The sequence below is a fragment of the Microtus oregoni genome, unplaced genomic scaffold (genome assembly GCF_018167655.1).
Source record: "Microtus oregoni isolate MIOR12 unplaced genomic scaffold, Mior012 000025F_ref0000491, whole genome shotgun sequence".
Taxonomy (NCBI): Eukaryota; Metazoa; Chordata; class Mammalia; order Rodentia; family Cricetidae; genus Microtus; species Microtus oregoni.
Genome location: NW_024543084.1, coordinates 9,323,338 through 9,384,285, shown reverse-complemented (window position 1 = coordinate 9,384,285; position 60,948 = coordinate 9,323,338). Strand labels below are relative to the sequence as shown.

At 50.1% G+C, this 60,948-nt stretch overlaps 6 protein-coding genes across 9 annotated transcripts in view; 2 read left to right on the top strand and 4 right to left on the bottom strand.

The window, feature by feature from the left end:
- Nucleotides 1–370: 370 nt before the first annotated feature.
- Nucleotides 371–2,906, bottom strand: Lcn9 (lipocalin 9). Its single transcript, XM_041675202.1, has 7 exons — nt 2,754–2,906; nt 2,307–2,443; nt 1,888–1,961; nt 1,340–1,450; nt 1,114–1,215; nt 930–971; nt 371–588 (listed from the first exon to the last, which is right to left on the bottom strand). Exons 1-6 carry the CDS (start codon nt 2,847–2,849, stop codon nt 940–942), a joined length of 552 nt encoding a protein of 183 aa, XP_041531136.1. The 5' UTR covers nt 2,850–2,906; the 3' UTR covers nt 371–588; nt 930–939.
- A 6,953-nt stretch (nt 2,907–9,859) lies between these two features.
- On the top strand, nt 9,860–24,807 carry Glt6d1 (glycosyltransferase 6 domain containing 1). Of its 4 annotated transcripts, XM_041675003.1 has the most exons (6): nt 9,860–9,932; nt 13,057–13,502; nt 15,147–15,226; nt 19,233–19,280; nt 23,229–23,366; nt 23,777–24,807. In XM_041675003.1, the coding sequence occupies exons 3-6, from the start codon at nt 15,153–15,155 to the stop codon at nt 24,444–24,446; spliced, it is 930 nt and encodes a 309-aa protein (XP_041530937.1). In that variant the 5' UTR covers nt 9,860–9,932; nt 13,057–13,502; nt 15,147–15,152; the 3' UTR covers nt 24,447–24,807. The 4 variants fall into 4 exon arrangements, with proteins under 4 accessions (XP_041530937.1, XP_041530936.1, XP_041530938.1 ...); XM_041675002.1 differs by lacking the exon at nt 9,860–9,932 and having other exon boundaries at nt 12,968–13,502; XM_041675004.1 differs by lacking the exons at nt 9,860–9,932; nt 19,233–19,280 and having other exon boundaries at nt 12,968–13,502.
- Nucleotides 24,808–30,126: 5,319 nt separating this feature from the next.
- LOC121462930 (lipocalin Can f 6.0101) lies at nt 30,127–34,616 on the bottom strand. The gene is made up of 6 exons (XM_041674908.1): nt 34,512–34,616; nt 33,324–33,460; nt 32,507–32,580; nt 32,197–32,304; nt 30,800–30,895; nt 30,127–30,152 (listed from the first exon to the last, which is right to left on the bottom strand). The coding sequence occupies exons 1-6, from the start codon at nt 34,614–34,616 to the stop codon at nt 30,127–30,129; spliced, it is 546 nt and encodes a 181-aa protein (XP_041530842.1).
- A 1,664-nt stretch (nt 34,617–36,280) lies between these two features.
- On the bottom strand, nt 36,281–39,542 carry LOC121462929 (major urinary protein 4-like). The gene is made up of 6 exons (XM_041674907.1): nt 39,426–39,542; nt 38,732–38,868; nt 38,444–38,517; nt 37,611–37,718; nt 37,341–37,442; nt 36,281–36,387 (listed from the first exon to the last, which is right to left on the bottom strand). The coding sequence occupies exons 1-6, from the start codon at nt 39,522–39,524 to the stop codon at nt 36,281–36,283; spliced, it is 627 nt and encodes a 208-aa protein (XP_041530841.1). The 5' UTR covers nt 39,525–39,542.
- A 6,114-nt stretch (nt 39,543–45,656) lies between these two features.
- Nucleotides 45,657–48,530, bottom strand: LOC121463053 (vomeronasal secretory protein 1-like). Its single transcript, XM_041675101.1, has 7 exons — nt 48,441–48,530; nt 47,957–48,078; nt 47,617–47,687; nt 47,294–47,404; nt 46,615–46,716; nt 46,403–46,429; nt 45,657–45,733 (listed from the first exon to the last, which is right to left on the bottom strand). Exons 1-6 carry the CDS (start codon nt 48,528–48,530, stop codon nt 46,404–46,406), a joined length of 522 nt encoding a protein of 173 aa, XP_041531035.1. The 3' UTR covers nt 45,657–45,733; nt 46,403.
- Nucleotides 48,531–59,142: 10,612 nt separating this feature from the next.
- Nucleotides 59,143–60,948, top strand: part of LOC121462928 (odorant-binding protein 2b-like) — a 2,953-nt gene continuing 1,147 nt past the window's right edge. Inside the window, exons 1-4 of the mRNA XM_041674906.1 lie at nt 59,143–59,229; nt 59,749–59,882; nt 60,085–60,155; nt 60,606–60,719. Of these exons, the coding sequence (XP_041530840.1) occupies nt 59,143–59,229; nt 59,749–59,882; nt 60,085–60,155; nt 60,606–60,719 (406 nt within the window). The remainder of the gene's footprint in view (nt 59,230–59,748; nt 59,883–60,084; nt 60,156–60,605; nt 60,720–60,948) is intronic.

Here is a 60,948-nt window from a genome sequence, read left to right as displayed (position 1 = left end):
GCATCTCTGCAGGCCACCTGTGTGGGTGCAGCTTTCACAGCTCCCTGCCACACGCCCAGTGCAGACCGTCGTAACGTGACTTTTATCTGTTGTGTGTTCACCAACACACGGAACACATCCTTCTCCCAGCGGGGCTGCTATCACTAATCTCCCAGGGAGGCTAGACCAGAGCAGGGCAGACAGGGGTTCGACCCATCGGAACCCCGTGGGCCTGTGCGCAGGGTCCTTTAAGAGGTGATTCTGGTGCCAGTCTTTGGGGTGTTCTGAGGGTGGTCTTTGCTGTCACAGAGGCCCATTACCAAGAAAGGACCTCAAAGTGTCAAATGCGACATCCCCAAACACATGTCTGTCTTCATGTTGAGACCAAAGGAGAGACTTTATTTGCCAAGAGTCTTCAGAAATCAAGTGAGGTCAGTTGGGATGCCTGGGTGTCTTACACCAATGGAGGAGGAGATGCAGAACAGAAGGCTACGTGAAGACAGAGGCAGAGAGTAGGGAGATGCGACCGCAGACGAGCATCAGGAAAATGATGATGATGCCCAGTGCTGGCTCCGCAATACCTGGACCTCAGGTCTTTGGGCTGTAAAGCTGCAGGACAGTAAATACCAAGTGCTACACTTTCCTAAGCACAGCATCCGCAGTCGTTTCCCAGGGCCAGGTTTCCCGCTCTACTCAGACACAATCACATAAGGCCCACTACAACCCTGATTCTGGGAATCTATCATACACAATCTTCTACACAGAACTGTGTGCTGCTTGGCTTCTGTAGGACAACCCAGCAGCAAGCAGAGTGTGAGCTCTGAGACGCGCTGCTCAGGGCCACTCTGGGCCGAACCTCCCCCAGCTTCTGACAGTGACTCGGTGCTGCCCTGTCCGGCTACCAACACCTTGGCCTGCCGTGTCTTACACTCAGATCAAAACTCACATACCGGAAGCTGACTAACTCCTCTTTGGGACGTCGTAGCAGTTATCTGGGGAGACAAGGGGATGTCAGATGGCTTGCTGAGCCTCCCCTTGACTCCCCATCCCAATCCTCAGGTCGTCTGTGCCAGGCACACCAAGCTGCAATTCTGCCTTCTCTGGACCCTTTCTGGGCCAAAGCGGGGACCCTACCTTGGTCTATCAAGTCGATGATATTTTGTGAATCCAGCCCATATTTTTTGCAGATGTTTTCAAATCTTTTCAGGTAAGACTTCTCAAACTTTGGGATGCGTCCTGGGGACAAATTTGGGACTTTGTTGGGGAGGGGTCTCAAGGCACCATTCCATCATGTGTCTAGGGCCCAAGGGAGACCCCCTACCAGTGGCTGGGATTCCCGAACAGAAGGGGGTTGGGTTACCATAGAGCGCCAGCACATGGGTCTTGGTCCCATTCTTGATGTTCTCCATGTAGAAGATGACGTACATTCTGTAGTCAGTCTCTGAGAGCCGCACCCTGTTTTCCCCCTCGTCTGCAGAGATAGAAGTCCTCACCCCCTTTTTCCCTGGCACTGGGGCACCCCACCCCCACTTCTGGAGTGAGTGTCATGTGTATGTGTCTTCTGCTAAGCAGACATTGGAAGGAGCAGGAGTTTGGATGCCCAGTACTGGCGCAGGAGGAGGCTGTGGTATGGGAGTATGGGTAGCTGGGTATCATGGCCCCCATCTGTCTGTCTGAGGATGGGCCTTTGTGTGCTGTCTCCACAGGCCTCAGCATAGCCTTTGCCTCTCTGGGAGTTCCAGGCTGGTGATATCCAGAGAGAGGGCCAGGCTGGGGGCCCTTCAGTTGCCCCTAGGCTGGAGTGCTCTTGCTTTAGGGTTTGGGGTGAGTGTTTTGGGCAGAGTGGGCAAGGCCTCAGCAGAAAAGCTTCCTGGCTGCCAGAGAAGGAGGAGCAGGGATTCCACTCACAATTAACGGTGAATTCCCCATTGGTCTCTGTCTTTTCACAGACCATGGTCACAGCCACACATTCTCCTTGTACCCTGGGGGACAGAGAGGGGAGAGGCTCAGAGCAAGCACAGGTCCCTTCCCCCTGACTGCATCACGGCAGGAAGTCACTGAGCCTCCAAGCCTAGTACCTTTGGCTTCCATAACCACCACAGCTCAGAAGGGGCCTTTCAGACCTTTCAGCACCGGGAGGGGCACAGAACATAGAAATAGGCCAGGGCACCCCGACCCCATCATGATGATCCCCAGGGAAGGGCTGGCGACCGTTCACACACTGGCCCAGGCATGCAGGTGTGTGAGTGTATGAAGTTCCCGTGCAGCATGGGAACACAGTCTCCCCTGGTTTCAGCTTGCGGGGAGGGGCGGTGGACAACACGCACATAAAATGGAAGTCGAACTGCAGGCTGCCGTTCTTTAAGATACTGATCTTCCGGATGAAGAGCCTCAGGTCTCCGTTTTCTCTAATCCGCGTCATGTTATCTGAGGCCATGAAAAAAGAGTTCCAGGTCCCGGAAATCTGGAAGGAAAGATTGAGTGACGGGAGGCCTATCACAGCCCTGGGGCTGCTTGACCCCCATGGCCACCACACTTCTGGGTGAGTCCCCGAACACTAGCTCCAAGCTGAGACCTCTTTTTGCCTTCCCAGCCCCGCCTCTGCCCTCATTCCTCTCAGGGTTCCTTCTGTACCCTCTGGCTGCCATCATGACTGGGCTGGGAAGGGCTTCCAGGGCACAGACACCCTGTTTCAAGATCGAGCATCCCACCCAGTCAAGGGAAGGCAGGTACTCTTCATGAAGCCTAACCTAGCCCCATAGGGCTTGGCCTACCCTGGCCATGTTGTAGTTCCTCTGCACCATGAAATCCTGGCTGAATTGCGCATTGGCAAGGCTGAGCACCAGGCCCAGCAGCAGCAGTAGGACCATGCTCTCAGGTGGACACCTTGGCCTGCACCTCACTCCCTTATGTCCCGTTCTGTTCTGTGGTTGACAGCGTCTGTGGACAGCCTGTCCACACACATCCTGTGTCCTGTTGGAAGGCCGCCAAAGACAGTCTTCCCCCTTCCCGCTCCCCAGTTAACTGTTCATATCCAAGAGCTAGATGCAGAACCCACTTGAGGTGATGTGCAGTTGGTTCAGAAAGCGACAGGGGAAGCTAGGACGGGCAGGGTTTGGCCATCAGGTCCCTAGACCCGGGCCAGCCTGCTGAGACCACGGGAGACTCTGAGCCCTTGCTCTATCTCTCTAAACTGGGGGAAGGAGCTCAGAACCTAGGTGTTTGAGTCCTGTCTCCATACCCTGTCTGATCTCATTGTTTACATTTGAGTGAGTTTGGCTCCTCCCAAGCCATCTGCACGTCTTGCAGTACAGTCTACAGCAGAGCCCGCCACCTGGCCCCCATAGGATGCCATTGAATGCAGCCTGTGGTTCTAAAACTGCAAGAAAGAACCTGAGTGAGGGAGTGCTGGTGAAGACAGCCCCCGAGTGATTGTGGAGGGGTTCTGAGAGAGGACAATGTCCTGGACTTTGAGGGTACAGTGGTTGGAGCACACGGATCAAGGGTCAGACGCGATTCTGTCCTGGCTGGAGACTGGCCGTGGGAGGTGGTGGTGTCCTGGAAATGTCTGCACAGCTCCTACAGCTGTGTCTCAGGACTCTGGAGCCCACTGCCTCCGGACACAGGTGCGTTGGTGGCAGCGGAGGGGAGGCTTTATTCCTTTGAAGAGATAAGGCTAAGCTTGGCAGCCAGGGCCGGAAGAGCTCAGCCCCCTTCAGGCCATCCAAAGGGCTGACACCCACCGACAGCCACTTCCCTACTTATGTGGTTCTGCCATCTATATGCCTTTGGCTGATGTGGTTCTGAGATAAAGGGAGCCCACCTGTCCCTGGGTACCTGGCAGGTGTCAAGCATTAGAAACCATCATTGAAACCACACACAGTTAACGCCAATGCTAAGTTCTTTGACTTCTAATCTCCCTTTCTGTGGATCATTTTCCCGTAAATAGGGATGGGGCAACGTGACACCAGTGCTGTTGACTTTTCCTTGGTCCCCCCAAGCTGTTCTGAACAAAAGAGCTGTCAGTCCAATAACCTTATATATTCCATACCATTGAGCCCTTCTTGCTTGAGCTCCCGAGCTTCAGCCTGACCCAGGACTGTCCCAAACTATTCGTGCTGGGCTTTTTCCTGTCACAAGCCTTGGGGAACTCCAGGTGACTGCATGATCACTTCTACCCAGGTCAGAGATGGCCCACATGCCCTGCTGGCCTCGCAGGACTGCTCGTGAGAGGTAGAGAAGAAGCAACGCTGTGATTGGTGCAAACACGAACTTTATTTGCATAACAAGTTTGCTTAGACCAGAAGGAAATGCCTGGTTTATATCTGGTTTGATGAACTAGACAGCACACAACCTAGCTAGACTCTGTAAAAGGAGCTGCAGGCTGTGTTCCTGCCGCCCCAGCTCCCGGCCGCCTGGCTAGCTTATGCCCAGAAATAATTACACGGAAACTATATTCTTTTAAACATTACCTGGCCCATTAGTTCCAATCTCTTATTGGCTAATTCTCACATCTCGATTAACCCATTTTTAATAATCTGTGTAGCCCCACGAGGTGTGGCTTACCAGAAAAGATCTTAACCTGCGTCTATGTCGGGTGGGAGAATCATGGGGACTGCCTGACTCGGCTTCTTTCTCCCAGCATTCTGTTCTGTCTACTCCGCCTACCTAATTTTCTGTCCTATTAAAGGGCCAAGGCAGTTTCTTTATTAACCAATAAAATCAACACAAAACAAAAGACTCCCACATCAGCTAGACACACAACCTCCTTTGCTAGCTACCCTGGTATTGCAGCACTGGGCCCAATGAAAACCTTTCCTTGACTGTGATTTTTGTTGTGGTTTGTAAGCTTGTTTGAGCTAAGGTTTTTTTTTTAAAATATTTATTTATTTATTATGTATACAATATTCTGTCTGTGTGTATGTATACCTGCAGGCCAGAAGAGGGACCAGACCTCATTACAGATGGTTGTGAGCCACCATGTGGTTGCTGGGAATTGAACTTAGGACCTTTGGAAGAACAGGCAATGCTCTTAACCTCTGAGCCATCTCTCCAGCCCTGAGCTAAGGTTTTGTGTAGCCAAAGATGACCATGAGTTCTTGATCATCTTGCCTCCATTTCCCCAAGTGATTCCAGGTATGTTCGGTTTGACTGGCCTTGACTATATTTGGTGTGGGCTGAGCTGGTCACACACACACACACACACACACACACACACACACACACACACAAAAGAAGCAGGAGAGACAATGGAGCGTCAGTGGCAGTGAGGGCGGCTGAGCAGTGGGCAGGCCCAGCTGCAGAACATCAGAGCCTCTGGCCGCATAGACACCTGCACAGCAGCCGCGTGGATGAGGGAGAGCCAGCAGCCGCTGCTGCCCCCTTACTCAACAGCTGTGACAGTGGCCATAGTAACAGGAGGTCCCCAACTATTTGAGGGATCGGGCTGGTCAGAAATAAGAGAAGTGGAGGCAAAAAGGCTGGAGAGCAGAAGCTGGAGGACAGAACGCTGTAAAAAGTCAGAGAGGAATTACCACAGGCCGTGGGCACTTGAAGCGCTCCCAAGAGCTGTCAAGACTCCAGAGCCAAGGGCCTCGGGCAGCCCATTGCTGAGAACTTAGGTATACTCACTTTACAGGCTGAACAAATCTATAATGCTAGGATAGAAGGGTCTGACTACCTAAAGCCACCCAAGAGCTGTGACACTAGGGGGCGCCACCTGCTACTGCTCTTATCTGACTTTTGCGGTCTCTCACTGAGGTCAAAAACAAGAAGGGAAACCAAAAGCTGCCACAATAGGACATTGAGGTATACGGGCAGAGTAAAAGGACCCCGGCCAGATGATTAACAAACAGGGCCAGAAGTTCTAGAAAAGGTGCCTCCCAAGGCCCATCTTGAGGGAAAGAAGGCGAGTGAGACTGGGCCATGGTTTGTGGGCACCACTCTTCCCCGTTTGCATAGCCATAGATGCTCAATGAGCACACAAAGCCCACATCCCACTCTGCAAGGCTCCCTGCCAAGCAAGGCCTGGGTTTCTGTCTGGAGGTGGAGCGGGGCACATTTCCTAGTCACGCAAGTTCCAGGGGGATTTTCAGCAAAGGGCAAGAACCTGTGCTTCAGGTGAGCAATATGGAAACATCTCTACTTGCCTGGAAGAAATGTTCAAGCTTCCCTTGTAGGTCTCTGCAGCTGGGTCAGGGAGCTCCAGCTGTTGGTGGGCATATGAAAGGCTTTTCGTGGTGGTAGGGGAGCATCTAGGTGAGCCACTCCCTTTGTGTGGCCATGGAGGTTCCTCCATGGCCTCTGCCAGATGCTCTAGAGCATCCCCACTCATTTAAGCCCACGGAGCACAGGCGTCCTGTGTCTGCTTCAGGCTGAAAGCAGACAGGGCACAGGCAAGATGTTGCATGCAGTGACAAGTACAGGCTCTGAAAGTGCCAGGGTGGTATTGACACGTGACAGGCAATGGATGACCCGTGTAAGGCATTCTAGAACGTTCTCTTGCTCTGTTCCATGCAGGCACAGCTATGGTCCTTATCCCCAAACCCTTTGGAGAAACTCTCAAGACTTAGAGTTGTCAGGGCTCCATGTCAGCACAGGTAAAGTGCTGTTAGAAGATAATAAAATAGTGCATGGCAGAGCCAAGGGGCTTTTGTCTAGGCAGGGGAGATTGTCGTGTGTGTGTGTGTGTGTGTGTGTGTATGGGTGTGTGTGTGTGATCGCTGGCAGCTGGAAGTTACAGGCGGTTGTGAACTGCCCGGCATGTGTGCTGGGAATCACACACACGCTCTGATGGGTAGCCAGTGCTCTTAGCCGCTGAGACACTCTCAATCCCCATATGATTCATTCCTGTAATTCTTCCTTTAGTGGTTGAAGGAGAGCTAGAACCTTCCTTAGATAACAAAATGCCACGAACAAAACTCGCCCAGCACCCTAAGAAATACTTGGCATTGCTATTCGTGTTAGGAAGGCTTGAAGTAAAGGACCCACCTCCCAGGGGTCACAGGTAGTGCCCCCAAATCAACGACACAAGGAGGACATAATGCTGCTTTAAGAGTCAGGAAGAAAGACAGACTGGGAGAGGTGGGGACAGAAATGTCTAGAAATTTTTCTCCAAACGACTCTAGACTCTGTTAAGTTGTCAGCATTGAACTCCCCGAACCCTGAGAACTGTGTAGAGGGGGAGATGTGCCCATGCTCTTGGGCAGGAGTGGCTCAAGGGTCTCTATAAGCAAATCTGCGCTCCAGACATAGGTCAAACGCCTTCTAGTTAGCATCCTTTGAGACCATGGCTCCCTGATGTTCTCTGAGAAATGGGGCAAACTTCTCAGTTTTGTTACTATAATGAAATACTTAAGGCAGGCTTGTTTCTTGCTAGCTTTTCTTAAATTATCCCAACTGCCTTTTGCCTCTGGGTTTTTTCCTTTTCTTCTGTATATTTTACTTTCACTCTTACTCCATGGCTGGCTAGGTGGCTGGATGACTGGGTGACTGGGTGGCTGGGTGACTGGGTGGCTGGGTGGCTGGGTGGCTGGATGATTGGATGGCTGGGTGGCTGGGTGGCTGGATGACTGGGTGGCTGGGTGACTGGGTGGCTGGGTGACTGGGTGGCTGGGTGGCTGGGTGGCTGGATGATTGGATGGCTGGGTGGCTGGGTGGCTGGGTGACTGGGTAGCTGGGTGGCTGGATGATTGGATGGCTGGGTGGCTGGGTGGCTGGGTAGCTGGGTGGCTGGGTGGCTGGGTAGCTGGGTGGCTGGGTAGCTGGGTGACTGGGTGGCTGGGTGACTGGGTGGCTGGGTGACTGGGTGGCTGGGTGACTGGGTGGCTGGGTGGCTGGGTGGCTGGGTGACTGGGTGGCTGGGTGGCTGGGTGACTGGGTGGCTGGGTGGCTGGGTGGCTGGGTGACTGGGTGACTGGGTGGGTGGTTGACCCCTGACATCCTCCTCCCCTTGTTCTCTTGTTGTTCCTCTTCTTACTTGTTTCTCTTTCTATTTATTCTCTCTGCCTGACAGCCCCACCTATCCTTGCTTCTGCCTCACAACTGACCATTCAGTTCTTTATTAGACCATCAGGTGTTTTAGACAGGCAAAGAATCACAGCTTCACAGAGTTAAACAAATGCAACATAAACAAAAGCAACACATCTTAAAACAATAGTCTCCAACATGGTTCTGAAGGAGCAAGATCAAAGGGGTCCTAACCTGGGGATGGAGCTTCTGCTGGCAGAGTCCCGAGAGACAGGAGGGAAGAGTGTGTGCTGCTGAGTGACTACCAGGTCAAGACAGAAGTGAAGAAATTAAAGACTTTCCTGGAATTCAATGAAAACGAATGTACAACATACTCAGACTTATGGGACACAAGAAAAGCGTGCTGAGAGGAAAGAACGTTGATAGCAGTGATGTCTACATAAATAAAAATGAAGAGGTCTCACACTAGCAACCTAACACACACCTGAAAGCTCTAGATCAAAAAGAAGCAAGCACATCTGAGAGAGAGAGAGAGAGAGAGAGAGAGAGAGAGAGAGAGAGATATCCAGATGGCAGGAAGTAACCTGAGGGCTGAAATCAATAAAATAGAAACGAAGAGAACAATATAAAGAATCAAAGAAATGAAGAGTTGATTCTTTGAGAAAATCAATAAGACAAACCCTCGTCCAAACTAACTAGAAGACGGAGAGAGAATATCCAAATTAACAAAATCAGAAACAAAAAGGGGGACACTGGGGAAATCCAAGGAATCATCAGGTCAAATTTTAAAAACCTGTACGCCACAGAATTGGAAAATCTAAAAGAAATGGATAGTTTTATCGATAGGTACCACTTACCTAAGTTAAATCAAGATCTCATAAACAACTTAAACAGACCTATAACACCTAAGAAAAATAAATAGTAGAAGTCATTTAAAGTCTCCCAGCCAAAAAAGGCCAGAGCTAGACAGTTTCAGTGCAAAATTCAACTGAACTTTTAAAGAATTCTTACTAATACTCCTCAAATTAATTTCCAAAACAGAAAAAGAAGGAACTTTGCCAAATTTATTTTAATGGGCCACAGTCACCCTGATACTCGAATCACACAAAGATTCAAAAAGAAAGAGAATTATAGAACAATGTCACTTATGAACATAAATACAAAATTACTCAACAAAAATACTGCAAACCGAATCTAAGAATACATCAAAACTATCATCCACCATGATCAAGTAGGCTTCATCCTGGAGATGCAGGGATGGTTCAAACTATGAAAATCCGTCAATATAACCCACCATAAAAACTAACTGAAAGAAAAAAAAAACACATGATCAACTCATTAGATGCTGAAAAAGCCTTTGATAAAATCCAGCACCCCTTTATGGTAAAAGTCTTGGAGGGATTAGGGATATTAAGTGGCATACCGGAGCAGACTAAAGGAATATACAGCAAGCATTTAGCCAACATCAAATTAAATGGAGAGAAAATCACAATTCCTCTAAAACCAGGAACAAGACAAGACTGTCCACTCTCTCCATATCTGTTCAGTATAGTACTTAAAGCTCTAGCTAGAGCAATAAGACAACTAAAGGAGATCAAAGGATTACAAATTGGGAAAATTCTTTCTTTCTAAAGTATTGTAATTTGCAGATGAACGATAGTATACATAATCAACCCCCAAAATTCTCCCAGGGAATCCCTACAGCTGATAAACACCTTGAGTCAAGTGGTTGGATACAAGATTAACTAAAAAAAAAAGTATTCCTCCTATATGTAAATGACAAAGGGACCAAGAGAGAAATCAAGGAAACAACACCTCATAACAGCACAAATAATACAAAGTATCTTTGGGTAACTCTAACCAAGACTTGTATGACAAAAACTTCAAGCCTTTGAAGAAAGAAATTGAAGAAGATATCAGAAAATGGATAGAACTAGAAAAAAGCATGCTGAGTGAGGCAACTCAGACCCAGGAAGATAAATATGGTATGTACCCACTTATAAGTGGATATTGTCTGTTGAGTAAAGAATAATCACACTACCATCCACAGACCCAGAGAGGCTAAGTAACCAGGAGGGCTCTGGGGGAGGGGGACGCAGGGATCCCTCTGGGAAGGGGAAAGAGATTATGTGGGTGGACTTGGGATAGGTGGGAAGAAGAGGGATCAGGCAAGGGAGGGAGAGACGGAGGGAGAGAGTAAGGGAGAGATGACTAGAATTGGGGGGCTTAGGGGGTGATGTGGGAACCTAGTACAGTGGAAACTCCCTGGAACCTGAGGGTCACCCTAGCGAGGACTCCTAGCAATGGAGGAAATGAAGCCTGGAGAAGCCACCTTCTGTAATCAGGCAGGACTTGCAGCATTGGGATCACCACATCAACCCAGACACAAAGCTTTCAACCTACAACCTATCCTGCCAGCAAGATGAGCAGGTGCAATGGTGGCTCAGAACTTGTGGCAGTGGCCATCCAATGACTCGTCTAACTTGAGGCCCATGCCACAAGAGGGAGCCCCATGCCCAACACCACCTGGAAAGCCAGGAACCAAAAGCTGGATGACTCAGAGACCTAGGGCAAAACAAACCAACGAAGTGATTCCTAATGATACTCTGCTATGCTCATAGATTAGTGCCCAGCCCAATTGTCACCAGAGAGGCTTTCTCCAGAAGCTGATGGGAGCAGATGCAGAGACCCATAGCCAAACACTAGGTAAAAGGTCAGGAATCCTGGAGAAGAGGGGAAGGAAGGATTATAGTAGCCAGAAAGGTTGAAGACACCAAGAGAACACAACCCACAAAATCAACTAAGCAGGGCTCATAGGGGCTCACAGAGACTGAAGCGGCTACCACGAAGTCTGTGCTAGGTCCTCTGCATATACATTCTGGTTGTTTAGCTTGTGTTTTCTTGTGGGACTCCTGCCAGTGGGAGTGGTAATGTCTCTGACTCTTTGGCCTGCTCTTGGGGCTCTTTTCCTGCTACTGAGTTACCTCATCAGCCTGATATGAGGGTTTGTGCCTAGTATTATTGCATCTTGCTTTGCCAGGCTCAGTTGATATCCCTGGGAGGCCTCCTCTTTTCTGAAGATGGAGGAGCAACGGATCTGAGGGAGAGGGGAGGTGGGGGAGTGACTAGGAGGAATGGAGGAAGGGGAGGCTGCAGCAGTTGGGATGCATTATATGAATTAATAATAATAATAATAATAATAAAGTGTGTGTATTTTTATTCTAGACTAGGGACAGTGTTTTGATTATTATTCCAGCTACTTGGGAGATTAAAGTGGGAGAATCGCCGGGCAGTGGTGGCATATGCCTTTAATCCCAGCACTTGGGAGGCAGAGACAGGTGGATCTCTATAAGTTTGAGGCCAGCCTGATCTGCAAGATCTAGTGCCAGGACAGGCTCCAAAGCTACCGAGAAACCTTGTCTCGAAAAAAAAAAAAAACCCCAAAACCTAAAAAACAACAAAGTGGGAGAATCTCTTACATTTAGGAGTTTGCGTTCAGCTGAGGCAGCTTAAGATGACAAACTTGAAGGAAAACAAAGTCACTGGGAGTCTGGGGCATAGCTCAGTTGGTAGAGCGCTTGCCTGGGTCCTATCCCATCTACACGGTGTGTGGGGGGAGGTAGGGTTGCGAAAAATCCTGTAATCCCAGCACCTGGGAGGCACTGGAGAATCAGAAGTTCAAAGTCATTCTCTGTTACATCGCAAGTTTGACGCCAGCCTGGGCAACACAGAGTCATAGCTGAGAAACAGCTAAAAGGCCCCCAGGGTTGAGCCATGGAGCTGCATGCTAATGAATAAGGTAATCTGATCACCCCACCTCCTAAGGCCCCTATGGCTACCACAGCTGTTTCTACCCTTAGAATATACTGCCTCGTGGACAAAATTCCAGACTGAGTTTGGTGAACACAGTCCTTCAGCAGCAGGTAACAGTAAGTCGAAATTGACAGGGACTCCTGACAGTAAGACATCAGCGCTGCTGGCTGTGGGAAGCAGCTGGACCTGGGCCAATGGAGCTTAGGCATTGCGGTGGCTGGGGACCTGGGGAGAGCCGCCTGTGTAGGAAGGTGTGTGTCTCAGCCGTCCAGGTGGAGGGAAGAGAGGATCAGACAGACTGGCATGGATGTGCCCACCTTCCTGAGGATGGAGGTGGGCTCCAGAGTTCACCTGTTTGCTGGTTTCAGACACAACAGACTCAATTGTGAAGAAAGGAATCCACCTCTAGGTGGAGACACACTCTGGCTTCCTTCATCCAGGTTTGATTTAGTGGGCAGGTCAGGGACCTGGCTCAGGGGTCCACCCCTAGGAATGCGGGCCACCTTAGAATATAGTACCTTTCCTTCCCAGAATTCTTTCCTGCTAGGAACTCTCTACCATTCTGAGTGCTGACTCAGGAGGGTGTAACTATTTTTTTCTCCCAGACATGGGTTCTCTGTGTAGCCCTGGCTGTCCTAGAACTAGCTCTGTAGATGAGGCTGGCTTTGAACTCACAGAGATCTGCTTACCTCTGCCACCTAAGTGCTGGAACTAAAGGCAGGCACTACCACCATCCAGCTTTTCTTCTCATCTTTTTCTTTTGGATGCTGACTGGAGCCTAAGGATGTGTTTAAATTCCTTAAGTCACACTTTGGGTGTCTTAGTTAGGATTTCCATTGCTGTGAAGAGACACCATGACCATGGCAACTCTTATAAGGAAAGCATTTAATTGGGATGGCTTGCTTACAATTTCAGAGGTTCAGTCCATTATCATCATGGTGGGGAGCATGGCAGCATGCAGGCAGACATGGTACTGGCTCCATCTTGATCAGAAGGCTACAGGAACTAGTCTGACACTGGGCAGTATCTGGAATGTAGGAAACTTTAAAGCCCACCCCCCTCGGTGACACACTTTCTCCAGCAAGGCCATACCTACTCTAACAAAGCCACACCTCCGAATAGCGCCACTCCCTGTGAGCTTGTGGAGGCCAATTACATCCAAACTACTGCACTGGGTTTCCTTATTCTTCAAGGGTAGAACGAACAAACAAATACAGGGTTATGTTATAATCACACAGCTGTCTAGTGATAGTGGGTTCGTAGGGTGTCTAAAATGAAACCCTGTGCTTCTCTCAGCAGGCAAGGAATACACAAACAAGAGTCTGAGGAAGTATAAGAAGGGCTTCACTCTTTAGATTCATTGATAATGTCTCCAGCAGGACAGGGAGGGCACCTCTCTGTCATTCAAGACACACAGCACACATGCCACCCTGAACCTCTCTACCAGGAGGTATCTGTCCTTAGAAGAAATGCCACAACAGAAGAAGCAAAAGCTGCAGAATATTCCAAGAAATCCTTTCATATTTTCACCGGGACCAAGTCATGTTGTCTGGTCATGAAGAGAACCAGCCAGGTGCCATTGTGATGCTGATGACATCACCATTAACAGAAGATCCACACACCACAAAAGCAGTGGATGCAACCAGGTACTCCACACGGCCAAGTCCTAGAAATATACTCCGTGGGAAACACTGGTCCTCAGAGGACGTTTTGGCTGTCTTCTAACACCACCCTGATTCAAGGTAAGGGGCCTTTGAAGTGTTGGGACTTTGGATAGTCGTGCCTGGGAGCCGGACTTGATGGTGCACATCCCAGCATTTGAAAGGATGAGACAGGAAGATTGTTGTGAGTTCAAGGCCAGTCTGGGCAACAGAATGAGATCCTGTTCCAGTAAACAACACAAAACATTGTGTGTAGGCAGCCTCCTCTGACCCTGGCCTCTGAGCTTGTTGCCAATGTCTCAAGAGATCGCTAGGAAGCAGCTGGGGACAGAGCAGCTAGCTAGATGGACCACAGCTCACTTGTCCATGTAGTCCCAATAGTAGTGAACTTAAAGATGTCAATTTTCAAACCACAAGGGTATTTCTGAGCAGGGTAATGCTCAGAAATGCAGTAGAGTCAGGATGTGAGCCACCTGTGATGTCCCGTTTCCCAGCAGCCATGAGACAAAGGGCAAGAGAGATAGGTGAACTTATTTTATACGTTTGTTTCATGAGTTTCTACATCTGGACTACAAACCCAGACAGTCATCACTTCAGTGAACAAGCAATGGAAGATGACAAAGGAGACCCTTAGCCTTCTGTGTTCTCATGCTGTGCTTGCCTCACAAAGCTGCTGTGTTCTGTGCACTCAGAGCCCAGTTAACGCAGGGCCAGACCCACCCTCCCCCAACCCCTGCCTCAGGAGCTTACTGACTGAGTCTACTGCATGCTGGCACACTGCCGTACAGCGTGCTGAACACAGTGTTCAAACAGACCCAAGGGAAACCTCCAACCTAGGTGCCATGCCAACCGGAGCTCAGATTCAGATCCTGCCCATAATGTGGCCACTGACCTTCTTTACGGTCTCTGTGTAAATGGCCCCAGGTCGTCTGTCTCACCATGCCTGCTAGGGAAGAAATGACAAAGCCAACTTTGAGGGCCAAATTTGTTGGTTTCGGATGACCTCATTGTCACGATCCCACCTCGTTGTCACAAACACATGATAGGGATTCATGACAGTCATTTCACGGGAACAAAATGGACTTGTAGGCTGGAGAGAAGTGGTTGCTGCACAAACAGGAGAACCTGAGTTCGATTCCTGGTACTCGTGTAAAAGCAGGCTGTGGCACATGGCCAAAGTCCCAGCACTCAGGGGCCTGAAACAGGTGGATTCCAGAGCTTTCTGGCTAGCTGGCGTAGGTGAAATGAGAAGCTCAGATTCAGAGAAATCCTGCCTCAAAAAGTAAGGTGGAGAGCAATTAAAGATACTCAACATAGTCTCTGTGCACAGCAACAACACACACATGCACACACACATATGTGTGCGCACACACGCATGTAATCCATCCATACATGTGCGTGCACACATGTGCACACATGCACACACGCACGCACACACATACATGTGCACAACACATACATGTACACTCACATACATGTACACACACACATGCACAGATCGACTGGCTTCTCCAGGGAACACAAGGCAAATCAGCACATTCCAGATCTTTAGGATCACTCCAAAGGCCCGTCAGGCAGAATAGAGATGACCACAATCCCCTTCACTGGCTATTCTAGGAGGAGCTGTTGAGTTAGTGTCCAAATGTGTGCAGACACTAACCCACCGTTGGGGGTGCTGGGATGCAGTGGGTCTGTTTAACCCGCTCCTTTTCCTCCCTCCCCCAGGAAGGAATGAAAGCCAAGAAGAGGCTGCTAATGTTGCTTTTCTGCCTCTTCCTGCTGCTGATGGCTAAGGTCTTATTCAGGTAAATACTGATGAACCACAGCCTGCAGGAAGGCCAAGGGGGTTACTCTCATCCCTTAAAGATGCCATCAACACACGAGTGACCCAGAAGCTACTTCCTCTCTGGGGGACACCGTGCACATTTTAATTCTTTCATTTTCAGACGCCAGATGGACATTTGTTGAGTTTCTTGTCCCAGGCTCCATTCCGGATGCTGGCAAGCAGCAGACCTGCCCACAGGGGTTATTTCATACACTGTGGAATTTCATGTGTTACGTGGCAATGTCATGAAAATGGAGTTGGGTGGAGGGGAGTGCTCAGTTATTACTGGTTTTGTGGTACTGGGGATAGAACCAGGACCTGGAGCATTTTCAGGCAAGTGCTCAGCCGCTGGGCCAGACCTGAGCTATAATTACATCAATACAAACCACCTCTAAGTTCCAAATTTGTGTCTTTGGGGGAGCTTGGTTTTTGTTTTATTTTGCTTGTTTGTTTTTGAGACAGTGTTTCTCTGTGTAACATCTCTGATTGTCCTGGAACTCATTTTGTAGACCAGGCTAGCCTCAAACTCACGGAGATCCTCCTGCCTCTACTTTCCAGGTGTTGCAATTAAAGATGGTAAATTTGTGTCTTATATAAACAAGGCGAAAATCGACCTGCTAGAGTAACATCTGTTAACCTGCCTACATCTCTCCCCAGCAACTTTAACTCCTCTCTCCTCTATGCCTCTTCCTGGATCTTTAAGTTTCTGAGCGCCACAGGAAAAGCAGTCATAGCTAAGCATAGAGGAGCACATCTTTAGTCCCAGAACTCTGGAGGCAAAGTTCCAGGCTAGTCAGGGATGCATAATGACTCTCTCTCTCTCCCTCCCCCTCTCCCTCTTACTCTCAACTCTTTCACCCCGTGTTGAGACAGGGTGTCTTCATGTAGCCTTGACTGTCCTAGAAGTAGCTCTGTAGACCAGGCTGCCCTCATAAAGATCTGCTTGCTTCTGCTTCCTGAATGCTGAGACTAAAGGTGAGTGCCACCACCACCTGACAAGAGCCTGTCTCAAAAAAAAAAAAAAAAAAAGAAAGAAAGAAAGAAAAGGAAAAAAAAAGAAAAAAGAAAGGAAGGAAGGAAGACAGTCCTATCATGAAAGAATACTTTAAAAAATTAAATCTGCTCCCTGCCCCCAAGTATGTTTGGTCTCTGTCTGTACATCTTTTAGGATAAAATGGGCATTTGATTTCTTTGCCTCTTTTATTTTGAATCAGGTTGCTGTATTTGTATATGTACTATGTGTGTATTGGCAGAGCTGATGTATTTAGGGACAGAAACAGAAGCTGGACAGTCACACCTGATCTGCAGATCATGTTCACAGACATCCATCCCATAAAATAACAGAAATGGAGACATTTAACATATCACTGCTTATCTTTTATTTAGTTTTATTTTATGTGTTTTGCCCATGTGCACATTTGTATATTGCGTGTGTGCCCAGACCCAGAAGAGGCGAGAAGAGGGCCTCAGGTCTCCTGGAACCGGAATGGGTGCTGGGAATGGAGCCTGGATCCTTAGGAGAGCAGCCACCTCTCCAGCCTTCATCCACTGTGTTTCTCAAGCTCACATTCTGTGGTGTCCTGTATTTTCTCTGGCAAACCCTCTCCTCAGAAAAGGAGCCCTCTCAGGGTGCCACTCTTCACTGTGTGAACCCGAGGGCAAAACTGTCAGTCACAGAGGGTCTGATGGTGACAGAGCCTGGATACAGAAAAAGAAACCAGTCTCCCGATGTGAGTCAGTAGGAGATATGTAGTGTGTATGTGAATCTGTGTGTGTGTGTATGGGTATACCACTGTGTGTGTGTGTGTGTGTGTGTGTGTGTGTGTGTGTGTGTTACAAGGTTTCTGAAGAGACAGCGCATGAGGTGGCAGTATTTACTGGGGGACTCTTGGGATAGGACTGTGTGAGGAAAAACCTCCCAGCAGGTTGTCTTTTTCAAACAGGGACAATACCACCCAGAGGGAACTTGGGGATCAAGGAGGAGAGGGTTATCCATTTGAGGGTGGTTTTAGTCTAGCCCATGTGGTTCCCAGCCCCTGAACTCTCCTGTTCAGAGAGCCCACCTACAGGGTCAATAGGTGTCGGGTGCGGTTTTGTTGGAGTGTAATAAACTGGAAATGCGATCCTGGCTGGAATAAACTGGAAATGCGATCCTGGCTGGATCTAAAGAAACTGGCTGTGTATAGCTTTGGTTGGAGCACTCCTGCTGAGAAGAAACTGACAGACCAGAAGCTCAGGGTCATCGCTGGCTTATTAGCTTAGCACAAGTGAGTCTCCCCAAGACCAGGGTCTGACATTCACAACTGGAGTGTCTCTGTGGGGATCAGGTTCTTTATTTACGTCGGGCCACTCTTTAACCCTAAGTCTAGAAATCAACAGGATTAACACACTGTAACACGGTTTTTCTTAATTTTTAAAAAATTATCTTTAGCTAAGTGCATGTGGGTGTGATTGCATGTGTGTGTGATTGCATGTGTGTGAGATTGCATGTGGATGTGTGCAGGTGCCTGTAGCTCTGGCCATGGATGCCCAGGAGTCACAGACAATTGTGAGCCACCTGACACGGGTTCTGAGAACTAAGCTCAGGTCTAGAAGACCAAGCACTCTTAACCACTGAGCCATTGCTCCAGCAACACCAACTTGATGGTTTTTGGTAAATTCCCCACTTGTGCCATGAAATTTTGACAGTCTGTCTTGGGAGGCTCTCGATTTGGTGATGGGCTATCTGTGCAAGGCCATGTCAGAACACATCAGAGCTCGGGTCAGCTCTGACATAGAACACCACGGGTGGTACACTGGAAGCCGCCAGGCAGGTGATTAAACTAATAAGAGTGCAGTGGTTTGCGTGCAAATAGCCCCACAGGCCCATAGGGAGTGGCATTATTGAAGCTGTGGCTTTTTTGGAGGAGGTGCACCACTAGTGGGCAGCTTTGAGGTCTCAGATGCTCAAGCCAGGCCACTGGCTCAGTCACTTCCTGCTGCCTGTGGATCCCAATATAGAACTCTCAGCTACCTCTCCGGTGCCATGTCTGCCTGGATGCCGCCATACTCCCGACCTGACAATAATGGACTAAACCTCTGAACTGTAAGCCAGTCCCAGTTAAACATTCTCCTTCATAAGAGTTGCGGTGGTCATGGTGTCTTTCCAGACTAGTAAAACCCCAACTAAAAAGTCGGAGTTTTGCCCCCGACTCTTCACCTTTTCCCCACTGTTGGTCCATATGCAGGAACCCCCTGAATCCTTTCTTACTTTCTAACGTGGCAGGCTGAGTGTGGGTGACTTTGCTCAGTTGTAGGCATCTGGCCGTCTTGAGGTCATTGAAGGTGGGCTGGGTTAAGCCACTGGCATAAGGTTACACTGCTTTTTAAACAGCCGGTGTCTCCACTGCAGCGTGCTTGTCTGGGAGTCACTCATAGAAAGCTAAAACACCTGCACTTCAAAGCATCAAGGTAGCTGGGGGTAGTAGACACGCCTTTAATCCCAGCACTATGGAGGCAGAGGCAGGTGGGTCTCTGTGAGCTCAAGGCCAGCCTGGTCTGCAGCGTGAGTTCTAGGCCAGCCAGGGCTGCACGGTAAGACCCTGTCTCACAGAATCAAACGTGAATACATTGACTCCTCCTGACCTCTTTACATCATGGAAATAACTTTTGAGTTTACAATCTCTAGTAACGTTTTCCTCCTCCCAGCAAGGTACCCTTTTCTTCATTCTGCTGCTGTTCGTGACCTCTCCCCCAATTCTCGCAATCTGTTCCCTAGGCCAGCTTGCCCCCTTCCAGACCAGGAGATACCTCGTCTCCCAGCTGCTTCCTTGGCCCCAAACTGTGTCCCTAGAGCTTTACCACTGCCCTGTCCCTATCCCGAAGCCCCTGAAAGCTGAGGTTAGGCAGTGAGGATGGAGGAGAGTGAGCAGCACAGCCTGGTGTGGGTTCGGCTGATGAGGGCTGGGCAAACAGATGCTGCAGTAACCTGCTGCTCTTTGTGCCAGGAACCTCCAGGAAGATGAACTTCGGCTCTCAGACTGGTTTAACCCCAGGTAAGAGCAAAGACACGCATCGCTCAGAGACAACAGTTTCAGCACCAATCATAGCTCTGCCAGGGCACCTGGAATTAGGAGTTTGTTTCCATCATTCTGACACAAGGCCAGGGGAGCTCCCACAACACAGGAAGTCCCAATGCCATGGAGGAAGCTGGTGCCTTGGCCTGCGTTCACGGTTAACCTTCCTGTTTCTTCAGGGAAGAAGGTATGAGGCTGCTTCTTGCTCCTGCTCCTCGGGCACAGCCGTGCCTGAGAGGACTGTTTCGAAGAGCAAGGGTGTGTTCACTAGATACTGGTGTGAGGAGATAGAAAGCCAGTCTGAAATCTTCCTTTTTTGCCCGGGGTTCCTGGGTGCTAACGGTGGGGGAGGGGTGGTAAGGCCATGAGGCGGCTGGTGTCTGAACTCGCATGAGCTACTGTATCACCTTGACAACATATCTACAACTCCATCCCTAGTGGCTTAACCTCAGCAAACAAGAGTTGATGGTGAGAAGCAGGCAGGTCTGAGGCTTGCCCAGATTTCCCTCAGGTTCATCTGGATATAACAGAAAAAGGCAATTACTGACCTTCCTAGCACCCTCTGCCCTTGTAGAAGCGGGAAGGTTAGACATGAACTCCGGCCCAGGATTGGCGTGGGCAGCTCCCATGGTGAACTGGCTGCTTCTCCACCTGTGTGTGTCTCTCTGTTCCTTTCTCCTTTGTGTTTGTAGAGGCCAGAATTCAGGTGTCTTCCTTGACTGCCCTCCACCTTGGTTTGTGAGATGGGTTGCTCATTGAGCCTTGAGTTCACTGATTGGCTATATGGGCTGGCCAGTAAACTTGAGGGATCCACCTGTTGCTTGCCTCCCAGGGGCTAGGATTTATAGGCCAGTGACACCTTACCTATCGCTGTTGTTTATCTGTGTGTGTGTGTGTTTGTGCACATGTGCATATGTGCTGTGGTGTGCATGCAGAGGTCGGGGGACAGTTTGCAGTAGCCATATCTCTTCTTCCACCATGTAGCTCCTGGGGATCAAACTCAGGTCATCAGGTTTTACAGGCCTCCTGCTGGTCTCACATCTATTGATTTTTTTCCCTTTTTAATGTGGATGTCGGGAATTGAACTCAGGTCATGATCGGTGGTTGGCAAGCATGTTATCAACAGTTCTCTGAGATTACATGTGTGTGTATCACATACTCTGTGTTACAGAAGTTTGTTGCCAGCTCCCCATGGGAACTGCTTCTCGGCTGACCATTCATAAGCAAGGTGAAGGACCCTGAATGGAATTTGTGCACCGATAACGTATTTATCCACAGGACAAATTTCTAAAGCAGAGTCTTTGGATTGGACGCCACGGCATTTAAAATGTGGTGTAAAATCGCTGGTTCCCTTTAATAACTGTACAACTTTGTTTTCTTATTTACAGTGCACAACGTCTTATTGACTCTTTTGTTCTTGGTGAAACAGCTTGCTAAACTCTCTCAATTCAACCTGTGCCTCCATAGTTGTGATGTGAACACCTTTTAGATACTGTTTATTTTTTATCATAATTTTTTTGTTTTGTTTTTTTGAGACACGGTTTCTCTGTAGCTTTGGAGCCTGTCCTGGAACTAGCTCTTGTAGACCAGGTTGTCCTCGAACTCACAGAGATCCACCTGCCTCTGCCTCCCGAGTGCTGGGATTAAAGGCATGCACCACCACCGCCTGGCTAAGGAAGATATATTTATACCCAATAAAGACACAGAATCTACTTTAGCAGCATTAGTCATTGGGAAATGCAAATCAAGCCCACATCGAGTTACCAATTCACTTCCAACAACATGAGGAGGATGGGTAGACAAGGAAAGCTGGACAATGAAAGGCATTTGGATCTAGAGGAATTTGAACTGCCAGGTTTAATTGTGGCATTGCGAAACCACTTGTTAGCTAGTTAGAGAATTGCAACAGGACAGTGATTCCACCTTGAGGCGGAACTGGGTCTAGAGACCCATCCCCAAAAGAATTAAAACATGCTCACAGAAAATTCATCTATGAGTTCCCATGGGAGCATCATCCCTAGTGTATCTAGCAGGTAAATGAACTCATTGTCCCTCCCTGACGATGAGCAAACAAGATGCAGTCTCGTGATAGGGTGGAATAGCTTTCAGTATTTTCACAATAGGCAGTATACAGGGACAGATGTTAGTCACTGCCAGAGGTGGCACTGAGGCAGGTGGCTGCTATTTGCACAGTGACATGCCACAATGTTTCATTTTAATTGAGGCATTATTAACAGCACTGCATTTTAAATATATATATCTATATATCTAAAATTATATGTACACACACACATACACACATACCCTGGGAAGGTGTACGTTCCTATGAATGCAGATGTTGTAGAGGCCAAAGAGGGAGCTGGATACCCTGGAGCTGGAGTTGCAGGAGGTTGTGAGCAGCCTGATGTGGATGCTGGGAACTGACCTTGGATCTCAGCAAGCATGTTTTGTGTTTCTGTGTCATTAGTGTGTAGACACGGACTTAATGTTTGGAACCAACCTGGTAAAATCTATTCCCTCTAATTTACTTATGAATTCTAGGTGATTTTTCTTCTTAGAATTTTGCAGGAAGGTGATTAAGTATTGCGGATGTATTATGGTCGGTATCGTTTTTCTCATTTTCAATTTATGCCTTAATTTCCTTTTCTTTTTTAATATTTATTCATTTATTTATTATGTATACAATGTTCTGTCTCCATGTCTGCCTGCAGGCCAGAAGAGGACACCAGATCTCATTACAGATGGTTGTAAGCCACCATGTGGTTGCTGGGAATTGAACTCAGGACCTTTGGAAGAGCAGGCAATGCTCTTAACCACTGAGCCATCTCTTCAGCCCTAATCAATGGCCATGGTTTCTGCCATTGTGTTGGAGAGCAGTGTGAGGGACATCCTTGTCATGTTCTTGATCTTAGGGAGGAAGAAGCCAGTCTTTCACTATTTAATGTTAGCTGTAGGACATTTTTAGATTTTTTTTTTAGGCAGGGTCTCACTTTGTAGTCTTGACTAGCCTGAAAGCATGCCATACTGTAGACAAAACTGCCCTCAAACTCACAGAGATCCACTTTTCCCTGCCTCCCAAAATTAAAAATGTACACCACCACATTCATGGGACAAGTAGATTTTTTAAAATTTCATATTGGGCAGTTCTCCCCATTCCCATCCTTTTGTGGAAGTTTCTTTTTAAGATCATGAATAAGTGTTAGACTCCGTAATGTTTTTCCAGTGTTGAGGGATCTGGACATGTGACTTTTCTTTAGCTTCTGATATGGTGACTTACATTAATTTTGAAATGCCTCACCTTCTTGGCATGTTCTAATCCTTCTATTTCCTCCGTACAGAAGGCAAGTCCAATCTATCTCACTCTTGTTGGATGACACAGATGGCTTGAACCATGTGTTTAGAATACCACAGGGTACACAGAACAAGAAAAAGAACAAGGAAGTCAGGCGCTGAAGCAGGGATCCTGCCTACAGTACTGCCTTCAGGCAAAACCAAGACTATGGCAGGGCTCTGGGTTGTCTACTATGTTTTAATTGGTTAAGTTGGAACTAGCTCTCAAGATAAATAATCCCAGGCTTCAGAGGAGAATGCCAAGTCTGAAGCCAGACTGTCTGGGGGCGCTGTGGTTCTGCCAGCTCAGCCACTTGCTGGCTGTGTGCCCACATGAAGAACAAGAAGAAAACTCGCACTCACCCGAGGAAAGGCATTGCCAGGGTCACGTGAGCGAACCAGAGTTTACCACATCTGATTGGCACCTCGTCGGTGCCATCTCAGGGTTAGCTAACATCCGGCATTGGGTGTCCATCACTGTCGCCGTGACACCCAACATGCGCCTCTTCTTTGGCTTTGACATGGTGACTTGTGTCAGTTTTTGACTGTTGAACCACACTGTCAAATTTTATTTCTGCTTTTGTGTGTGTCCCATAGGATGCGTGTGGACGTCATCACCACCACGGACTGGCTGGCTCCAGTCATATGGGAAGGCACCTTCGACAGAGAGGCCCTTGAGAAATATTACAGAAAGCAGAACATCACCGTGGGCTTGGTTGTGTTTGCAGTTGGCAGGTAGATGCTATGGAGCACTGCCCCTTTATCTTGGGGAATGTGGTTCAGTATCCATAGATGTTTTGCCCCCAAGGAGCTCTAAGTCCTCTTTTGAGATCACTACTGCTGAGCTTACCAAGCAGAATGTGCTATGACGAGTCCCTGTACCAAGGCTAGGTCCATAAGGCCACTCGAGAGTTCTTAAGCAATGCCCCACTTAGCTCGGACTCAGTAGTTCTAAAATTCCATGGCCATTGTCAGAACTATGGGCTTGGTGGATCTTGACCCAACATCTCTACCCTGACCTATTGGAGTTTTCAGTATCAAGGACGTGTCTCTTGTTAGTGGTGTGTACATTCTTGTTAGTGGGTGCACATTCAAGGGCACCCAATCCGTTTAGAAACATAATTTCTTCTTCCGTGTGTTCCCAGACTCACTGACCAGTACCTGGACCCATTCTTGCGATCAGCCAGTAAGTTCTTCATGCCTGGCTATAAGGTGATCTTCTACGTCATGGTGGATAGGTTCCTGCAGCTCCCTGAAATGGACTACAGCCCTCGGCAGTCCTTTCAAATTCACCTCATAGGTGAGGAGAGATGGTGGAACGACTTTGACCTCATGCGCATGAAACTCCTGGGTGAACACATCCAAGACCACATCAGATACGAGGTGGACTTCCTCTTCAGCATGAGCGCTAACCTGGTCTTCCAGAGTGAGTTTGGAGTGGAGACCCTGAGCGTGTCTGTAGCCCAGCTCCATGCTTGGTGGTATTTCCGGAAGACAGGGGATCTTCCTTATGAGAGGAGACCTGCGTCCGCAGCCTACATTCCCTTCGGGCTGGGGGACTTCTACTACGCCGGCACCATTGTAGGCGGAGTGCCCCTCAAGGTTCTGGACTTGACTCAGGAATACATGAAAGGAATTGTTTTGGATGCCGAAAACGGACTCAACAGCACCTATGAGAAATACCTCAACAAATATTTCTTCCTCAACAAGCCCACCAAGCTTCTCTCCCCAGAGTACAGCTGGGACCCCACCTTCCATACCCTTCGGCAAGTGCGGTCCATGAAGATTGCTCAGCATCCCATAGACAGTTTGTGATGCGCCAGCGTCTATGGGCTAAAAAGAACAAACCCCAGTAGTTCCTTAAAGACACAGGATGTCTTTTTAAAGACTCACACTTCAGAAGCCTGATAATGTACACTCTTTCCAAATCAACTAATTTTTTCTTGCGATTTTGAATCAGCTAATTTGATTGAAACTGAATGAATAAAAGGTGATATTTTATGTCTGTACACATCATGCCGTGAGCTCTGCAGTGTAGGCAACGTGAAGTTATCAAGACATGGAGCATATGTTATTTCAATGGAGGAAGACTTTACAAATAAAACTCTTTTCACATAAAGCATTAAATGCTTTAACATTAATCTACAGAAGAAGAAAAAACAATAAAAGTCCATCAGCTCGGTTGTCAAGTGTGTAGTGTGTGGCTGAGATGATTGAGACGGGCTCCTCCTCCCACGGTCTCAGTCTGCACAGCATGAGGTGGGATCCAGATGAATTGGTAGCATGCCCAATACATGCAGTTACAGAGAGGGGGATTAAGCTAATTTGTGTGTGCATGTATGTGCATGCATGTTTGTGTATGTGCAGGTATGCACGCACACATGTGAGGGCCAGAGAGCAACCTTTGCTGTCATTATTCAGGGTCCACCCACTTTGTGTTTTGAGACGGAGTCTCTGAGTTCACCCTGGGACTTGCTAAGTGGGTTAGGTTGGCTGGCCAGTGACTCCCAGGAATCCTCCTGCCCCTCCTTCCTCATGCTGGGTTTGTAAGTGTGCACCGCCATGCGCAGCTGTTTCACGTGAGTTTTAGGGATCAAACTCAAAGCCTCATATCTGTGTGGCAACTACTTTATCAAGGGAGACACTTTAAATCCATGCTGCATTTTGCTTTATGAGGGTGGAGGTTTAAACTATTTTACTTTGTTTTTGATTAAATATGTGGAGGGGGTAACATGCATGTGGGTGAAGGTGCCAGCAGAGGTAAGAGGTATTGGGTACCCCAGGAGCTAGAGTTCCAGACAGTTGTGAGCTACCTGATATGGGTGCTGGGAACTGAGCTCAGTTTCTTTGGAAGAGCAGCAAGTAGGAGCCACCTCTCCAATCCCTGTTTGGTTTTTTTTTTTTGAAACAAATTCTCATCACTTGCCAAATCTGGTCCTAAACTTGTCCTCCTCCTGCCTCAGCCTCCTACAGCAGGAGTACCACACTATGCCTGACTTATTTTCTGTTTACTGAGCTCCTCTGTAAGGGTGCTAAGCCAGAATGACAGGAAATGATAGCAGGGCCCTCAGGAGCCTGTGGTCAGCCACGGGGGTGGGGTGGATGGGTGGGTGGGGGTGAACACTGCCTGCAGCACTGTTGTGCGTACTCAAGAATGCTTAGTAAGTGCAAGGGAGACAGGGTTAGCTAGGTCCTGAGACACCAGGGAGCCACTGCTTCCAGGATGGGTGGTGTGATAAACCCAGACTTGCAGACCTGGTCCCAAACTTCAGCCTCTAGGACAGAAAGCAAATTCCTGTTGCCTACACCCCAGGTCCTTACAAGTCAGGTCTCATAACTAAATGCCCAAGTCTGCAAAAATGGAAACAGTGAAAGACTTCTGAAGGTGCAAGGGCCAGAAAATCAAATTTAAGCAAGTCACGATTGATATAAGGGGCACGATTGATATAAGGGGCACTTACCACGCTGTCATGTGACTCCACCACAGCCTTGGTACTGAACACACACGCACTTTTGCACAGTGCGTGCCCTTCCACCATACCACACCAGTAAACTCTGCCTGAAATGCCTCAGCTCAGATTCTAAGCCATCGTATGTTATAAACCGCGGTGGGGGTGGGTGGGGCTGGAGTACATACAGTTTTCTGCTCTTAAAGAAACATAATAGTTTTAATTTCAGAAAACAAATACTTTCTGTATTTTTTCACATTTTTAACATGAAGTATTCAAATGCTATATCTTTTGAGAAATGTACCTTAAAATTGCTCTGTGACTTATAACTTGAATTTCTTTTAAAAATTGGGTTAAATAAATTTTGGGTTGTTAAATGTATTTCCACTAACTTCTGAAATGGTCCCAAACACATTTTTGCTTTTGTATACTATACAGTGGCATTCTCAGAGCCCTTTATAAATTAAAATCCTGACTCTTAAAAACGCTGAAGATTCTCTGTTTTGCAGTAGCAAATATTCAGACCAGATTTAAACTTTATGTGAAAATTAGCAAGCATCTATCTCATTAGTATGTAAATTTGCTCTAATATTTACTAGTAAATTTAAAAAATAGTAAAGGTATTATATGAGCCAAATAATTACTTTAACATATTTTCTTTATGATTTGTTATCAACAAATGTTTGGTTTGGGAACTATATATATATATATATATATATATATATATATATATATACATTTGTATTTATCTATCTATCCATATACCTATCTTTCTATGTATACCTGAATTAGTGGAAAAAATATCTCTGGTAGTCAAGTATAGTGGCACATGCTTTTGATCAGGAGGCAGAGGTCAGGTGGATCTCGGTGAGTTAAAGACCAAGTTGGTCTACATAGCAAGTTCTAGGTCAGCCAGAGCTACAAGGTAAAATCTTGTCTACAAATTCATAAAAAAAAATCTCAAGTAAAAATGGTCATAAGCAGAAAATTTTAAGAAGCCCTGGTCTAGATCACCCAGTACTTGGTTCCTCGTTACCAAAATTCTGATGAACAAATTCAGTAAGAAACTAAACTTAACAGTAAGGTCATATGAAAGTTCCTAGTTCAATTTCGTCAGCAATGCCCTCCTTTGGTGTGCAAGGGTCAAACATTCTGATAGTGCCCCTCTTATCCTGAGTTTTATATCCTGGAGTCACCACCTTTTCCCAAAGTTTAGTATTCATGTTATAGACATTTGTGGATTCTTTTAAGAAAGTAATTTTAAGATAATATGTCCTTTAAGATCACCAGTTTTCTCTCCCCATGTGCATTTGTTCCCCCGGCTCTGTCTGCTGAACACATTTTGCCTCTGTTGGCTGCTCCAGTCCCATGGTGAACCATCCTTGTGTGCTCATGGCCTGGTCTCCCATCACCCCTGTGTGCTCATGACTTGGTCTCCCATCATCCCCTGTGTGCTCATGACTTGGTCTCCCATTATCCCCTGTGTGCTCATGACTTGGTCTCCCATCATCCCCTGTGTGCTCATGGCTGGGTCTCCCATCACCCCTGTGTGCTCATGGCCTGGTCTCCCATCACCCCTGTGTGCTCATGGCTGGGTCTTCCATCATCCCCTGTGTGCTCATGGCTTGGTATTCCATCATCCCTGTGTGCTCATGGTTTGGTCTCCCATCATCCCTGTGTTGGGCTCATGGCTTGGTATCTCATCCAGTTCTGTTGGCCTTTTGTCCTGAGCTAATGCCACGTGATTCTCAGCTTCCTCTCTCTACATTATGGTGGAAGGCTGGAGCTCTATGCACTGCTTTTATTTTTGAAACTTCTCAAATTTTTTTATGCCTTCATGTAAATTTCAGATTCTTTTTGTATTTTAGGAAAAATTTCTTCCTAGACCTGTTGTAGAATAAGGTCCTCTGAACAAAACAGCTGCCATCTTCATCAGATCAGCTGTTCCTACTGGCAAGGGTCCAACACGATTGGGCTTGTTGACTATTGACATTCCCTCACAGAAGGAAGGGGGGCAAGGCTGTCATTGGATCCACATTTGAGGATTCAGTTGGCCCTTCCAAGAATTTGTATCCAATTCTGTCCTAACTGTATGAGGAGGCCTCAGGTCTTAGAGGCACTAGAGTGGTTGGGTGAGATAGTTAACCGAGAGGAGCTCCATTTATGAAGCTATGGGAAGCCCCCATCCACACTGGGTAAATAAAGACTTTCCGAGGCAGATGCATAGGGGCCACCCACACTTCTGTAAGTAAGTCAACAAACACATAGGTTCCCCAGGCTAAACTTAGGTACCACTGGTACCTTGTGGGGAGCGGGTAGATCTTTACTTCTCCCTCAGGGAGGAGTCCTTGTAACCAGACATTGAGCTGCTTAGTGTGTAGAGTAACCGAGGGTTATTAAATCTGCATCATATTGTGAGAAATAAATCCATATGGCCCATTTTCAGTATGCTTAGAGTGCCTGAGAGGTACAGATCAAAGGAAGCTCTTGGTCCCTCCCCCTTCCAGCTGGGGGCTGGTGCTTGTCTCAGAGAGCAGGGAAGTTGCAGGCTGTCGGCCATGTGACTGAGTCCACAATCAGAAAAGGGGGCAGTCTCGACCCCTAGGATAGTCATTAGATAAGATTTTGTGTCCTGAACAATACGACGGGGAATTTGGGAAGAAGTGGGCTGTGCCAGAAGCACGTGACAGGAGTGCCCGTCTATGGGTGAAGAGGGATGAGGGACTTTAAAAACCATTCTCTCAGGCTTGAGAGATGGGTCACTGATTAAGACCACTTGTTGCCTTTGTAGAGGACCTGAGTTTGATTCTCAGGATTCATGTTGGGGGTCTCACAACCATCTGTAATATAGCTCCAGTTCCAGGGGATCCGAAACTCGTCTGGTCTTCTTTGGTATTGGTCTCTCTCTCTCTCTCTCTCTCTCTCTCTCCCTCGCTCTTTTTTTCTCTCCTCTGTCTCTCTCTCTTTCTTCCCACCCCTCTCTCTTTTACATACACACACATATTAAAAACAAGCAAAACTCAGAAATAAAACTAAAACAAACTGCTGTCTCATGCCGAGTCAGCACGACAGCCTTGGTGGTCTGCGTGAGAGTGACCCCATTGGCTTGTATTTGAAAATGCTTTGTCACTAGGGAGTGGAACTGCTTGGGAGAATTTGGAGGATTAGGAGGAGTGTCCTTGTTGGAGGAAGTGTGTCACTGGGGCTAGGCTTTGAGGTTTCAAAAGCCCACACCAGGCCCAGCTTCTCCCTGCCTCCCTCTCCTTGTGGATGGATTAGGATGTAGCGCTCAGCTACTGTGCCAGGTGTCATGCCCATCTGATTCCCATCATGATGATAATGGAGCAAGCCTCCAAACCTGTATGTCAGTCTCATCTCAATTAAATGGTTTCTTTTATGATAGCTGCCTTGGTCATGGTGTCTTTTCATAGCAATAGGACAATGACTAACACACCAGCTATGCCATTTGGCCCCTTTTCTCCACGATAGAGTCCCTTTTTATAGAATAGTATATTAAAATAACTGCTCCCTTTCGCCAGTCTCTTTTATTTATTACAGAGTGAGGGTCATGTTTCCCAAAACACTGAAGGTTACACAGGAATGTCACATCTCTGTGTAGTCGAGTTACTTTTTTTTGGCTGCTATCAAATGTGGATGGATGTAAGGTCTTAAGTGTGCTGGGTAAGAGCCCTTGGGCCACTCCTCAGCCCCCAAGTAGATTTTCTGTGCACAATGGGGCATTTTCTATAAGAACACCTAAATTCGCTCACCTTCTTTCAAGTCCGTATCTCTTAAGCCTCCTGGACATTTCTTCAGTCACAGACCAGGCGGGGAGTCTTGGGGATCCCTTTGTGGTGTTCAATGGGACTCGGTTACCACAGAGAAAAAGGGGAAGGGGAAGACCAGACAGGCAGGGGTAGCTCTGGGCTTCAGGCCCCTAGGAACTGCTGAAGGAAGCCCTTTTTCCTCTGCTGTTGAATGTGATGAGGAGGAGGAAGGGAGATTGAAACAGCAAAAGATGAAGGGGCCCAAGTGGGAAGCGACATCTAGGCCCTATCTGGGGGACACCGGTCTGTGGAGAGGAAGAAAAGGGGTGGAATTAAGTTTTTCACTTGATTGCTTTCAAATCAGTCAGTGCTCTGGTAGAGGCTTAACCCTCCCCGCCCCCCCCCCACGCATATCCTCAGCATGTCTTCTCTTCCAGGGAGCCTCAGGTTTCTCTGAGGACACCCTTCCTGACCTCTGCACATGCAAGGAGTCCCCTGCAGCCCCTGCTCCTGACAAATGGCTCCATTGCAGCCTTGCTCCTCCTCTGCTGCTGTCTGCTTAGGTGTGATCTGGGCCTGTCTTGTTCCACAGACACGGCTGTGTGCTTGTTGATTGACTAAATGACATCCCGAGTGGTGGTGCAAAAGGGCTGTGTGCTGGGGTCAGGAGACCCTGAGATCTGGGTCACACCCAGGTCCTCTTCCTAGCTGTGCCCCTCTCCCTTACTCTGGATTGTCTCTGAGCCACACCCGTGGCATGGAGTCTGTAAGTGCCCTCATCACTGTGACTCAAGGTACCACATAAAGCCTGGCAGGGGAAGCATCCAACACAGGTCTAGCCAGAACAGCAACATCATGAAGGCTGTTCTTGTGTTGTTATTGCATCATGGGATGGATGAGAAAGAGAGGACCTCCTTAAACAGCTGAGGAGCAGCTGGAGGGCAGCTCTTACCAGCGATGTTGAAGATGGGGGCCTTTTGAAGGTGGAATTTCTCTACAAACACCAGGTATTTCCCCAGCCATGTAGGGTCCTCAAGCATTCTTCTGGCTGGAATTAGACAGATGACAATGAGGGAGAAGGTCTCCGAGCTCTCAGTTCTCCTGGATAAACAGGGAGGGAGCAGAACCTCACAGCAGGGCACCGAGATCCCGACCCTCAGCTGCCTGATGCTGTCTCCTGAGTTGCAGGGCATATGTTGGGGTTGGTTGGGGAGCAGTACCACCTCCCCAGTTACCTCCCAGACCCAGCACCTCCCTCTCCCAGTGACCACAACAGCCCCTTCACTGTCTTCACTGTGACCAACAGGAGGAGCGTGTGCCTGGTATGCAGAAGCCATGAGTTCTATGCCCAACACGGGAAAAGAGGGAGGCACAGGTCTGATTCCAGCAGTCTAATGCATCTCTAATAAACAAATGAGGCCCATGTCCTTCACATGAGGAGCCCAGAGAGCCCCAGCTTCCTGCCTGCACACCCGTGTTCCCCTCCCCGACTGCGGCCCCTGATCCTTCTTAGAGCTCAAGGCTCTTGGCTACCTTCAGTGTCACCAGGACCCTGGTCGTGGCCCACCCCACCTGCCTCCAGTCTTCAAGATATAACAGCTGCCTAACAACCCCTCATGTCCTTCTTCTCTGATGCTTCCTTTTGGGAATCCTGGAAGGACCAAGCTACTGCTAATCTCAGGACAGAAGCAGACTGTATCCGACACCTGATGCTCATGAGTAGGATGTGAATGAGTAATGAGTGAATTGGTGTGGGAGAATTGTCTGTATTCTGTCAATCATGTTATAAATAAACGCTGATTGGCCAGGCAGGAAATATAGGCGGGAAAACCAGACAGGAAGTAGAAATGATGTAATGAGAACAGGAGAATTCTGGGAAGGAGGAAATTGATTCCTCCCACTCCTGCCCAGACCACCTAAGCAGCAAGATGTGATCTGCCTCACTGAAAAAAGGTACTGAGCCACATAGCTAACATAGATCAGAAAAATGGGTTAATCAGGATGTGAGAGTTAGCCAGTGAGAGGCCAGAGCTAATGGGCCAATCAGCTTATAATTTATGGAGACCTATGTGTGATTTTCTTTGGGGCTAAACAGTTGTGGGGTACTAGGCGGAACAGAAACCCCAAAAACAAACAGGACCCTCCATGTTACAGTGAATGAGCTGCCTGAAAGAATGCAGGTTCCTGTTTGATGAGAGCCTGGGTGTCGCTTTGAGCTGCCCACACCCCCAAACAGCCATCATGAAACTCTGCTTCTGGACAGAAAGTCTCTGGTCAGACTAGGGAGTGACCCACACCTCCCAAAGGACCTAGACACAGCAGCCAGGGCCGGGGAGAGCCATCACTTACCCAGAAGTGCCCACAGGTTTGTGACCTCGTTGTCCTCAAAGCGTACATAAAGAATGAGGTTGTTGTAGTCAGTGCTGATGAAATGGACATGCATGCTGCCTCCCTCAACTGTGGAAAACCGTGAAATGCCTCTGGCCTTTGTCCCCAGTACCCCACCTTCCCACAGAGACCGTGACACCACTGGGAGGATTGTGTAGCCTGCCCAAAGCTGGTAGCTCCTCCGGGTGCTGGGCTCTGTGAAGGGCATCTGTAACCCCCAGCTGTACCTCCCTCTTCAGCATAGCACTCTGGTTCCCCAGGAAGTACTCACGTGTCCCTTGGTACTGGCCTGGGAGCCCCGCTGGATGGACAGTGACATTGATCCCTGAGCATACCCCCTCTCCTCTAGAGAGAAAAGAAATTTATATGTAGTTTTGCTTGACAGGGTGGCTGGCTCCAGGCACAGAGGAACACTGGAGGGGACCCTGGCGAAGAGCCCTGAAATTGTCCCCAGTTCTCAGCTCCCAGTGTTTGGGAGCAGCCTTCATTAGGGTTAGACAGATGGAGAGAGAGGATGGTAGCCACAGGTGCTGGTCACTGTAAGGAGAGGAACGGGTCCTACTCACAGAGGATGGATGATGGCCCTGTTCATCCTGGATGAAACCAGGCTTCCAGAAGAGGCTGAGGCTTGACTGTCCTCAGAGCTGAGTCTTGGGCTCACAGTCCTGACCTGTTTGTCTCTAACGGCTCTTGTTCTATACAGACAAAGCTCCTGTTTCGTGGGGTCCACTCTGGTCTTGGACTAGTTATATAGCTAAGGATGACCTTAAACTCCTGGTCATCCTGCTTCTACTTTGCAAATTCTGGTATTAAAGATACATGAACTAAGCTCAGGTGACTTTAGTACTTTTAAATAACAATAATTGAACATTAAAGAACCAGACATGGCTGGAGGCTAGACCACATCTTGGAGGGCATGTCAGTCAGGCTTGGCAGCTATGTGCCTTTTCTGCTCTTTCTCATAAGCCTTGTGGCATGTACTTGCAAGCCATAGCCTTCAGTCTGGCACGGTATCACGGTCCCTCTGGCCACCCGTGCTAACCCCTCAGGGCTCTGGGCAGGAGATAAGAGTTACCGCAGGCACTCACTTCTCAAATAGCACGAAGTCCACATCCCCACTGTCTCTTGTCTGAATGGAGTGGAGGGAAAGTCTCAGGGGGTCAGTGGGCAAGACCAGGTCCCTGTGGCTAGTGGCCAGCTGGATGGTAAACCAACGTCCTTCCACCTGCGGGAGTGTGGACATGGGGACCAGAGAGATGACGAGTTCTGAGCTTCCGGTGTACAGAAAATAAGCCTGGTCAGTAGATGGGCACCCATGCCCAGGGTGTATACTGGCCTACCCCCCCCCCCAGTATAGTGAGCTTCTAGGGGTCCCTGGTCAGAGTGCAAGCTGTGACTTTCTGCTTAGAAATATTCGTCTCCATTCTCTTCCGGTGTTCCTTCCTTCTCTGTCCCCTTGCTCAGTGCCCCTCTTCCTCAGTGCCCCCCTCTTCCTCAGTGCCCCTCTTCCTCAGTGCCCCTCTTCCTCAGTGCCCCCTCTTCCTCAGTGCCCCCTTCCTCAGTGCCCCTCTTCCTCAGTGCCCCTCTTCCTCAGTGCCCCTCTTCCTCAGTGCCCCTCTTCCTCAGTGCCCCTCTTCCTCAGTGCCCCTCTTCCTCAGTGCCCCCTCTTTCTCAGTGCCCCCATTTTCCTCAGTGCCCCCCTCTTCCTCAGTGCCCCTCTTCCTTAGTGCCCCCCTCTTCCTCAGTGCCCCTCTTCCTCAGTGTCCCCTCTTTCTCAGTGCCCCCCTCTTCCTCAGTGCCCCCTTTTCCTCAGTGCCCCCTTCCTCAGTGCCCCCATTTTCCTCAGTGCCCCCCTCTTCCTCAGTGCCCCCTCTTTCTTAGTGCCCCCCGCCTCTCCCATCCCTCCTATCACTGGCCTGAGCTCTGTTCCCCAGAGTCATGACTTGGAACTGCTCTCACCAATCCTCCCAGCCTGGTACAGTCCCCACATCTGATTCTGGACACCAAGACCCAGAGCTAGACAGGAGCCGACACACTTTGAGCACCGTGTCCTAGTGGGGACCTGTCATCTCAGCTCTGGCTCTGCTTCCACAGCCAGGGCTCTACAGCCTCCGAGTCTGCTCTTGGACCACCAGCTTCAATTCTCACTGTTAATTAATGGTCGCTATGTCTCCCAGAGCTCCTGGAAAGTCGGGGTACTTAAGCACACCCATGCTGCGACACTGCACCCAGTCCTTACCCCAGCACTGGAGACTGGGCCTGGCCCTGACACTCACCTTATGTGCATCAAAGTTGGGCTGCACTGGCACCTCTTCCAGATTCTTCTGGGCCAGATCTATGTTGAAGGCCACGAACAGCAGCCAGGCCCTTAAGAGTGTCATGGCACCTGGGACCAAGTGCAGCAGGCCCCAGCAGCTCCCCGTCTTTGAGAATATCCTAAGCATCCCACTTCTAAGCATCTACTGGCCCGCCTTTCTCTCCTCCCAACCGTGCACATTCCAGCCCTCTCTAGGACTGAAACAGAGCTGGGTACCACTCAAGCCAGTGAGACAAAAACGTGGTGAGCCTGTCGGGGCAGCTTAACCACATTGCAGTCTGTCCTGGGAGCCCAGGGAGAGGCTGCTGGTTAGGAGAAGACCATAGGCGAGTCTGCTACTCCCTCAGGGTGTAGCCCCTTGTCCCCAGGTCTGCCATCTTCCTGGTGTGCTATCCACTGGCCACAGGAGCAGGAGTGGAGGGACTCTCCTCCTTCCTTGCTCACCTCACACCAGCTAGTTCCTTCCTGGGGTGTGAAGGGGAATACAGGTCCACACAGACCATCTCTCTGGACAGCACCTGAGGAATGTGAGTGCCCTGCCGGTGTGGGCTGCTACTGTATCTGTTTATTATGAATGTCTCTCACCACCCCTCTGACAGCCTCAGGACCACTCTGCCCCATGGGTCCAGGACAGCATGGGGTGGCCACTTTTCTAGTGTCCTCCTTTGCTTTAGGGTCAGACCCCAGGTTTACTCACTCCTTCCGGACACCACACTGAACAGCTCGGGCCAAATGTGACACCTTCCTCTGCGCTGTCTCCTTTTTTTCCGGGCCTTTTGTCCTGGTTTTTTTTTTTCTGTTTTTTTTTATTTTGTTTTGTTTTGATTTTGTTGTGTTTTTTTTTCCTCTTTTGTTCTGCAGGGACCTGGCTCAGGGACACTCTAGAGAACTGCACACAGGGGCCAGCTCCATCTTTGGGTTTGGTGGAGGAATAGCTTGCTGGTTTGCAACCAGAGGTCCAGCTGCCCACTGGGGTTGAGCTGAGAGTAGCCAGGCACTTGCCTGCTCCTTAACTTCATGATTAAGTTCACTTACAGACAATGACTTCTAAGGCAGGAAACGGTCATTTTTGGGAGAAGGTCGGAAACCCAGGCAAGGAGGACCTGGCCTGACCTGTAAGGTCTTTCTGTGTATGCATAGCTCTCTTGGGTAAGGTCCTAGCCTCCACTGCTGGCCACAGATACAATGACTCAGGCTTTGAGAGACTTCATGATATGTCCTTCATATCCTAGAGGACAGAAAATCCCTGCCCAGGAACCCTGACTGCTCTTTGGGCTGATGAGGGAGGGGGACTTGATTGGGGGAGGGGAAGGAGGCAGAAATCTTTAATAAATAAATAGAAAATTCCTGCCCATGGCTAACCTGACCTTGGCTGTTCCTATGATGAGAGCGTGTTCAGGTTCAGGGGAGGGTGGGCAAGGACTCTATAAAGGTGACAATGCTGCTCCTCCCTCTCCTTGGGCCATTCAGGTTTGCTTGCCCAGACATACAGAGATGGGTCCTTCCAGGTCTGGTCTGGATAGCTCGGTCACAGGAATCCAGAAGTCCCTGAAGCCCCTCAGAGCTCAGCTGCTGCCCTGGGCATGAGATTTCTACCTGGGGACACCGTCCCTACCCCACCTTGTCAGAAACTAGGTGGATGCCACCCCTTCCTAGGGGAGATCCCCGCGGCCTTTGAGTACAGACAAAAAGGCACTGGAAGCCATGGGTGGATGCTGGGTTTATTTGCTACACGGGGAAGGGTGGTTCGGAGTTGATGGATGGATAGGAGATGATGATCAAGAATGCCAGGAGATGGAGGCCATGGACAGCACTGACTCTTGGGTTGCACAGGCCTGGACATGAGGGCAGCAGATGTCCAGTGGTCTGATCTCAGGCACTGTTACAAGCTAGGGAAGCATAGGCTTCAGATCAGTGTCCCGTCGTTCCTCTCTGTCCCTTCCTCCCCGTGCCCAGCCTCCTCCCTCCCATCACCCTGCTGTCCCTGTCTCCTGGGCCTTGATCTCCAAGCTCTCCACGAGGGCCATATTCCCCCAAATCCACTAAGCCCTGAGCCCTTGTCCCCACCTTGTGGTGTGGTTCCCAGAGCAAGGGTTTTAAAGAACCTATGGCGTCCCTCCAAGCTTTGTACTGCTAGGATGGACACAGGTTAATAGGTTCACACTGCTTTCTTGGGGATCTGAAGGGGCAGTCTGGGAAGCCAGGAGACAGAATTGAGGGGAAAGCCTGGATCCAGGGAGCCCCTGGGAAGGGGAGTGCCATGCAAGAGTGTATGCAGAGTGGGGTTCCGAGCAAAGCACAGAGTGAGCACGAGAGGCGCAGAAGTGGCCAGAAATAAAGTGTGTACTGGGGCGCATGTACACACACCCCAGAACCCTGGAGAGAGCCTGAGTCTTCTGGGCCCACCTGATGTTCTAATTCAGGCTGGGCCCTGGTGCAGCATCCTTCCCAAACCCTGACGGCTACACTCTGGGGCCAGGCTCTGCAGGACGTCGCCTGGAAAAGTCTGTCTGCCAGAATATGGATGATGAAGACTGGAAGGAGTCTAAACACCCACAGACCTCAGGAGCTACATCCTGCTGTGGACCGAAGAGGAAGCAGAGGTCAGAGTTCATCACGTGCGTCCCCTTCTCCCTCCAGTGTCCCATCTTCCTACCAGCCCTAGCTCTGCTAAGCCTCACACAGACCTCCTATCCTGCCATCCCCTTGATTTCCAAAGGGGTCACAGTCTTCATAGCCACCGTGGCTGGGGACCCACAGAGAAGAAGCTGTAGGAAAGGAGGCTTACGATCCAAGGACACGTCTTCAATGTTGCCTGCTCCGATGCCTCTTCTGGTTGTGTGCTTCAAATAGGCCACCAATCCCAGTTTACCTGAAAGCAGAGTCCTGCCTACAGCCAGCAGGGTGGAGAGCACAGTTGAACAGAGAACTGTAGGGAGGGTACTTGGGGTAGGGAGAACAGATCCAGCCCCTAGTTTCCCCCAGCCTCCCCACCCGCTTCTCCAGCTCTCCTGTCATCCCCTGCAGTCTCGAGGCTGTGGGTGGGAATGGCACCCACCATGGAGCTCAACCACAATGAGGGTATTTCCTTCCTGATGGTTTTCATAGTCCATGATGAGGAAGTCCTTAGTGACGGCCACGAAAGTCAGATAGTTTTTGCCTTGGTCTATAAGAAGAAACCAACGGTCATGAAGCTTGCTAGGACCCTTGTGTCTCCCGGTAGGTACCCTGTGCCTCCCCAGTTGGCAGTTGGTGCAGCCTGATTCCTCCTCCACACGGTCAGCCACAGGAGTCAGCAGAGCCCAGGGCACAAAGCCCACCAGCCAGTCACTCTCCTGCCTCTGCCTCTCTATCCGTCTTCCTCTTGTTCTGCTTCCCCCCAATTCCCTCCCCTGTCCCTTGATCTGGGTCTCCTTCTGGGCCAGAAAGTGGGGAGGGCATGCCAAGGAAGGGGAAGGGCTCGAGTCTCCCCCTCTGTCTTCTCCTGTCATCTGGACTCTTGCGCCTCACTGCCCCAACACTGCTTTGTGTTCCTTTAGCCTGATCAGCATCTGTTCCAGAGGGAAAACCTTACACAGTACTCCAGAGCCACAGCTGGGTGTGGGTTCCTGAGTGCCTCCCCCCTCCAGCCTCCCTTCCATTGCCTGCCATTTGAAGAAGGTCAGCTCTGGGCTGGGTCTCTAGGGAGGGCTTTCACGAAGATTATGGGGGAGTCCTGAGAACTCAAGGGGACACAGTGTGGGTTGCCAATTTGGATTTTTGAATTTCGGAAGACATCGGTGCTAGGTCCGGATGATTACCATCCCCGTCCTTCCTGACCCCAGCAGCCCCTCACACCCCACTTGAGCCACCATGCCCCTCAGGGAGGGAGGAGCGGCCGCCCTCACTCACACTCAAAGGTGTAGCGTCCAGGGATGTCCGTTTTCTCTGCCACGAGAAATTCCTTCACACACTTTCCATCTTTCCTAAGAGGAAAATAGCCTTCCTGAGCCCTGCCCTGAGGGATGGGGCCCTGTCAGGTCACCTGGATCACCCAGAGGGAGCTCTGGAAGATGCCCTGCCTCCACAGAACAGCCCAGAGGATCTGTATCGGCGGGGCCCTCTCAGGATCTGAACCCTAAAGAGCTGGGCATCTGGGAGGTGGTGGAGAGAATGTGGCCCTGCAACACGCCAGAATACCTGTGAAAATAGGTAACATTCAGGTTGCCGTTGGCCAGGCGGACAATACCAGTTATGAAGCACTGGTAAGCACCGCCTTCTTCAATGACGGACCGGTTAGTGGAAGCCAGATTGAGGGTCTTCCAGGCCCCTGTCACCTGCAGAGCAAGGTTCTATCCTGACCACAGAGTCCTGGGAGCATCTCCCTGGGCAGTGGGTCACGGCAGGCAATGTCCTGCCAAGGTATAGAGTATGGACCTCACCTTACCTCTCTTACTGTGTGCTGAGAAGGTGCCTTAGGGTTTGACTCTCCTCCTCCACCACCCCCCAATCAGACAGGCCAGCACAGTATAGCCACTGCCCATGGACAGTGCTGATAGAATATATTGACTCTCTATTGAAGAGAGGTGGCGTCGTCTACCATATGAAGGTCTCAGGGTCTCTGTGCAATAGCACACACAGTAGAAAACCTGGTTACCCTGTCTCTCCTATTTGATCCCTAGGTTCAGGCTCCTCCTGGGGCCTGGCCAACTGCAGTAGGGCTTTTATGTGATTCATACTCTAGGGGACCTGGCAGTGTCCCCTGAGCTCCTGGCCTCAAGTAGAATGCCAGTCCTTTGGTGCCCATTGTAGGGAGTTGCAGTCAAGACACTTCAAGGTGACAGAGACCTGGAAAAGATATGGGGTGACTCCCTGCCTTATTCAGAGACCCCACCTGATCAGGGCTGAAGCCCTGCTGCACCGGAACCTGGCTTTGGTCCTGCTGGGTCCAGGCCAGGTCCAGCCCCACAGCCAGCAGCAATAGAAGCTTCATCACTCTGCTGTGTCTTCCTGGGATGAGTCCTCAGGATATGGGTGCTCAGAGGCCCCAGTTGGCTGCATATATACTGTTGGGAGGCAGGAAGTTCTTCTACCCCTCCCCCACCCACAGGAGCCAACAAGTTTAGGAGTTCAGGGGAGGATGCTGCCAGCCCTGGGACTACAAGATGCCTCCATTAAAAGGTCAGAGTGTGGGCCAGGACTGGGACACTGTGTGGTTTGGCTTCTGGACTGTGATGATTTTGTGGGTGGGCCTGGGACACTCTGGATGTGGCACCTCATTGGCCCGGAGAGATAGCCAACGCCAAGCCTTCACGTCTCAGCAGGTGAAGGCTGAGCAGGATATACAGTGTTGAGCCATGGGGAGGACACCCCTCAGGGTACCCTCTGTGCCCTTATGGAACTCCCTTGTGGCAGAGGCTTCCCTGCTTTCCCAGCCCCAGCCTCAGCCCCAACCCCAGCCCCAGTATTGGTCTGGAAGCCAGGCTATTCAGTCAGTGAGACTAAAAGGATTATCGCTCTGAAGGTCAGAGCCATAATTGATCACACGTGCGTGTCTGCAGAAGTGCTCAAGGCCATCCAGTTGGGGGTTGGCAAGGAGATCTGAGTTCCTAGTCTCCAGATCACAGATCTTTTCCCTCCTTTGATGACAGAAGGACCAGGGTAGTCCAGGGCCACTCCAGCGGTCTCGGTGGAAGGCCCACTGTGCTCCATGGTGAAGCCCGAGGGCTCCGGCTAGGTTGTTGCTATGACTTGGGCTTTCTGTCATTCAGCTGCAGCTGCTCTGATCAGGTGGGCTATGTGTGCACACATACGTGTGTGCATGCGCCACGAGCTCATGGTTGTATACATCATGAGCGAGTGTACATGTATATATGTGTGCAGTACGATTGTGGGCCTCTGATCCTATGTGCTTTGCCTGTAAGTGTGCTTGCATGTGAGAGTAGACATGCATCTGAGTACACACATGTACACACGACAACACTTTTCTGCTTGATACATGTTCACACGCATGCAATTGCCTCTGTCAGAAAATTCACAATTCTCGGAACGTTGTGGAAATTCCCACTATCACCTTGGGACACCATGGACTTGTTCGCAGATATGGCCTCTCTAGTATCCACCAACGTATGCTGGGGGCTGGGCAGAGCTGAGCAGAGCCTGGGGCCAGTGTTGGCTCTAGAAATATAGTGGAAATTTCCAGACTGAGCCCATGGAGACAGGAGCCAGCAAAAGAGGCATAAGGTAGGGTGAAGCTATAATATTCTGAAGGACCTGGGTGAGGACAGATGTCACTCTTCAAACCCTAGACACCATGAGGGGCTTCCAGGCAGGAGTGCTGCGGGAGGAACCATGTTCATCCAGATGTTGAATGCAGGATGCTGAAGTCCCTGCATGAGGAAGTTCCCCAATGGGTAGTGTCAGCACCACCTGGTCCTGGGCACAGATCAGACACCTGTGGGATGGTGGCTGGTGAGGGTTATGGAGCCTTCAGAAATGTATAGCTCTTTTGGGGGTTCTCACACAGCCTCATGGACAGGATCTGGGTCTGTATTCATCTCCTGTTTCTGTGTGTGGTGAGGTGAGGTGAAGGGGTCAGAAGAACAGTGTCCTAGGGAATGAGCCAGCACAGGTAAGGATCCAGGTCCTGCGAGCACTGCCAGGCGGGTCCCCAAGGTAGAAAGTGAAGCTTGAAGAAGGTGTGCATCACCCTTCATAGAGGCAAGCTGGGCCAGGTCCTTGTGTCCGTTTTAACACGACAGTGAGAAGCTCTGGGCCTGCTCAGACCACACCCTGAGCCACTGTTCTCCTGTGGCTACCAGGGGCTGTGCAGGTCCATCTCCCAGACATAGGTCATTATGTGCCCTCCTCTCAAGTGTCCGAGCATGAAGTCACATTCAATTCCACCACCGAGAAGACTGAAAGATCAACTCATGGGGACATCCATCCCTTGGGCCTAGCCCACAGGGTACCATCAAAAACCTCTCCCACTGCCTGCCTTCCAGGAACAGAGTGGACCTTCCCATGGCCAGGGGTGAGCCCTTGAGGCCCAAATGGAATTCCCATTCTTGTAGCTTGGAGGCTTCTTTGGTCTGAGGGTTCTAGGGTTAGACGTTTGTCCTAGGGCAGGTTTGGTGGACAGGAAGCTGCAGAGCTCTGGGAACACCTGTGATGGCTGGCTCTTAGTCTTTTAGCTACGAGCTGGCCTTTTATGTTGTTCACTATGCCTATGACAGTGGGCGACTTAGTGGACCAGGGACTCCAGGCTCAAATAGCCAAGACAAGCTGAGAGGCATCTGGCTTAGCTCCTGGGGCTTGTGGACATCACTTGCTAGGTGCCCTTGGATGATGTTTTAGGCCTTGGAAAGCTGTGTGTGTGTGTGTGTGTGTGTGTGTGTGTGTGTGTGTGTGTATGCCTGCCTGCTCATGGCATTCTGGGTCTGGCCTACTTGCTTTTGTTGAGTCATCTCCCATGGTTCTCCTGGTTGTAGGCCACACAGAGAAATGCAAAATAAGCTAAGGACCTACTGGGAGGCTTAAACCAGCTTTTCATATAAGAGGATTCAACCTCTATCTGCCAAATGGTCATCTGGGGACTTGAGGGACTAACTTGGAGGCTGTCGTGTTAGAATCTAGCTGCTGCTCAGGCCATGACACCTTGCAGCTGCCTGTCCCCTTTCCAGATACCATGAGACACTCTACAAAGACACCACTATGAGTCTTTTTCTAACAAGCTTTCTGGTGCTGAGATCTTTCACTGGGGTATCGGTGGCCACACATCCTGGTCCCCACCCCGTTTCTTGCTACTTAGAACTCATTGCTGGTAGCTCCAGCTGAGCCAGCTGGAGGAGGCTGTTGGGGATACCTCAGTTCAGAACAAGTGGCCCAGATTCTGGTACCTGTTGGCTGATCTCATGTCTGGCTCCCTTGAGAGCCCTAGGTCTCCTGTTCCTTAGGTTATGGGGCCGGGCTTATAAGGTATGAAGTAGTAAGAAGACTCCAGTGTTTTCCCACTGCCTGCACCTCACCTTCAGGTGCAAAATGGTGACATGTCTCTTGCCCTCATTGTCACCAATGAGGGTGCTTGGGTCTGCAAGGTGAACAGGCACATAAAGCTTTAAGACATGAATCTGCCTCAAGGGGCTGTGCCAACCTCTGAAAAGGGGCCAATAGGGGAATTGGTGGCAGAGCTTGGGACAAGGGCACTCACAGAGAGAGTATTTGGAACCATGGCTTCCCTTTGTAACTCATCAGGAAGCTGGAGGGGAGGAAAGTATTCACGCTGAAGAAAGGAGCGGTTCCGGGCCAGTGGCTAGGCACCACTTTTCCAGAAACCTACGGAGGAAATGAGCGTGATTAGTACTCCGGAAGGGAGAAAGGAAGAAAGAAACACAGGAAAGACAGGAGGGGAAGGGAAAGAAAGGGGAGAGGAGGAAGCTGAATAGGGGTGTGGCAAAATTAGCCAACACCCAAGATGATCATAGCTAAGAGAATTCATCCACGACCGGAGATGGTGGGAATTATGGGAAGAGACTGTGACTGATGGGGGAGAAAGGGCCTGTGGGGAAAGCAGAAAGATTCTGAAAGGATTTTGTTTTAAGATCAAAGACAGGTACAGCAAGATTCCCTACCCTTGCCGCTCTCTCCCACCATCAGCAGAGGCGGCCAGCACAGACCGGAAGTGCCAGTGAAGTCGTTACTTTCTACCAAGAGTGGACGTGGCCCCATCATAGTAAGGAGCGGATTAATGACTCCGCTGAGAGAAGAAAACAAGAAGGTCTGAAACCTGATCAGCATTCCTTGAGCCCAAAACAGGAACAGGGTGGAGAAAGCTGAAAGAAAGCAGGGAGAAAAGCGCTCACAAAGATGGGCCTGAAGGGCACTGTGTTGAAGCATCCATGTCTGTCTGATCAGTACTGGTCGCCTGTCCACCCGCCGTCCAGTTTGCCTCCCCATCCATTCATGCATCCGCCTAACTCTCCACCCCTTTGTCTTGTCGTGCATCCGTTCACCCTCCCACGCATCCATTCACCATGGCTATACTCCACCGGACAGTCTCTCATCCACCCCTCCTCCTCCCACCTTCCCCCAGCCACCCACCCATCCACTAAATGACCAACAACGTGGGATGGAGATGCTTGTGACTCCGTGGTCACGCTGGCATTTTCCCGAATGACATTGAGAGTCCAGTGTTTTACCCATCACTGTTCATAGAGGAGCTCAAGATAGCAACGTTCCTTCCAAGCAGTGGCTTTGACCTCCGGGGATGTTAAAAAGAATATATATCCTGTCATCATGCTACCGTGAATGTGGGTTTGGGGGACCCTAATCAACACTAATGGAAATCTGTATCGTGTCTTACTGAGACCCCACACACTGGGCACGAATGCACCACACTGCCCCATGTGGAGTGCCTGCCTGGGCACCGTGTGGGCCTCCTTCTCTACCCGGCAGAAGTCTGTAAACCACAAGAGAGGAGCCGTGCTGCCCTCCGCCTCCAGCTCTGGTCAGGAGCACTGAGTTCAGACCAGGGTCTGACCCCAACGAGTCCCACTTCAGATTCTCGCCTCTCTTTGGGTAGCCTGGTCATCTGTTGCTCTTCGTCCTGCTGCCCTCCTTAGAATGTGCTGCACTGAGACCAGACTCAGCACGGGATCCCACTCTTGGTCTCCATGGCTGCTCTGCCCTCTGGCCTTCTGAGTCTGTCTAATTCGCGAGGGAGGCCTTGGGGCGGCAGCTGACCCTCCCTCAGTCACACGGAGGCTCTAACCATCTGCACTGGAGACCTGACCACAGTTTTGCTTGGGCCTCCCCCTCAGACAGAGGTAACCTGGAGGGTTCTTTCAGTGTGGGAAACGCTTCCGTGGGATCTGGAGCCAAGAGCTGCTGTGCTCCTGCCCACGTCACGCCCAGGCCTTGTTCCCACAAGAAACAGAGTTCCTGTGCCAGCCATCCGCCCGGACCCTCCAGCTCTAGGCACAGCGTTCCGGCCCTGTCTAGACCCTTTCCTTGGTTGCTGGGCAACATCCAGATCTATCCACACTTGTGGTCATATGTGTGTATATGTGTGTCTGTGTATTTGTGTTTTCACATCTATGCATCAGTATGTCACATGTGTGTATATGTATGTATGTCTGTGTTCCCGTGTTTACGTATGCATACATGTGTGTGCCTCCGTATGTGCACTTGTGTCTGTGTACACAACCTATGTGTAATGTCAGTTTTCTGGAAACTGCCATAAAGCTGGTGTTTTGAAACAACAAGCTGACCATTCAACACTGCAGTGGGGACTCCCTGCCAATGGGGGGACCTGAGCACGTCCTCCTCATGGAAGCCACATGACTGTATGAACCCCAGTGGTTTGTATTAGAGGCCTGCTGTGTTGTGTAGAGTTCTTGGGATGCTGGTCGTTCCCATCAGTGACAATGTACTGGGGACTGGGAAGGAGAGAGAGAGAATTGGGTCTTAACTAGCCTCTCATCATGCTCAGAGCATAGTCTCAGAATGATCTAAGGAATAGCATTGGTGGTATCAGAATGTTCTAGCAAGGCTGCTCCTGGAGCTGGGTCTTTTTCCACAACAGCTCCTATATTTGTTCAGCCTGCAGGGAGAGGCCACAACACTGTCCCCTACCCGTGGAAACAAATTCTCAATGTCCTACAGTCTGCCCTGCTGTGCCTGGGAACCTAGCCCCAGGCCTGCGCCCTGGTTACATTCCTACCTCAGTTCCCGGGTGGTCCCCATCTGCACACAGACTCTTTTGGTCCTCACCTTTGTCTTGGAGCCCTACCTGCAATTGTCACGGGCCTGCCCCAAACCTGGGCTTTGGGGTGACACACCTACAGAAGGGTCCCAGGGGGGCCCCAGAACGATTTTGAGCTTCCAGGCCTACACCAAACAAGGCTAGGGGCTTCCTTCTCTCCTATAGTTCTCAGCCATCAACAGACCACCAAGGGAGAATAAATACATCCATCCAGGGGCCACATACCCAGAGTCACCAGGGACTACTGAAGCTTTTTATTGATGAGCAGAGGAGGAGGAGGAGGAGGAGGAGGAGGAGGAGGAGGAGGAGGAGGAGGAGGAGAGAATAGGGAAGAGAGAGGAGAAGTCAGATGGCCCAGCAGGGTACACTTTCCACATCGCACAGGACAGAGGTTCTGGCGGTACTGTCTTGGGCGGCTTTGGAGCTTGGTTCACCATGATCTAGAAAGGAGACAGAGTGAGTCTCTGCAGCAAGGAGAGTAGAGTCAGTCAGTGCAGGGTTATGGTGGGGGAGGGACGATGGGTGCTTTGTAGCAGCACCACAGGCTCTCAGAGATGCAAGGAATTCCTTTCTTCTGACTTCCCTCAGGAAAGTTGTCTATGCAGTGGTCACCAGGCAAGGGTGTGGCCTACAAGCGGGGGCCATAAAGGATACAGACATCATGATTTCACCTGTGCCTGGTGTGCCTAGGACTTTCTGCTCCATTATCAAAGTGTCCTCATGTCACCCAGAGTCGGCTCATGAACATGTGTGTGTGTGTGTGTGTGTGTGTGTGTGTGTGTGTGTAAGAGAGAGAGAGAGAGAGAGAGAGAGAGAGAGAGAGAGAGAACAATGGCAGGTAGGAAGTCCCCAGAAGGACCAGGGCAAGGCTAAGAAGGACAGGCACTTCCTGGCTGGGTGGCAACTGGGCAGCTTCACCTGCCCGCCACAGGTCACACCACCAGCACGAGTCACTGATGAGGTGAGGACAAGTAGGAAACCTTAAATGACCCAGGAATGAAGCTAAAGAAACCCAGGGTGTTGGGATGCAGAAACTGGGCAATTCCTGGCTGCAGCCGAGAGCTTCCTGCTGAATCCCAAGGCTCTTGTTGGCTTCAATGGTCACTTACCCTAGTCACTCTTGGGTTCACATTTGTCTGTAGAAAGCAAAAAACCCCGAGATGAGGTCTGGACAAGAGCCCATCATATCTACGGCTCCTCCCATGACCAAGACCTGCAGCAGGGCCTACAGTGTCCACCTGGGGTCAGGGGACGTGAGAGTGGCAGGGTTACAGGTGGCACAGCAGACAGAGAAGGGGACATGGGCTGTGTGTGTTCTTACCCATCTGCTCAAGTACGGCCAGGTTGTCTGGTACAAGCCCCTTTTCCTGTGTGAACTCCTTAAACTCTTCCAAGGCCTCCAGGTTTTCCTTGGGGTCCCTCGCTGTGGAAAAGGGATGGGTGAGCAGAGGGAGGTGTCCACACAGGTTGGGAAGGAGCCAGTGCCACAGACAGGAGCTCTGCCCAGCATCTCAGGCTTCATCACAGAATAGCCGAGGGCAGAAAAGGAGGTAGGGAGTGTTGATACCGAACTTGGGGGGGCATCTGAGCCACCAGATGACCCAGGAAACCAAAAGCCTTCCAGCGGGGGCCTGTAGCATCTTGCACCTGACCTAAAAAGTCCCCATCTCCCAGAGGCACTGAGCTGAGAAGGTGCCAGTCAGGATACCACGTCCCCACATAAACCATGCCTGACGCCCCGAGGCTCCACAAAGCAGCTTTAGAAGCATCTGTAGTCAAGAGGCCTCTGTCCTGGATGGTCCCTGCTGGGCCTATCAGTCACTACAGCGGAACTCAGCAAGGTGGGTTCAGCCGCCCAGTAGCATTGTGCCCTGCTCTCGCCTGCTGCTCCTTTCGCTCCTTTCCTTTGTGGGGCCTGTTCCCAGGGAATCTGCTGCTCTGAAGAAGAGGAACAGCGGGGCTAGGCACGGGTGCGTTAGGCACTGGTAGGTGAAGCTTACCTATGAGCTGGGTGGTTGTGAAGTGCATGCCCTCCATTTCCCCATCACAGTAGATCAGCCAATGGTCCTTCACAGAAGACAGCTGCACCTCCAGTTGGCTCTTCCCCTCAACTGTGGAGGCCCCGGAAAGAGCAAGGTAAGCTCCACCCTGCAAACCATCACCTGGGTTCCTTTTCTGACGGCCACGCCAGACTCCAGTCATAGAAGCTCCAGTCATCTCAGTGACTATCCTGGCCTGTGATGCCTCCTGGGGATGGGACTTAACAGGAAGTGCTCCCTCCCATGGGCTGCCAGTCATCCATCCCGGGGTTCAGGGTACTCACAGGCTGAGTAATGTCTGGGCACATCTGTTTGCTCCAAGACGGTGGTCAATTCAAGACACTGGCCATACAGCCTGAAATCAGAAACTATTTTTGCAGTGGCCCTCTTAAACCGACCTCTCAGCACCTGGGAGGCAGAGGCGGATGGACCTCAGTGAGTTTGAGACCAGCTGGTCTACAAAGCAACCGACCCTCATGCTGATTGGGGTCCACCCTCCACATCCCGCCTCTGGACTCTTCTTTCCAAGTCAGAGGGATTTTTTTTTTTTAAAAAAAAACTACCCATTGAGAAGTGATGGGCAAGGTAAGAGACCAACCCAACGCGGGAGCCACAGACACTCACGTATGTGCGAAAGAAAACTCCAAGTCACCGTTGTCCAGCACCAACACAAATATGGGCGAGACCTTCTTTATTGGAATGTTGTCTTTCATCACCAAGGCCTTCATGTACCACTTCCCAGAAAACTAAAAGATGGATGTTCTCTTTGCCTGGTACCTGCCCACCCTCCCTGTGGAACACCTGCCCTCCAAGTACCGCTCACCTCTGACTATTTCATTCCCCCACCGAAACACCGAACACTCATATGATGGAGACCTGCTTACTCCTAGGGTACCAGGGCCGCCTTCTAGTACATTTTCTCAGTCTCCAGCCCTGCACCCAGGAATGCCTGAACATGCATCGGGGATCCCTTAGCTCCAAATTGGTCTATTCTCTTTGGTTACAACCCTGCAATAAGGGGTCAGACTGGGATCCTCCCTGAATCCAGAACCCTTGGTGTCCTGCAGTAAAGGCTGAGATGCCACCCTGTCCCCCAGCCCTGACTCACTTGCCTGTTATTCAAAGCAAGGGATGAGGAGTTCTGGGCCCGCAGGGCAGCAAGCAGGCAGAAACTGGTGGTCAGGAACAGAGCCTTCATCTCCGGGGTCTGTGTTCATAGCCAATGAACGGATCGCTGGAGCTGAGAGGCTGTACCGGCCCTCACTTGACTGCCCTTTATACACCCACATGCAGGGTCCTTGGGGAACTTGGCACAAAGGACCAGGTCCTCCTGAGTTATGCCCACAGCCAGCTGGCAAGGAGAATGTCGGCGTTTTGTATAACAGCTTGTTAAGACTTCAAGAGATCAACAGGCCGCAGGCCATTCCAAAGTGTCAGCCACTGTGTGGAGTCCTAAGAAGCTGAGGGAGAATTAGGAACTCGGGGGAAGTGACAAGCCTCCACACTGTCCGAGGTTCGTGTGGGCAGAATCCGAAGAGTCATATGCTTCTTCCCAACCCTCCTCATAATCACCGTTGATTTGTTGTCTGAATCTGGAGAACCGCAAGGGCCACCCAGCAGTTACGGGGGCGGTGGGTGGGGGTCAGAACATGAGAAAGAGCAGGATTTCAGACTTGTTCCACCCTGTGTGCACCAAGTCGGCCCCACGAGCCTGGCACCTGCTGTTCTGTTGGGAACTTTGCCCCTGGGTGTCCTGTAGGTCCAACCTTTTGACTCGGGGCTCAGTCAGATTACTGAGGTGTCTACTCTCTCCACACCTTCCCCTTCCTGGCCTTCTCTTCCTCAGAGCACTGGCAGGAGCTGCCTGGGGCTTCTGTTACAAAGCCCCTCTGACTGCCTGTAACTAAATCCTGTTAGTGGATTTAGGCCACCCTAATTCTTGATTATCTCATTCAGTGCAGCAAGGCCCTATGGTCCAAAAGAGCTCACAGTCACGTGTCACTGAACCTTACTGTCTCATGAGGCTAGCGGTCAGCCCTACAGCACCTGGCCTCGCTTGACCGTTCTCAGGGGTTTCTGCTTGGCCTTTCAGATTGGTGGAGCTGGTAGAAGCTCTGAGAGAGGAGACCAGGCCAGTGTCACCACAGCACCCAGAGGGGTTTCCTCCGATTGCTCTTACCTGGTCCTGAGCCTTTAATCACGCAATTCCCATGCCTCAGATGGTTCCTATTGCCTGTACCTTCAGCACAAATGAATAAGAGCTTCAGTCACTAAGCATTCACTGTGTGTCCTCTGCCCTGAAGCTCTCCTGCTCTCCCACAGAACAGCCATGTTTACTTAACTTGGACCATGGAGGCTCCTAGCTTGGCTGCCTGTCCTGGGACCTCAGACTGAGCCAGCAACCAGCAGGGGATGCAATGCCCTTCCTATGGTCTTTGTGCCCCTCGGCCCAGGACTTGCTCTCCACATGGGGTCATTATCCAGGTAGGAAGGCACAGGGCCGGTGCCTGTCAGGCAAGGAACAAGAGGCGGGTCTCAGCCTCTAAGTGGAAGTCTCTGGCTTCCCTTCTGTGACTTTCTCCTACTGACAGACAGGCACCCTGCCTCCTGCCAGAACTTGAGAGCACATATGTTCTGGATCCCTGAAAGTCTTCCATAGCTGCTTGATGAGCCAAAATACTCAAGATCATCTGAGGAAACCAAGATGCCTTTGTATTCATTGCCTCAGTAGCGTCAGTGTGATGGGGGCTTGGGTTAAGACCCAGTAGGACACAGACTGATGGATAATGTCTTACTGCTCTCCCTTGCACACATAGTGAAGGCAGGAACACTAGAAACATATAGACAGCATTATCCCCACTAACTGCATTGTTTAAAGTCCCCAAAGGAACCAGAATTGCAGCTTCCAGAGCAGAAAGTAGATTCAGAGTGATGAGGGACTGATGACGTAGATTCCTGGTGGGTCTAGATTCCTGTCTTGGATGGTGGCCTTTGTGGGCTGCTCCTGGCCCAAGAAGAAAAAAAACAGTGTAGGTAGGAACCTCAGAGTTTTACCAGTTCTGAGGACCCCACACTGACTGGGGTGGACCCGAGTGTCCCCTGCCATAGACCACCAGAGATCGGTCTTTTGCATGGATCAACACAACTCCCAGGGCACTCTGAGGCTTAGCCAACTCCAGGCTCAGATCTTCTAAGGTGTATCAGGAATGGCATCTGAGATACTGAGAGGGACTGGGGACTGCTTGACAGGTGTGAAAAACTGCTACATATTGTTTGAATCACGATTACTGTGAACGGTAAGTTACTAATATAAGCATTCCTTCTGATGTTAGTTTTCCTGTGAAGACATTAGGGGGCGGTGATTTGACTCCCTAATTGACAGCTGTTAGACTCTTCCCTGGTGTCCTGCATGCCTTGAGCAAAGGACTGTCAATCAAGCAGCCAGCCAGACTTCCCTTATGCCAGCCACAGATGGCTTGCGAAAATCACTCAACGATTGCAGCTGCTTGTTGCTCAAGCACAACTCTGGCCCCTAAGGTGAGGAGGCCACAGCCATGCCTGTTTGGAAACAGTTGATGCCAGACTTAACTCCAACCATGTCCCCCCTCCCCCCCCCCCCCCCCCCGGCCAGGAGAAGAGCAGCTTTCCCAGCGGCATTGGATGGGGAGAGCTGTGACCAGTTCAGAGGGACAGTGCCCTGCCTAGGATAAATACAACCACCCACGTGCATGACTATTTGTTAAGATGGGTCCAAGCACCCCTTTTCTAGATATTTTGGTTGACCGTTGAGCTCCCTTTGTGAGCTAAGAGGTTCCCTTGCTGTGCTGTCTTATTGTCTTATGCTTCAACATTGAGTCCAGTAAAACACTTCCTGTGGCGGGGTTGACAGGATGGCTCAGTGGATAAGGGCATTTGGCATCACACACGGCAACCAGCGTTTGATCCATGGGAAGCAGATGGGAGCAAGCGCTAACGGCGGCAAGTCCTCTGACCGCCATAGGTGTGCCATGCGCAGGCACACACCTACACGTGCTAAATATAACGGAATAAAAAACGAGAAAGGCAAGAAGAGAGATGGAGAGATGTCTTGTTGAGTAAAGTCTGAAGACTTGAGGTGAGTTCTCAGAACCCATGTAAGAGCAAGGCATTGTGGGAGGTAACTGTAGTCCCCATAACCCTGACAGTGGTAAAGTGAGAAGCAGGGGCAGGTAGGACCCTGGATCAGTGATCAGCTAAGACAGTCTGCTTAGCAAAGTCCCAGCCAGTGAGAGGGTTTTAATCAAACAAAAGATGGAGGGTACCTAAGGAATGACATCCAAGGCTGTCCTCTGACCACATACAACCACACACACACTCAGACACTCACAGACACACATGCACAGACATACACACATACCTAGACACACACACCCAGACACACACACACTCAGGCACACACACACACAAACACATACACACACAAACACACATACACAGACACACATACACACTCAGACACACACACACTCACAGGCACACACACAGACACACACAAACACACATGCACAGACATACACATATACCCAGACACACACACACAGACACACACACTCACAGGCACACACACAGACACACACAAACACACACACTCAGACACACACAGAGACACCGACATGCACACACAAATAAATGAACAGAAGACTCCTTAGGTGGTGCCTTCCCGGCTACCTTAAACCCCTCACTAGTAGATGAGATGAGCTGCTGAAGACAGGAGGGGCCGGCAACTTTGACAGCTGACAGACAATGGCTGAAGAGCCACAGCAGTAGTGGGAAGGCAGAGACAGCAGGAGCTTGAGACAACAGCCACACTCACGACAATGATGATGACGGCCGGCCGGAGCGAAAGCAAAGAGAACAAGGTGGAAACTGTGACAGCGGTCATACAAACAAGAGGCAGCAAGAAGGTTCTGGTAGATGGCCAGGGCGGAAAAAGGAAAGAGATGGGATAGTAGAGAGCTTAAGCTGAAGGCAGAAAGTTGCAGGCAGAGATGAGAAGCTGAAGACACTGGGTGTGAGAACAGTTCTGAGAATGTGCAAGCTTCAAAGGGCAAGGGTCTCGGGCACCCAGATCTGTATCTGAAACACCACTGTCAACAGATGGGAGATCCCGCCTTTCTGGGCCTACACAGAGCTGACACACATCACTAACTGTCCCAGTAGCTGAGGCCAGCATGAGAGCTATAACACTGGATGGTGCCCCTTGCTCCTGGTCCCTGCTAGGTGTTGCAGCCGCTCACTGCATCTGAGAAATGCAAAAGTTGCTCAAGGACCAGCTCCAGAAAAGCTCCCTGCCACCCACGATTTCTATCCATACAAAACAAAAGAACCCCCAGCTGGGTGACTGGGGACATTACCAGACCCAGGGGTAACCTGGGCAGCACCTGACCTCACTCAGGAGTCAGGCAAGGAGATTAGGACTACAGAACTAAAGGAGCCAAAAGCTATGGCTCACACTAACGCGGTCGATCAGAGTTGTATTGTGTTCTGCAACTGCACTTTATTTTTTTTTATTTTTTTTGGTTTTTCGAGACAGGGTTTCTCTGTAGCTTTGGTGCCTGTCCCGGGACTAGCTCTTGTAGACCAGGCTGGTCTCGAACTCACAGAGATCCGCCTGCCTCTTCCTCCTGAGTGCTGGGATTAAAAGCGTGCGCCACCACCACCCAGATGCAACTGCACTTTTAAAACATAAAATAAATTGGCACTGTGTATGAATAGCAATCACGGCTGAAAAGCCCACCATTAGTGGGGCGGTCCCACAGGTACTTAGTTTCGCCTGTGACATGGGTAGTTTGGTATTTTTAGTGTCAAATTAACCTTGTATTGCAGGTATGACACACATCTACCTACAATGTTTTTTTTAAAGAAAGAATTATTTAGTTTTGAATAGTGTGTGTGTACCTCTGTGGAGGAATGTGCGTGCATGTGGGTCCTCAGAGTCCAGGAGAGAGTATGAAATCCCTTGGACCTGCTTGTATGCTGCCAAACATGGGAGCTAGGAATTTGAACTCAGGTCCTCAGGAGCAGTACAGGTTCTTAGCCACTGAGCCAGCTCTCCAGGCCCCTACAATGTGTTCTGAATTTTACATACTATGACTTCAGCTGTGCTTAATTTTATGGAATATTTTCTGTCCATGCCTGCAGTGAAAATTGTCCTGAAGTTTACTGATTCTACTAATGTCCTTGTCGGGCTTTCTATTGGGGTTGTTCTGGCCCCGTTAAAAAGCAAAACAAGTCTTTTCAACTGAGACATTGACTTTCAACTATGAGAATCTTGGTATAATCTCTTCCTCAGTTGTCTTTACTACAAAACTTAACTAGTGTGAAGATTCTCAGTGTAAGAGTCTCACCATATAGCTCTAGCTGGCCTTGAACTCACGGTGATGCTCCTGCTTCAGCCTCCCAAGTGCTGACATTATAGGCAAGAGTCACGATGCCTGGCTGTACTCTAACATACACAGGGCCATGGGGACACTGCTCTCCTCCCTGCGTCAACACTGGTTCTTCTAAGGACTCTGTGCATCTTGTGTAGGTTGTCAGATTAATCTCATAAGGTTGAGCATAATATTCTCTTATTCTGTTACATGTAAGGCCATGTTAGTACCAGAATGATACTTAATTAATGATGTCACTGTTATTTCCTTAGCCTTGGTCAGCCTGGCCAGAGGTTGTCAATATTGTTCAACTCTGTAAATACGGAATTTTTCTTTTATTATCAGCTGTATATTTATTCTAACACCTTGCATGTAATTTTTATGTTTTGTTTTGGTTTTTTGTTTATTTGAGGCAGGGTTTTTCTGTGTACCTTTGGAACCTATTCTGGAACTCACTCTGTAGACCAGGCTGGCCTCGAACTCACAGAGATCCGCCTGCCTCTGTCTCCTGAGTGCTGGGATGAAGGGCATGTGCCACCACTGCCCGGCTGGTCTGTAACGTTTTAAAGGTAAGATGAGCTGGAACTTGAGAAAGTGGGTTTTGAGTCCGCCTTCTTTTCTACTACAGTCTTCACAGCCACAAGTCTCCACGTCCACTTTGACAGCTGCATCTCACAAAGTTTCATGTGCTGGACTGAAAACCCACCGGGCAGACATCAAAGAGATTAGCATCATCCTCCCCAGTCAACAGATGCAGTGGTTCTGTTGATAGGTAAATTGTGTGGACTGAGTCTTTAATGTCAAACTAACCTTCATTCTGGGGATAACATCACTTCCATCACAAGTCCACATTCCACTTCCGAATCTCCCTCCTGCTTCCCCTTCATGGTCTCCTCATCCCTGTCTCATAGCATCTGGACCTAAAGATCTGTCCTCAACCGCTCTGTATGTCTCCCTGGAACATTGCAGATTAAACCTACTGCTTGTGGCCTCTCTGGACTGAGTGAGCCCATTCAGTGTGAAGCCCTTGAGAGCAATCCACACGCTGTCTCTGTCAGTGCTGGCTGGTACTTCACTGTGTGGACACACCATAGTTTCCCTGACATTTCTAGTTCTAGGCCATTAAAAAGAAAACTTAGCTGTAAGCTTTAGTATAATCCTGTTTGCATTTTTGTGTGTACACCTAGTAGAAATTGCTAGACCACATGCTGAGTATGTGTGCCAACATAAGAACTTGCAAACTGTTTGCCAGAATACATGTACCCCTCCCGCATTCCCCCAGCAGTGCACACGAGTTGTATTGTCTACAATGTCCCATTGTTGTGTTAGGCACGTGGCATCTTCATTTCCCTGGTGGCTGGGACGTTCCCGTGGGCTTGTGAGCGTGGCTGCCACCAAAGCTTGGCCACGTCTCTCCAACATTTTGTTCACGTCCCCAAGGTGGTTGCTTCCTTTATGTTAAGCGTCGAGCTTTCCTCACTGACTCTAGTGTTGTTCCTGGGATTTGAAATGCTTTTTCAATGCTTGTTTTTCTGTTCATCTGACCGTGTCCTACAGAGCTGTTCTCTCTGTGAGAAGACAACCCAGTAATTTTTTACAGGGCTATTCCTGGCTGGCAGAGCTCAGAACTGCCTTGCCACTCGGGTCATGACAATCCTTTCTTTGTTCTCTGACTGCTTGGAGATTAACAGGAAGTCAAGTCCTGCAACCCTATCAGAGCTGACATTGTGAGGAATGTCCAGGCTGTTGCCAAGGTCTGCCGTCCTGCCTATGGTTGGCAGTTGATCCAGTGCTGTGGTTTGGTCTTCTCTCAGGAGACTGCTTTTGTACTTTTATCAGCAATGAAATTACTTTTGATAAAAGGTATTTTAATGAGAAAGTTAGCATTGTGAGCAACAGGGACTTGGCTCTCCTGAGGACCCTCTGAGTCACAGGGTGGGACATTTCATGTGATCTCATTACCCTGTCAGGTCCCATCCATGCTGACAATGTATCAGCCAGGTTTTCATCATCGCCTTAAACACACGAGAGGACAACTTAAAGAAGGAGTTATTTTGGCTCCTGGTGTCAGAGGTTCTGCCCACGATGGTTTGGTCTCATGGCTGAGGGCCTGTGGTGAGTAGAGCATCATGGCAGAGAAGGTTAAGTGGAACAGCTGGCATCTCGTACCATCAAAGAAGCAGAGAGGAGGACAAGGTGTTCTCCATGACTAATTTCTACCAGCCCCAGTCTTGGTCTGCAGAGTCTCCCCAAAAAAGGCCACCAACTGGGACTAACACTTCCACACATGAACCTGTGGGGGAAGCTTCAGGCCCATTCATGACTGTGTGGTTATCAACCTCACACCTGCCCTTCAAGTCTGTGGGTCAGAGAAACACAAAAGGGAGGTGCAGGCACTTGACCGGGTGTCAGTGTGTCAGGAAGTGTCTGTCACAGCTTCAGGGGACTCTGAGGGTTGGCTGTCACTGCTGTCACCCACATCCCACCACGGGCACTGGCACTTTAGGCTTCACATTGAGTCCACAGCTGGGCTTTCGCTGATGGAGTTACAGTCTCTGAAATGGTTTACTAGACAGACGTGGGGACAAGTTGCAGCCCACTGTGTGGCTGATTTGTTGTTTTGTTGGCATTCCATTGCTTTCCAGATGGGCCTCACCTCTAGGAGCCTCCTCCTGGCTCGGTGCTGTGGTGGAGCCATCAAGTTCTCCTTACGTGGAAATGTCACGTAAAGTCCAGACACTGGCCCTCCAGGATACCTAGACAGGGCAGCACCGTGAAGCTGGGACCTCAATGAGGATCAGGGGCGAAGGTGCAGAGGGAGGTGACCAGGAGCAGGCAACCCCACAGCAACCGCCACCAGGAAATAAAGGAGTTCCCCAGGGAAATACTTCAGGCCCTGCAGCATTGGGGATGGGAAGCTTTTCTGTCTTGCTTTTTCATCTCCAGTGGTGGCTCTGGCATCTGCACTGCTGTGTCCTGAGAGCATTCACGCTCAGTAGATCACCTCAAGTCCCGGATCCTGTCTGCCATGGGCTGGCACCATGTCCTGTCCTACCTAGAGTTGAGCACTGCCCTCCACACACGCTGCCATCCTCCTGGCATAGCAGCCACAATCTCCATCAGAGCAGCTTCAGCTCCTTGCAGGAGACACTCAGCATCCGGCCTGTTGACTGCAATGTTTAGTCATGGAAGGAGGTGCTGGAGAAGTTACTGGATCCTCTCTGAGATTCCAGCCATTCTCTCTGTACCTCCCACCACCCTAAAGGGGATTCTGAGCTAGCTACATGTGGTCCCCTGGTCTCAGGAGGTGCTGGAGTACAGACTCTGAAGGGTTTAATTGAAGAAATGATGGAGAAGTCACCATCCATGCTGGACAAGACTTACACATGGCAGAGTTGCTTTAGGATCACACGTGCTCTGTCAATAAGCCCAAGCCTTTGGTTTTCCAGTTGGAAATTGGTGGAGTCATTCTTTGGTTTTGGTACGCATCTGGTGGGGAGATATTTGCGCTCGTCTCCCCAGGAAAATGTTCAAGTCACCTAACTGTTCCCTTTAGTGTCTGTTGCCACTTTAACTGGACTACTACCTGTGAACACTGGGAGAACTGGGACACAGAAAGGGAGGGGGCAGTGGCAGGCATCCAGAGGCTTCTACTGGCACTCAGAGCACTGTTGGTGTCCCAAACTCTGCCAATTAGGTGTATGTTATTCTCCTCCTGTCTCCAGGACTGAAACACATGTAAGTGGAGAGATTCTTAGATAGATGGTTTCTACATGTGAGCAGGAGAAAACATGCCAGGTACAGCAAGGACTCACCAGTGATAAGGAAATGTTGGCCTGGTTCCTGACCTCTGGTCCCAAAGAGCACCGGAACCCTACCTCCCACACCCAGGTGGTAGCTGCTTCCTGCTCAGCAGCAGCTTCCGTGGTGGGGGCTAAATACTGGTTCGTGCTGGTGACTTCACGTAATCCCAAAACCCATCAGAGAAAGTTTCTTAATATTGTTTATAGACACTCAGAGCTGCCTAATCTTGGTCCAGAGACACAAAGATGCCTTTATGGGACCAGAACTTGTCCCGAGAGACCAGGACAGTTGTGTCTCAGTGAGGGTGGTTGAACCCAGGAGCTGCAGGAACCTTTGTAAAATACAAAGGTCCTGGTGAGGAGGTAGCTGGGCTAAGGTCCAGAGAGAAGAGAGGAGAGAGAGAGAGAGGTCATAATGAACTCTGAACACACCTGGTGCCGTGTGAGCATGTTTACTCAAAAGGAATGAGCTGTGGCCACGTGGAGAGCCTGTGGGTGCTCAGAGCTAACAAGGAGGGAAGCTGTGGACTCCAGAGGAACAAGTTCAATAGGAGCACAGGGCTGGGCTCAGGTCAGGCTGTGATGGATGCTGATCCTTCATACCACCTCAGGGCACAAGATGGCAAGAAATGAACACACATGGATCTCAGTTGCATCAGGGCAGCCGTGGTTCTGAAATGTCCTCTCAGCAGGTTCTCAGATGACAAGAACAGCAGAAGGTCAAGTCGCCTTGTTGGAGATGAATCCGCCTGAGCTCACAGAGGTGAACCCCACCCACATGTCCCTTCAGGGGACAAATATTCCTGTGTGGCTTCTTGCAGCCAACTTAAAATCATGTGAACTGTGGAAACGGAGCCCTACCTGGTGGTTGAGTAGATGGCATTGCCCGGGCAGTGAAAAGAACCAGGACATCTGAGATAAAGAAGTGCCCTGCAGAGCCCACAGCTGGGTCAGGGTCATGGTGTGGCCTAGTGTGGCAGGGGGTCTGCCCTGATGCTATTCAAACTGATAACAGTCAGGAGTCTGTGTCCCCACTTACAGGAAGGTCCAGCTGGGGTATCCATGCACAAAAAGGACAATGATGTGGGCTCCCTCCCGGGCAGCGGCCAGGCCATCTGGGGACTAGCAACAGTCTCTGGTGGTGTATCTCAGCCCCATTCTCTGCACAGGAGGTCAGAATCCAGATTTCAGTGGACACAGCTCAGGGCAGCCATGGCAGATGGAGGACAGGGCTATGAAGGGAAACCTGGCCCTCCCTCACTGCCCAATGAGCAACCTCCCTGCCCCTGAGTCACTTGTCTTCCCAGGGTCCTTTGTGAGCACAAATCTTGGTGGCACAGACTTTGCAGGGCATTGTGTGTCTTTCTTCGTCTGTGGGTGACATTGAGTTCATTGTCATCAGATCCCAACAACAACAACCTTCCACCTCCATGATGGATGTGGATTTGGCCATGAGAGAAGGACGGGAGGGACGTGGTCAGTGCCAAGTGGGCACACATCCCTGGCCATGGGGGATATAAAGGGCACCGTGTGAGCAGCCAGAGCAGACCTTCCCCAGGTGACCTGCCTTGTGTGAGAGCCCAGCTAGCGACTGAAGATGAAAAGCCTGCTCTTGACCTTCGTGCTTCTGGGGCTGGTGGCTGTCCTGAAGGCCCAAGAAGTTCCATCAGATGACCAGGAGGATGTGAGGAGGGGAGGGACAATGGGTGGACATAGGGGAAGGCTGGTTGGTGGTGGTAGACTCGTTTAATTGGTAATCCTTGAAGACCTGAGTCCAAACCTACATTCCAGCATGAGTTGACAGATCAGGGACTTTAATGGTTTCCCAGCAGACAATCCCTCTCAGGAGTACCGGCCTGGAGCAGGAGAATGGGTTAGGCATAGATGTTCACGAGACATGGGATAGCAGATTGAAGAAGGCTTCATAGGGTGGGATCTTCAGGACAGAGGACTTATCTAGTGCTGAATTCCATACCTCTAGGAGTGTACTGACAAGGCAGATAGCCTCTGCCTTCACTGGGCCAGAGAGCCCTCGTGTTGTATACTCTACAGTGCACATGTCTGGGGACGTGTGGTGTCAGCCCTCTTCAGAGCTGCAAGCCAGGCTCTAGAATGCATCTCTTCAAGGCTGCAGGCTCAGATGCTGGAGTCTGGGGAAAATAAGAGCCAGACTGGGGTGTGCTCAGTGCTTTGTCTTCCACAGTTTTCTGGGACCTGGTACACAAAGGCCATGGTGTCTGATAAGGACCGTCCAGAGGGGAAGGGACCCAAGAAAGTGTTCCCTATAAGGGTGACATCCCTGGAAGGAGGGGACCTGGAGCTCATGATAACATACTTGTGAGTGTTCCCACCAAGTCTGCAATTGTCTTTCAGTTCTTCTCTATTCTTATTTTGTTGTGGGTGATGGAACGCCCCTGCCATCGAGGGGGCATGTCGCCAGGCAGTACCCTAAATCTTGGGCAGGGCTGATGAGAAATTTTGGGGACACCTGGTCAAGGCTGATACACCTGGTGAGCTGAGCATTGCTCCTGTATTACAGGAAGAAGAATCAGTGTCACGAGAAGAAAATTGTGATGCACAAAACTGATGAGCCTGGAAAATATTCTATCTGTGAGTTCACTGTGGCCCAGGGTCTTTGCAGGGGCGAGTTCCTGCGTGGAGGGTTCCTGCCCTGTTCAGCTCCCAGTATGGTCATTCACTCATATTCCATGTGCCAGACATTAGAGGTCATGGGTTAGTCCACCCCAGGTACTGACTGATGTGTTCTGCACCCTGGCCCCCTCCACTTTGGCTCTTGACCCAATGCTAAGTACAGGAAAGCAGGGCAGGGAAGGGCTCAGGCCTGGGGCCAACCTCAGCCCTCACTTCCTCTGGAATCCTCAGCGGGGGCTGGCAATGTCCTGGGAAATTGCTTCTAATTGTGGCGATCACAGAAGGACCAGAGCTGGACTGGATGGGTCTCCTGGGTGACCACAAGTGTTCCAGAGCAATTCTTTGAAAAACCTCCTAAGGTTTTTCAAGAAATGAAAAGCTAAGAGCTATTTCTCTGTTCCCCTGTAGTCAAGGGCAAGAATACCTTCTATATCCAGGAGCTTCCTGTGAAGGACCACTACATCTTCTACTGTGAACACCACCAGCACCATGGGAAGTCACATCACAAGGGGAAACTCGTGGGTGAGGAACCAGAGTCCCCATGTCCTGTCTATGGTCTCTGCTTCTAATACCTATCAGCAGGGCAGCAGTCATGCCTGGCCCTGGGGACTGGGAGGGCTCAGGGTGCTGTACAGGAAGGGTGTAAGATCCAAAGTGGAAGGAGGGTCAGCTGGGAGGGGACCTGGAGTATGTGACCTTTGGGGGCCTGAGCATTCAGGAGGGATTCCCACCTCTGGAGCTGGCGAATGCC

What these genes read in the sequence shown, in the direction of transcription:
- Lcn9 (XM_041675202.1), bottom strand. Translation starts at nt 2,849, where the DNA reads ATGGTCCTACTGCTGCTGCTGGGCCTGGTGCTCAGCCTTGCCAATGCG. An exon ending in GGAACTACAACATGGCCAGG is followed by an intron (nt 2,444 to 2,753) that starts GTAGGCCAAGCC and finishes CTTTCCTTCCAG; the next exon opens with ATTTCCGGGACCTGGAACTC. An exon ending in TGGGGAATTCACCGTTAATT is followed by an intron (nt 1,451 to 1,887) that starts GTGAGTGGAATC and finishes CTATCTCTGCAG; the next exon opens with ACGAGGGGGAAAACAGGGTG.
- LOC121462930 (XM_041674908.1), bottom strand. Translation starts at nt 34,616, where the DNA reads ATGACACTCTTAAGGGCCTGGCTGCTGTTCGTGGCCTTCAACATAGAT. An exon ending in CCAACTTTGATGCACATAAG is followed by an intron (nt 33,461 to 34,511) that starts GTGAGTGTCAGG and finishes ACACTCCCGCAG; the next exon opens with GTGGAAGGACGTTGGTTTAC. An exon ending in CCCCATCTTCAACATCGCTG is followed by an intron (nt 30,153 to 30,799) that starts GTAAGAGCTGCC and finishes TCCTCTCCACAG; the next exon opens with ACCGGTGTCCCCCAGATAGG.
- LOC121463053 (XM_041675101.1), bottom strand. Translation starts at nt 48,530, where the DNA reads ATGAAGGCTCTGTTCCTGACCACCAGTTTCTGCCTGCTTGCTGCCCTG. An exon ending in GAGTTTTCTTTCGCACATAC is followed by an intron (nt 47,688 to 47,956) that starts GTGAGTGTCTGT and finishes TTCTGATTTCAG; the next exon opens with GCTGTATGGCCAGTGTCTTG. An exon ending in CACAACCACCCAGCTCATAG is followed by an intron (nt 46,717 to 47,293) that starts GTAAGCTTCACC and finishes CCTTTTCCACAG; the next exon opens with CGAGGGACCCCAAGGAAAAC.
- Glt6d1 (XM_041675003.1), top strand. Translation starts at nt 15,153, where the DNA reads ATGAAAGCCAAGAAGAGGCTGCTAATGTTGCTTTTCTGCCTCTTCCTG. An exon ending in ATGGCTAAGGTCTTATTCAG is followed by an intron (nt 15,227 to 19,232) that starts GTAAATACTGAT and finishes TCTTTGTGCCAG; the next exon opens with GAACCTCCAGGAAGATGAAC. An exon ending in GTTGTGTTTGCAGTTGGCAG is followed by an intron (nt 23,367 to 23,776) that starts GTAGATGCTATG and finishes GTGTGTTCCCAG; the next exon opens with ACTCACTGACCAGTACCTGG.
- LOC121462929 (XM_041674907.1), bottom strand. Translation starts at nt 39,524, where the DNA reads ATGAAGCTTCTATTGCTGCTGGCTGTGGGGCTGGACCTGGCCTGGACC. An exon ending in TGGACGCTACACCTTTGAGT is followed by an intron (nt 37,719 to 38,443) that starts GTGAGTGAGGGC and finishes TTCTTCTTATAG; the next exon opens with ACCAAGGCAAAAACTATCTG. An exon ending in CATTGTGGTTGAGCTCCATG is followed by an intron (nt 37,443 to 37,610) that starts GTGGGTGCCATT and finishes TGCTGGCTGTAG; the next exon opens with GCAGGACTCTGCTTTCAGGT.